The 69,470-nt window shown below is 44.4% G+C and overlaps 6 protein-coding genes, 1 long non-coding RNA gene and 1 other non-coding gene across 19 annotated transcripts in view; 3 read left to right on the top strand and 5 right to left on the bottom strand.

Moving 5' to 3' along the window:
- On the bottom strand, nt 11,293-15,858 carry LOC8055227 (probable galactinol--sucrose galactosyltransferase 1). 2 transcript variants are annotated; one of them, XM_002445908.2, is made up of 13 exons: nt 15,509-15,857; nt 14,721-14,974; nt 14,519-14,609; nt 14,344-14,392; nt 14,164-14,255; nt 13,960-14,067; nt 13,715-13,849; nt 13,211-13,621; nt 12,946-13,087; nt 12,784-12,851; nt 12,552-12,686; nt 12,231-12,448; nt 11,293-11,932 (listed from the first exon to the last, which is right to left on the bottom strand). In XM_002445908.2, exons 1-13 carry the CDS (start codon nt 15,697-15,699, stop codon nt 11,562-11,564), a joined length of 2,265 nt encoding a protein of 754 aa, XP_002445953.1. In that variant the 5' UTR covers nt 15,700-15,857; the 3' UTR covers nt 11,293-11,561. The 2 variants fall into 2 exon arrangements, with proteins under 2 accessions (XP_002445953.1, XP_021319923.1); XM_021464248.1 differs by having other exon boundaries at nt 13,211-13,849; nt 15,509-15,858.
- On the top strand, nt 20,575-23,506 carry LOC110436848. 5 transcript variants are annotated; one of them, XR_002454708.1, is made up of 4 exons: nt 20,575-21,183; nt 21,267-21,782; nt 22,414-22,491; nt 23,011-23,506. It is a non-coding gene; the product is annotated as an uncharacterized LOC110436848 (long non-coding RNA). The 5 variants fall into 5 exon arrangements; XR_002454710.1 differs by having other exon boundaries at nt 20,593-21,183; nt 21,602-21,782; XR_002454709.1 differs by adding an exon at nt 22,588-22,692 and having other exon boundaries at nt 20,595-21,782.
- On the bottom strand, nt 30,132-30,205 carry TRNAI-AAU. Its single transcript has one exon. It is a non-coding gene; the product is annotated as a tRNA-Ile (tRNA).
- On the bottom strand, nt 30,581-34,462 carry LOC8055228 (BTB/POZ domain-containing protein At1g55760). Its single transcript, XM_002445909.2, has 4 exons — nt 33,819-34,462; nt 32,743-32,900; nt 32,267-32,382; nt 30,581-31,465 (listed from the first exon to the last, which is right to left on the bottom strand). The coding sequence occupies exons 1-4, from the start codon at nt 33,932-33,934 to the stop codon at nt 30,863-30,865; spliced, it is 993 nt and encodes a 330-aa protein (XP_002445954.1). The 5' UTR covers nt 33,935-34,462; the 3' UTR covers nt 30,581-30,862.
- Nucleotides 39,546-43,040, top strand: LOC8055229 (E3 ubiquitin-protein ligase RGLG2). The gene is made up of 12 exons (XM_002444777.2): nt 39,546-39,827; nt 39,973-40,136; nt 40,785-40,869; nt 40,983-41,123; nt 41,205-41,318; nt 41,408-41,505; nt 41,622-41,701; nt 41,812-41,917; nt 42,013-42,140; nt 42,232-42,397; nt 42,509-42,565; nt 42,699-43,040. The coding sequence occupies exons 2-12, from the start codon at nt 39,984-39,986 to the stop codon at nt 42,777-42,779; spliced, it is 1,209 nt and encodes a 402-aa protein (XP_002444822.2). The 5' UTR covers nt 39,546-39,827; nt 39,973-39,983; the 3' UTR covers nt 42,780-43,040.
- Nucleotides 55,928-60,717, top strand: LOC8067023 (NDR1/HIN1-like protein 10). 5 transcript variants are annotated; one of them, XM_021465000.1, is made up of 3 exons: nt 55,928-56,183; nt 56,691-56,767; nt 58,367-60,717. In XM_021465000.1, exon 3 carries the CDS (start codon nt 59,502-59,504, stop codon nt 60,351-60,353), a length of 852 nt encoding a protein of 283 aa, XP_021320675.1. In that variant the 5' UTR covers nt 55,928-56,183; nt 56,691-56,767; nt 58,367-59,501; the 3' UTR covers nt 60,354-60,717. The 5 variants fall into 5 exon arrangements, with proteins under 5 accessions (XP_021320675.1, XP_021320674.1, XP_021320677.1 ...); XM_021464999.1 differs by having other exon boundaries at nt 55,928-56,174; XM_021465002.1 differs by having other exon boundaries at nt 55,928-56,174; nt 58,458-60,717.
- Nucleotides 60,673-66,359, bottom strand: LOC8067024 (elongator complex protein 2). 3 transcript variants are annotated; one of them, XM_021464998.1, is made up of 10 exons: nt 65,972-66,359; nt 65,762-65,849; nt 65,278-65,363; nt 64,915-65,071; nt 64,589-64,749; nt 63,832-64,503; nt 63,396-63,714; nt 63,039-63,259; nt 61,534-61,711; nt 60,673-61,408 (listed from the first exon to the last, which is right to left on the bottom strand). In XM_021464998.1, the coding sequence occupies exons 1-10, from the start codon at nt 66,146-66,148 to the stop codon at nt 60,915-60,917; spliced, it is 2,553 nt and encodes an 850-aa protein (XP_021320673.1). In that variant the 5' UTR covers nt 66,149-66,359; the 3' UTR covers nt 60,673-60,914. The 3 variants fall into 3 exon arrangements, with proteins under 3 accessions (XP_021320673.1, XP_002445955.1, XP_021320672.1); XM_002445910.2 differs by having other exon boundaries at nt 60,673-61,411; nt 63,039-63,256; nt 65,972-66,357; XM_021464997.1 differs by having other exon boundaries at nt 60,673-61,411; nt 65,972-66,357.
- Nucleotides 67,176-69,470, bottom strand: part of LOC8055230 (probable LRR receptor-like serine/threonine-protein kinase At4g26540) — a 3,842-nt gene continuing 1,547 nt past the window's right edge. Inside the window, exons 1-2 of the mRNA XM_002445911.2 lie at nt 68,040-69,470; nt 67,176-67,940 (exon numbers count right to left, since the gene is read on the bottom strand). The exon at nt 68,040-69,470 is cut by the window's right edge and continues 1,547 nt beyond it. Of these exons, the coding sequence (XP_002445956.1) occupies nt 67,462-67,940; nt 68,040-69,470 (1,910 nt within the window). The 3' untranslated portion in view covers nt 67,176-67,461. The remainder of the gene's footprint in view (nt 67,941-68,039) is intronic.

Consider the following 69,470-nt stretch of genomic DNA (forward strand, 5'->3'; position numbering starts at 1 on the left):
GGCTGTCCAGCGTTTAGGTACGTGGTTTCCTTTTTTTCCCATCGTCGATCTTCATGCATACCTAGGGTAGTCGGCGTTTGCTAGGGCAAGGTCGGGGTTATGGGTAGTCATCTTCCTTTTAGGGTTCACGCTAGGTCTAACGCGAGAGAACCGATCGATGAAGCTACAATGTGGCTGCGGAATTGTTTGCACGAAGGGAGGAGAGGAAGCGCATGGAACCAGTAGCGCCCGGGGGAAAAACCATCTTGTGGGCCTTCTTTTTTTATTTTGCCAAGTTTAAAATAGCAAACTTTTGGAGAGGAGCTATTTTTACTCCTCATATTGTTGTGAGAGTTGACAAAACATAAGATTTGCCAAGTAAAAAATAATAAACTCTTGGAGATGCTCGTGTTAGATTTTTCTATTTTTCCTATGGTTGTTTCCTACTATCCAAATAAGTGAATAGTAGCTGAATATTTAGCATCTTGAATCCTTTGTTTTTCCCCTTCAATCCCAAAAAATCCCTAAGGTGCCGGAAACTGTGTTAACAAATTTATTTAAGGTGTGTTTAATTTGAGCAATGAGGTAGTCTATCTTTTTCTTCCTTCTCGCTTCTTTTATTTGGTTGGTGGAATAAAATGAGTTGATCTATCATTATCTCATTCTTCACAAGCTAATAATTAGTATAAGCATAAGAAATGAGTTGGTTTCACCAAAATTCATGGGATGAGCTCATAATGCATCACTTCATGAAGCATGGAATGACTCTAAAAACCAAACACACCATTAAAGAGTTGGCTGGTGCCGATGCTCAAGTCCACTAATGAGCCCTCCTTCCATTGTTTTCGAGTATTTTTAAACTGTGAATAAACACTATTTTCCAGCAAAATTTGGTGTCGTTTAAGTACATGACAAGTGCCACAAGGCGCTACCTCAAACCTATGTGACCTCCCCTCTCCCTCCTCCCCCCTCCCTCACCTCAAACAAGGTAAAAATTGCCAGAGAACACTGTTAAAAATGTGTCTTTTGCTATAAACCACTAAGGGCCTGTTTGGGCCTTGTTTAGTTCCGAAAACCGAAAAGTTTTCGGAACTGTAGCACTTTCGTTTGTTTGTGGTAAATATTGTCCAATCATAGACTAACTAGAGTCAAAAGATTCGTCTCGTGATTTAAAGTCAAACTGTGTGATTAGTTTTTGTTTTCGTCTATATTTAATGCTTCATGCATGTGCCGCAAGATTCGATGTGACAGGGAATCTTGAAAACTTTTTGGATTTCGGGGTGAACTAAACAAGGCCCAGGATTGGAGGCTTTTCAAAGGAATTTTGAAGGAATTGCAATCCTTTGTTTTGCTGACGTCACATGCTGTTTGGAATGTAGGAATGCTTCTTCCCGTTCCTCAGGAAAGGTTCCCTTTGCTTCACAAAATGTAGGAATCTAAACATCCACTCTCCATCGATTTTTTTCACTGAAGTCCGAGGCACGCATGAAAGAGAGAGAGAGAGAGCGGAGGCACAGGAAGAAGCAGCAGACTGGATACGTCATACTCATCGCCGTGCTTACTGCTTGAGAAGCTGCTGCCATGGCCGACCCATATCCTATCACGCAAGTAGATCTGCAGAGACTCTCGCGGTCGTCGAGTCCGACCTTTGCCGCTTGTTCTTCCGTTGGTACAGGAGACAAGACTCGAGAGAGAAGCCTTGGAGCTTGGAGAGAGAGAGAGAGAGAGGAGAGAGAGAGAGAGTGAGAGAGGGAAAGAGAGTAGCTTTGAGGAGAAGACACTGGATAGGAGATAACGAGGAGAGCAATGGCCATAAATTCTTTGGTACAGCCTGCAGGAGGAATCGTGAGGGGTTGAGTATGACCAAGGGTCCCACATGGAAGTGGTATAGAAATGATTAATTAATGAATTACTATGAGCTAATAATTCATTATCCTTCTAGCATGTTTTTTGTTTTTGTCTTACCAATTCCTACATTCCAAACACCTCAATGTATCTTTTCCTGCATTTTTCTTTTCCTCTGTTTTACCATTACATACATATCCTATTCCTACGTTTTTTTCTATTCCTGTGTTTTCAATTCCTACGTTCCAAACAGGCCCTAAATATGTCTACCAAAAGGCATAAAAAAATCATAGTCAATATGCTGGAAGACACTAAACTAATTATTATATTTAGTTTTTTAATGGGAAGCCATGTGAAATAACAAAAATGCCATTACCCTTTTATCCCTTCCTCCTGCCATGTGCGTGTCGCTCAACTCACACTCGCGTACATCTGCACCGAAAGAAGCAGGAGGCAGCATTATTGTGCGTGTGGGCGTAGGATCAACGTGATTTTTTATTAAATTTGGCAAAGGAGCCATGAATGTTTATGTGTATAATATATAATTAGAAGGATTTCTCGTGCGTTGCCGCGGATATACAGGAGAATTTTATTTGATTGTATATATAGAAAATAAATTTAATTAGATTAAGACAGGTAGATGTGCTATGTATTGCTTCAAATCATTTAAGTATAGAATACTACATAGTTGCCTAGAATATGTTCCTTTGAATGTTTAATTGAACGTTAAGCCATATTTGAAGATGTCTGTACGTTCTGTTTTATATCATTAGAAACAGTTAGAAGCCAACAGATGCATCGACATATAGGTTTGTCGAATTTAGCGTATACTTGTAGCCTTTGTAGAAAATGTAAAATCAGCTTACTAACACGATTGATCTTATGTGGGCTATGCCATAAGAAATATACAAAAATGACTAATAAGATAACAAAGATTTATTTCACATGTTATATATAAAGATCATATAAGGAAAGGAGGAATTGTCAGATGTAAAACACCAGATGGAACACGCATAGCAAGAGCAGAAGGGGTTTCCATGCACGGCAAAGCCGAGGAGCAGAAGGTGCGATTCACCGGTGGTGTCAGTACTGGTCATCTTCACATAGGCTGCAGGGCAAGGTGTTGTGGGCTGCGGCTGCCAACACGACTGCACGACACAACAAACCTGCAAGGAAGCAATAGCTAATCCACACAAATTAAAAGGCTGGCAACGAACTCCACTCAAATCCAAAAAGACTCAAACATGACAATAATTCTTCATACACTGCACAGTAGATTTAGAAGAAGAGCTACCTTGTGCACGTAATCTTTAATCCACCTAGAGGTTAGAGGATCTCGCATGTATAAATAAGCAATCAGAAGAACATATATATATATATATATATATATATATATATATATATATATATATATATATATATATATATATATATATATATAATCATCCAAATGCCATCATGGGGACTCTTGACGTATAGTATTGATGATGAGGGGAAGTGGAGCAAGCGTTTAACTGAAACTAATGTGGACTGTTATCTGTGTAGCAATTACTTGATGTTGTCTACGGGAAGGGGAAGGGCTAGGGGTATGCAGAGAGAAGGGTTTCATCTGAGTGATTTGGGGCTACATGCATGCATAGTAAAGACATTTGGGATTATTAAATGATTTTCTGTAAAAAGAAAGGATGATGACATGACATTGTGTGGAATAGAGGATAAGTGGATGATGATGTGGCTTAAGGAGATGCTAGAGAATTAGGTTAGTGGGGTTTTGCTTTATAAGAGTTATAGATAGGACGAGAGAATTAATGCTTATATACATTCAATTACATATTACAATGGTAGTCTTAGATCCAATACAACTGATGATTGGCTAGATGTCTATGTGAAATAGATAGATAATAGAAACATAAGATGGATTGATCAAGTACACCAATCAAATGTTGAATATACTTTAAGCACCAAAGCTTTGCACCTGTCGTCATGAAGCTCAAGTTTACTTGTCTTGAATAAAACTAATAAACTTCAATTCAGGTCATAATAAATGTAACAGAAAAGAGAAAGTATGGCTACAACAATCCTTGAGTAATATTTCCCCCTCCCTTGAGGTGTAGTGCAGTGGGAAAATCTGAGTACCGGCTGAAAAGCAAGGGTCAATTATGTATGACTAAAAGTTGGGGCGCTCCATGATAGTTTTGGTTATGTCTGGTGCATATTAAGGTGATTGATATCGCAACAAAGTTGTGTATTGTAGCTTGAGCTATGTATTGATAATCCTGGTCATGTGTTTGTTGCATATTAAGATGATTGATATCACAAGAAAGTTGTGTATTGTAGCTTGAACTATGTATGAATTGAGCTAGTTGAACTATATATGAAGCCGAGCAGCCTGAACTATGTATGTACCAACTGGGCATCTCAACTTGACATCTAACAATATATCATCTTAATTCATCATCTCAATTATACCATGTTGATGTTCAAAATATCAGTTTGTCTGAGAGGACCAACTACATTATAATAACTACACATTAGAATATACCGAAAGGTGTCTACATTTCAATTGTACCAGTCTGAAGTACCTTAATGCACAAAAATTTATCAATGGACAGCAAGCAATACCACTTGGCACCACATTATATCATGTGAACCAATCCTAATTTAGTAGGGGCTAGCGTCATTTAGCAAATTTGATAGAGGGGATGCACAACACCTAAACACTCTAGAAACAAAAGTCATGTCAGCAGTCAGGGCATAAACGATTGACTCATAGTATAAAGAGAGCATGAAAAAGAATTAGGAATGATGCTCACATGGAAGAAAGAGGAAGAACTCAGAAGAAGGCAGAGGTAGTTGGAGTTCTCTGATTCGCTGAGAAACCGTTGTTTGGTTACAAGCAGTTTATATCCACCGGCACCCCTCATTCATCATGGGCCGAGCCACTACACCTACATGGGCCAAGTCCGAACTACATCATCTCGAACACAATGCATTCCGCCTCCTAGCCACTCTTACACTTTTTTGTAACGATCAAGCATTTCCTAACAGTGCCCAACAAGACGACGTGCTACGGCCCACGGAGGTAGCTGAGGTGGTCGCAGTCACACCTGCTGCCGCCATCCTCCATGGAGTAGACTAGTGAGGTGTTCTAGCCATGCGGGTATCATCACACCTGGAGAAGCTCCAAACCTGGAGCTGTTACCTGAGAGGTGTTTTTTTGTTAGGTGTTGGCGACACATCAACTACAGAGATAGCTCAGTTGTTCCCTGTTTTCCTTTTTCAGTGCCTGTAGCCATTTTAACTCTGTTGTAGTTGTTTTGTGGATCTCTGTTTTGTAAGCTGGTAATCCCAGCAGTTACCTTCTGCTTTCAATATAAGCAGGGCTTAAGCCTTTGGTCTAAAAAAAAGCTCCAGACCTTGTCCGTGGTGGGGCTCCATACTCGAAGGAGGTTCTAGGAGAGCACACCCCTATCACGCAAAGGGAAGCTGGGGTTGGTGGCTTGGTGTGCACGTGAGCTTGCAGAAGGAGGACGTGGTGACCAAGAGGGAGATGATAGACAATGCTGGTGTTGTCATTGTCTCTGAAATCGCAGAGGAAGCCTACCATGCATGACCTACAATGGCGGTAGAATGTGTGACCTGCGACAGCGACAGAACTCGCAGAACCTAGACTGTATCAGCTAGAATTAACACTACTTTTCCATCATGGAATAATATTTTTCTCTCACAACAAATCAGCATCAGCAACAGCCACAGAAACCATCAGCCGAACAGAAATATGTGTGAACTTTTGCAGCTGTATGTTATCTGAATTTACATCTATCTGTTATCTAGAAAGAATAAAAAATTATTATCTGAATTTTCCAGCTATCTATTAAGTTTTTTTAGTGTTAAACGAACACATCAACACAATGGCATACAAATTCATATTCGTAACTCATCTTGAGTATATGTAAAGTATTAAACTGCTTGGAGACGACTTCTTGTATATGGGTTGTATAACCCATATTTTTATTTGTTTGTATATCAGATTTTGTTATCTTAGAGATGAACTCCTGTCTTTGAGTTCTACATGCCCTAAGCAATGAATAGAAAACAAATCATCATCGGTGAGGGTGCGAAAGTCGAGATCAAATTGAATTAGATTTTCAGATAATTAACAAGTGGGGTGACTCCTTAGAGAAAGCATAAGTTTAACACTCTCTTTTTGCGCTATAAGGTAAAGATTTTTGATCTTATATTTATAGCAAGTGTGACAAAAAGTATAAACAACAAATAGAAAATAAATCTAATTTTGCCATTGCTTATCAGGAATGCGAAAGTAAGACCACATCGAACTGTACTTGCGGGTACTCATTAGGTGAGACGGCTCCAAAATATGAATCAAGTGCTTCCATCCCATTATGTCTCATGATTTGTTTGCCTTCAATATCTCATAGAACTATAAAACTGGTTGTGGATACAAGTATTTCACCGTTCGGGTGGTAGAGGTGAAGAAATGCAATGACAGTGGGTGGTATTTAAAGTGCTCTATGTCATGGGGATGAATTGCATGAATGACCTCACATAACTAGGATGATATACGGTTGTAGTCACAACCAAACTATATATCAGTTATCAATCATGCATCTTTCCTTCCTTTGCCCTTTTCAAAAGACACACATACACGAACCTACGTTCTCAAAAGACACACTGAAAGGTCCTAATATGGCTAGAGGGGGGTGAATAGCCTATTTAAAAATTCTACAAACTCACTAGAGCAAGAGGTTAGTAAATAACAAAGCGAAGCTTTTTGCTCTAGCTCTAATGGGGTGTTTGCAAGCCACCTATCCAACAATTCTAGTTGATATAATCTCTAGACACACAAGAGCTATGTCACTACTTACACTAGAAAGCTACCTAAAGTTTCTATACAAGTAAGTAAGCTACTCTAGTTTGCGGGAATGTAAAAGAGATGGTTTGAACTTTATACCGCCGCGTAGAGGGGATGAACCAATCAATAATATGAAGTCCAATCACTGGGAGAAATCCAATGAACAATCACAATGGATACACACAATTTTTCTCCCGAGGTTCACGTGCTTGCCGGCACGCTACGTCCCCGTTGTGTCGACCAACACTTGGTAGTTCGGTGGCTAAGAGGTGTAGCACGAACTTCGTCCTCACTAGGACACCACAAGAACCTACCCACAAGTGAGGTAGCTCAATGACACGAGCAATCCACTAGAGTTACCTTTCGGCTCTCCGCCGGGGAAGGTACAAGACCCCTCACAATCACCGAGAGATGGCCACGAACAATGACCAACTCGTGCCAATCCTCCTCCGCTGCTCCAAGTCGTCTAGGTGGCGGCAACCACCAAGAGTAACAAGAAAACCGCAGCTAGAACGATCCCCAAGTGCCACTAGATGCAATCACTCAAGCAAATGCACTTGGAATCACTCCCAATCTCACAAAGATGTATAATCTAAGAAGGAGATGAGTGGGAGGTGTTTGCTTAGACTCACAAGGAAGTCTAGTAGTCAAGAATGCCAAGAGTATGAGCCCCAAGCCGGCCAAACACGTATTTATAGCCCCTCAAGCAAATAGAGCCGTTGGCTCTTTCACTGGGCGAAATACGGGGTCACCGGACGCTCTTAAAGGGGCACCGGACGCTCAACACCAGCGTCCGGTGCTCCAACGTCAGCCACGTGTCAGAGTCTAACGGTAACCTGCAGAGCACCGGACGCTTGAGCAGGTGCACACCGGACTCGCACACCGGACTCATGCGCAGAGAGCTTCGCAAACTCGCAAGGTCACCGGACGCGAGCCACCGGACGCACCCTGAGCGTCCGGTGCTCACCGGACTCATGCGCAGAGAGGTTTGCAAAACCTCCTCACACCGGACGCACACCACCGGACGCTCCAAGCTGCGTCCGGTGCCTATCGTCCGGTGCCTAACCCTAACCGAGTCAGGCTGCCTGCTCACCGGACGCTGACTCAGAAGCCTAAACCCTAAACCCTAAAGGCGGGAGGGAGAGAGGAACCCATCCTCTCTCTACCTTTCAAACTCCACCTCCTTCTCAAAGTGTGCCAACACCACAACGTGTGTACCAACAAGTGCACGTGTGTTAGCATTTTCACAATCATTTTTCTTTGAAAGAGTTAAGTTAGCTCACTAGGTTCTAAATGCATGCACATGAACAATGACACCTAGTGGCACTTGATAACCGCTTAGCCAAAGAATTCCCCTCTTTATAGTACGGCTATCTATCCTAAATGTGATCACATCCTTTATGATGTCTTGATCACCAAAACCAAAACCCTAAGCAATACTTTTACCTTGATCTCCAGAGGGTTTTGTTTTTCTCTTTCTTCTTTTCAAAGTTGAGCACTTGATCATCTTGTGGTCATCACCATCATCACCATGATCATCACTTGCTCCATCACTTGGCATGTACCAACCTCATTAAGTCTACACACGCTTAGCATGGAGGTTAGTACTAGGGTTTCATCAATTATCCAAAACCAAACTAGGGCTTTCACACACGCTTACACAAACCTGCATATTTTGACTGAGCTTTCATTTGGACTTCATTGATCCACAATCTCACAAGCACTTGTTTAAGCACTTGTCTAGTTGTCTTAGAGCATCTCCAAAAGATTAGCCAAAAACACTAGCCAAATTTACTTATTTAACTACTCTCTAAATAGATTTGATAAAAAATATTAGAGTACTCCAACAGACTCTGTAAAGGATGGCTAGTGAGGTAGATTATCCAAAAGTAGAGAGCGAATAAGGTGGAATAGAGAGTTACTAAATTTGAAGAGTCATTTACAGAGTTTTTTGGAAACATTTTTCCTTCAACAATAGCTAAATTTACTTTTAAAAATGATTTGACTAATCTCTTGGAGATGATATTAGCACGACATTGGCTGACCGACGAATATGGGCCTTTAGTGAGAGGCTGATTGCAAGCCCATGAGACTGATTATAAGCAGAAGAGTTGGACCATAGTAAGCTTTGTTTAGTTTGTGAAAAGAAAAGTTTTTTTAGTATTGTAATATATTTGTTACTATAACAATTAGTATCTAATCATAAACTAATTAGGCTTAGAAAAATCGTCTCACAAGATACATGCAAATTATGCAATTAATTATTTTTTATCTATATTTAATGCTCCATACGTATGTCCAAACATTCGACGAGATGGAATGAAAAGTTTTTGGGTGGAAACTAAACAAGGCCTAAGAGACTGAGAGTGTAGAAAGCAACCAGTTCAAAATGTTTCTTAATATTTCTTTTATTTTTAATATAATACTTGAGATTATTTTCTATTTTATAGTTTCATTTTACACCTTTGGAAATGCACTACAGTTGCACAATCTCTTAAATTTTTGGCACATTATGATTCAAGCTGAAATGACATCTCCAACTCCCAAGCAGGTTCAGCTGCCTTCAATGGTGAACTACATCTTAGAGACCTCATCTAAACTCTCTGCATTGCTACCATGAACCTCGGGACTCCAATGAAACCGTCTACAAGTACAATTAAGGCCAAACTCCAAGGTGAAGAGACCACAGGCATTATTGTAGGAGAAACTGACCACCTTTGAATCGACAACAACATTCTTCACCTTGGTCGAGGAATAAGCTCCGACAGTACCCGAGCTCCGCATTTTGAGCTCAATGATGTATGTATCCTCGCCGAATTTCAGCTCCCTTACTGCACCGCCAGAGTTGAACATGTCACATCAAATTATATCTACGGGTACTCAACAAGTAAGACAACTCTAAAATATGAATCAAGTCATACCATTTTGTGTCATTTTATGTTTGTCTTCAATATCTCATGTAATTATGAAACTGGCTATGGATACAAGTATTTCGCATTCAGGGAGAGGCGAAGAAATGTGGTGACAGTGAGTGGTATTTAAAGTGCTCTATTTTGTTGGGATGAAATGCATGAACCACCTCAACTGGGATGATATACAGTTGTAGTCACAGCCAAAATGACATGAGTTAATAGATCTACATCTTTCCTTCCTTTGCCCTCCTCAAAAAACACACATATACAAACTACGTAGAGGCTTTTACATGTATGTCATTATAAAAGTTGGTAATTACTTATAAGTCATTAAAAAGTTGAGCTCTCACAGGTGCCACTGCTCCGAACTCTTTTGCTCTCTATGCAACTTCTGTCATATCTGACTCTAACAGGTATGAAAAGTCGAAAATACCCTCATGTCTAAATATCCAATTAATTTTTTTGAGCGTCTTAACGATCTCAAATGAAAAAAAACTCAAAACTAGAAAGTCCTAGATCTCATCGAAATCTACAATATTATATAAAAAATATTTTTATTTGATTTTGTATACTTTTTTTCTAAGACATATTAATCAAATAATATCTTTTATGGAATTCAATGAAGATAATTTTTATACAAAACTTATACTCCCTCCGTTTTAAGATATAAGGCACACACCTATTTCAAATTTAAACTTTGTTATCTTTGACCAATAATTAGTCTATTAATATAAAAAATTATAGTACAATCATGGTAACATTAGATTTGCCTTTACAAATACTTTCTAATGATACTTTTGTTGTTGTCACAAATTATATATAATAGTATAAATTAACAGTTAAAGTATGATCTTGAAGACCGCACCAAGTTAAATCACGTCTTATATCTTGATGAGACGGAGGGAGTAGATATTGTCGAGATCTACAACTTTGTAGTTCCAATTTTTTTCATTTGAGGTCATTAAGATGCTCAAAAAAATAATTACATATTCATCCTTGAGGGTATTTTTGATTTTTCACACTCACGGTTTGACACTATTAGAGCCAAATCTGACAGAAATGGTATGAAGGACAAAAAAAGTTTAGAGCAGTGGTATGTATGAGAACTCAACTTTTTTAATGGCTTATGGGTAATTATCAACTTTTATAATGGCATGTGAGTAAAAAGCTTCAACTACATAGCATTCTTTTGGACTTCACTGGTCCACGATTTCACAAGCACTTCCTTTTGGAAGCCAATCTGGCTGACCGACGAATACAGGCCTTTAGTGAGAGGCAGATTGGAAGCCCATAAGACTGATTGCAAGCAGGAGAGTTGGGTCATAGTGAGTATCTGAGAGCGTAGAACCGACCTATTCATCTTAATATTTTTTTAATTTTAATATAATACTTGAAGTCTTAGCGTGGGATATGTTAGCCTTTTGTTTTTAGGGAGTTTGAACTTTGCTGTTGCTGGTTCTGTTAGGTGTTCAGCCTTTAGTTTCAGCATCCTCGTTTCGTCTTGTATCTCCGCCTGCAGTTCTCTGGATGTTGGTAGAGCCTCTTCTTGGATTTGGCTGTTTTTAGGGTTTAGGTTATGCTGGTGTTGTCTTTTGTGTTGCTGCTTCTTAGCTCTGTTTTCCTGTAATGGGTGAATGCTGTATTTCCGTTTTCGTAATAGAAATGAGATACTTCTCGAGTGGAAAAAAAATATAATACTTGAAATTCTTTTCTATTTCATAGTTCCATTTTTCATCTTTGTAAATGTACTACACTTGCACAGTCTCTTGAATTCTTGGCACACTACGATTCAACCTGAAATACATCTCCCAATTCCCAAGCGGGTTCAGGCATTTAGCTACCTTCTCTGTATACAGAATAGCTAGCTAACAGTACAAGGTACAACACCCTGAATAAATCGAAGTATGACCCTGAATAAATCGAAGTACGTATACCAGACTTGTTCTAAGTTATCAGTAGCCCACTGAAACTGTCCAAAAGTATAGTTCTTGTTCGGAGAGGCCAAGCTCAAAGGTGAGCTGGCCACAGGCGTCATCGTAGCAAAAACCAACCGCCTTCGAATCGATGGTGACACTCCTCGGCCTCGTCGAGGAATAAGCGCCGACCGTGCCCGAGCCCCGCACTTTGAGCTCGACGTCGGCATCCTCACTGAACCTCACCTCCCTCACCGCGCCACCGGAGTTGAACATGCCGACCAGGCCGATCGGCGCGAAGGAGACGCCGTTTGGCAGGTGCTTCAGAGGGACCACGGTGAACACCTCGTACTCGCGTGATCTCAGCGTCACAGGCAGCGAGGCGTTCTTCGGCAGGTACACCACCTCCCCTGAAAAAACACACAAAGGTTGCTTGTCACTCATCTGACAGATCAGGTGGTTGTTAAGATGAAAGGGTCACGAGACTGACACTGACTATGTATCCTAGCTTGACAATGATTCATAGATTCATACATCATAATGCCTTGTTTGGATGTTGTCGTATTCACTTCAATCCATGTGTGTTGGTGTGGATTGAAGTGAAATTTAGTTCAAGTTCCACTCCAATCCACCTTAACACATGTGGATTGATGTGAATACCACTACATCCAAACAAGGCCTAAGGGAGATTGAAAATGATGGGTTTACCTCCTACGTGGGAATACACGATCACGTCACCGTTCCAGCTCTGATCAGCAACCTTTGCAAGGTAGCCCACATCCTGTGCCCGGATGACGCCTGTCACTGTTCCGGGCTGCTCGTCGTGGATGAGGTTCTTCTTCCCTACCTGGCACCAGCCGGCGCCTTGGCAGTTGAAGGCGCCAATGACACCGGAGTGTTCGTTCAGGTTCCATATCTTGAGAATGCTGTATAAAAAGCATCAGATGGTTTCAGTGTGGTGTCAACGTGTCAGCAGTCAGTTATTGGTAAACAGGAACAGGTAGAACTAGAAGTCCACTGCTAATTAACCTTTTGCCGTCCCTTGCGGGATCTGAGAAGAGGCAATCTCTAGTTGGTCTCCCAGGGAGTTTTGCACGCAGGATCGATCCATCAGGAAGCACAAGCTTCTTAAGCAGATTGAAGTCATGGTTTCCAGGCTTGTCACTGCAGAATAAACATCTAAGTTAGTACATGTAATTGAATGCAATACAATGTAAATCACTCAATGTTGTTGCCCTGGCTTTTTTTTTTATTTTTTTACCTCACATATATGGCACAACCACCAACCGCTCGAGCTGCAGCATGGTATTCAGCCATCGGATGAACACTCTGGAAACAAAAAGCATGTCAGCAGTCAGCACATGCAAGAGTGACTCATAGAACAACGCGAGCAGGAAAAGGAATTAGGGATGACGATGCTTACATGGAACATGTCCCAATCTGGCTGCATGAATTCACCAAGAAAGACGGTGTTATAGGCGACAGATGCAATGTGTATGGTATGGGAAGCAGGGTCTCTCGGCCAGAAATCATCAGAGGCTCTAATCACCGCGCTCCGTTTTGAACTGTAGCAAGAGCATGTGAATAACCACAATTTTCAGGTAATTGCACTAACTACCAAAGAAAGCTTTCAAGGTATTTTGCTAAAAAAACAAAGCTTTTAAGATATTTCAGCATAAGCTATTTACCTGTATAAGTTGTCAGTGTTGTGGCTCATGCATGATATGATGCCATTGTCAGGGAAGTTCCTAGCGACGGAAGCTTCTAGAGCCTGCTGGTACTTTCTAGCTAGCAGTACCCTTCCACCATGGCCAGCACCTAGCGTCTCAAGGATGTTCTGCACGTCTACCTTGACCCCGTCGATCCCAGCAGATGCAAGATACGAGTGGAGTTCATTGTAGAAACTGAATACTTTCTCAGGGTTCACAAGGCCCATTCCATTGGTCGTTATGCTGTCCAAAGCATCACAGGGCTCGTTTTTCTGAACCCCTGGTGATGACACAGGCTGCTGCATCTTTGATTCGTAGTGCTCCATTCCAGCTACACCTGGCCTGACTCCACCCCAGTAACCGGTAATGGCATGCCATACATACACGTACCTGAGTTGTTTGACACATGTCAGAGAGACGACTTTCAAAATTTGTAATAAACGAATATATAAGAACAACTTATCCAATGTCATGGTGCCATACTTCAGCTCATGTTTCCCTTTGATTTCATTGACGATGTGTGCTAGGCCCTTTGCTGGATCATCTTCCCTGTGACCCTCCCTGCCATTTTTCTGAAACTTGTGGTTCTCCTTAATGTGAGTCAACCTGTTTGCAAAGCTAATAGACATAATAGGGAAATTTCAGAATCTGAACTGACTCTCTACATTTTGTACAGAAATCAAGTGGTATGACTGGCAAAGTGTACTATGTTTAGACTGCTTGCTTACTTGGCTGAGTTATCAGATAAGCAAGCGATTCCCACAGGATCCATAGCGACCGACTGCCATCCATCGTCAATTATGACAAATCTAGGAGAAACCCCACCTTTCTCAAAGCTGGAAAAAATATATATAGGTATATTGGTACTTGTTAAGCATACTGATATTGTCTTACGTATTGATATCCTGGAAAATGTGTGAGATGCTAAATACCTCTGCAATCCTTTCTTCACTCCTTGAGCAGTGACATTGGTGTAGAATGCATCCCATGTGCACCAACCAAACCAGTTGAGCATGTCTGGCATCTGCAGCAAGCTGAAAGTTTCAGAACTCTGTATAACAGAAAGCAACCCAAACCTAAGATACCATTTCCCCCAAGCAACATCTCACTACCTTTTTCTTTTCCCTGTGAGAAAACGTCTGCAAGTGCCTCTCAACGACTCTGCAGCAAGTTGATCGATGTCGTTTCGTGAGCGAGGAAATTGAATTTGGAAGCTAAACACGACATGCAGCATGATAATGGACTAAAATAAGAGGACATTGTAAGGAAGAGAAGGCATTGACTTACTTTACTGAATTTGTGATGACCTCGAACGGATCCGATCCGGCGCCAACGAAGACCAGATGGGAGCCTTCGAAGGATTCCACATCTGGATCGCCTGAATCATGACAAGAAAGAATACTATTATACCCCATCAGGCCATCACACAACTGTACTAAGTCAGAGAAGAGATGCTTTCACAGTGGTGTGGTGTCTGTTACCCACTTACCGCTCTCTAAGCAAATCTCCAGCTCATCGTCAGCGTTCCCCTGAAGAACAGCACGGAATGAGCCCTCCAATATGGGGAGGAAGATGGTGTACACGACAGGCTGCTCGCCGGTGCCATCGCCGGTGGACTGCAGTCCATCGGTGCCTTCGACGATCAGGAACTGCGTCTCGAAGGGGATGTCGCGGCCTGATGAGCCCATCCTCTGCGTCATCCACCACATCTTGAACCGGAACGTGCACATGAATCGCTGGTCACTGCAGCAGAGCAGAATACTGTGGCTTCAGAATTCTTTCAAACCTCATGGTTCCTTTATATTAATAATCCTAAGTAGTATACTAGTATTGGAAATTCAGATTTCGATTTGGCCAGACAAGGGGTCATTTCTCCCTTTTTTTAATAATAAAACAAAAAATCTGAAGAATCCTTTCAGCAAGAGAAAAACTATGTGTTGAAACAATGTAACAGTTTTGGCTTTACCCCTGACGACAGTGATAGGAACATGTCGAATTTTACTGCACGTCTGAAGCTTGGCATCGCAGCAATTACTATCAACTACCACTACCAGTCATCTACTGTAAAGCTACTGCCTTTTATATGTATGTATATGATATAATATAAAACTGATTATAATGCATAGCTCGGCGCACAAATCTGACAAGAGTGGTGTCCGGAATTATTAACATTAACATTGGAGGTGAATCTGAATCGTCCCCAAAGGCAAAGGCCGAAACAGAAGGCAAGCAGAGTGCAGAGCTGCGGCCGCGCGCTTTAATTAATTAATTACGTACCGGAGCTTGCCGACGGGGAAGACGCTGCGGCTGCCGGCGGGTGCGGAGCGGACGCCGAGGAACGCGCCGTTGGTGAGGCCTCCGCCGGCGGCGGGCGTGACGAGCACGTTGGGGCGCACCTCCCGCAGGACCTTGGCCCCCAGCGCCAGGAGGCTGCCGTCCTGGACGGCGATCCCGGCGCCCACCGTCATCTTCCTTCGATTCGAATATCCGCGCCGGCAGAGGCGCTTGGGTTATCAGCGCCGAGTTCGAGTTGGCGACGAGCTCTGTGTGGTGTGGTCCGGCGACGCTTGTCTGAGCAGAGCTGGGCACGGCTTCGGCTTCGGCTCCGGCTCCGCCGCGCTCCTCTCCCTGCTTATATATGGCGCGCTCGGACTCGGAATAGGAGATTTTTTGCACTTGGCCCCCTCTGTTGCTCTTCGGTGCATGTGAAGGCTAAACTTTGTGCTGGTGTGACAAATTGGAAACTTGTTAGTTCTTTTTCCACGAGAAGAAACTAGTTTGAGTTCTTACTCTGATTTTATTTTTAGGCCTTGTTTAGTTTGTAAAATTTTTGGGTTTTGGTTACTGTAGCATTTTCGTTTTTATTTGACAAACATTGTCCAATCATGGAGTAACTAGGCTTAAAAGATTCATCTCACAAATTACAGGTAAACTGTGTAATTAGTTTTTATTTTCGTCTATATTTAATGCTCCATGCATGCGACCAAAGATTCGATGTGACGGGGAATCTTAAAAATTTTTGCGAACTAAACAAGGCCTTAATAAATTATTGCTTGATGTGATGTAGTTAGAGTCGGAGAGGAGCATGGAGTACAAGCTTGGTCGTAGGAGAACTAAAACTCTTGTGGATCGAGGTAATTAATGTAATCAAATTAAATCAATAGGTTGTTTTTTGATGAAATAATCAAATCAATTGTTGACAAACCATCCCGTGTTTGGAACGGCTAACCTAACAACACCCACATACATGCTTCAGTATCTTGGCGACCAACAGCTACAAGTGAGGATGGTTAAATGTATACACGGTTGAGACAATCTAAGACGATGCTTGGATCCTTTGCTGGCTAATGTTTTAACTCAGAAAACTAGAGACTTGAGAGAAACATGTGTTTGGTTGGTGGACAAGATCACCTAGATAAGCAAGGTTTTTCCTTGGTTCCATTCAGGAAGGGCCAATTTGGCTTGCTCGAGCTGACAAGATTAGCCTTGTTAGACCAAGCGAGGCGAGGTGAGGGTGAGGCAAGCCACCGAAGAAACCGAGCATGCCCCTTGAAACCTCACGGGCTGAAGTTTCTTGTTAATTAGTTCTGTGTTGTCATATATGTTAACATATAGCGAGATGCACTAACCAATGATGAAAAGTATCTTTCTTTAGCTAGTCATTTATTTTTCTCTATAAATTAGCACATACATGTCTCATCATATTTAAACATATATACAAGACTATGACGAGTATGCACCTCAGCACCTGTCATCAGACTACATGAATAAAACCATAAAAAATATGCTATTTGTCACGCACATCTTGCTCACCAGCTAGATTTGAAAGCTATATATAGTGTGGATAATATCATGCCACCGTGTCCTTACCTTTAGACAAAAAGTAAAAAAAAAAGTTTTCGGTGTGACTTATCTTTTTGTTTTTTTTCCTATTGTAGTCTCTTTCGAAACTCCAAGAAACCCATGGCTTTCATGGGCACGTGATCAATCATTAGTATGAGGCTATTAGCATAATGTAATCTAATCATGCGCGAGACTGGTGATAGATTCCCTCTAGTCGATCAAGCGGCGTGCAAGGAAGAGTATCTCTATGCCACGCATAATGCATTACTACTGCTAGACTAGATTACTGGATAGAGTAGCCAATGGATGGAAGCACATCCAGCAGCTGGCGTGTCCACCGTCCACGGATGCGCTGACTCGTCCGGAATCATCACCGCCACATGCGATCCGAGTCGGACGATGCTGACCCATCCTGCCACGTCAGCTCGGAAAAGGGTAAACGCGGCGGGGCGCGTCGATCGTCATCGGGGGACGTTTAGGGCCTGTTTATGGAAATGGAAATTTTTTGATAGTCACATCGGATATGTCGAAAAGATGTCGGGAGGAGTTTTTAGAAAGTAATAAAAAAGTAAATTACATAGCTCGTCAGGAAACTGTAAGACAAATCTATTAAGTATAATTAATCTGTCATTAGCACATGTGAGTTACTGTAGCACTTAGGGCTAATCATAAAGTAACTAGGCTTAAAAGATTCGTCTCGTGATTTTTAACCAAACTGTGTAATTAATTTATTTTTTTATGTATATTTAATGTTCCATGTATGTGTTCAAAGATTCGATGAGATGGATAAAAAAATTTTAAGTAGGGGTCTTAATTTTTCACGCCGGATTGGTACGTGCGGCCCTCCACTCCGTCCAGACTCCAAAGTGCGCGGGGCCCCCAGGGACGTACGGTGGGTCCTGTCTCAGCAGCGCTGGTGACCGTATGTCCGTCGTAGTATCCCTATCTCTCTCCGACCAGATAAAACGGCAAGGAATGAGATGAGGTGAGATGCTTGACAAGGCTAAGAGCAAGTTAGCATTTTTCTGACGCGAAGGATTGCCAAAAGAAAAAGAATAAGCTGGACACGGATGCATAGTGGACTCATATAACAAGTGAATGCTGAGGAGAAATATAAAAAACAATGTAAAACATAGGGAAAAAGTAGTATCATATCTAACTATATCTATCTATAAAGAGAGAAAATTTCAGTCTGCCCAAAAGTTTTCTTTCGTCATGTCCTATATCCGGTTCCGTCTAGAACAGCGCCTGGTACGTTGTGGAGGAGAAAAAATGAATAAAACCTTTTCTAGGTTCCCAATACAAAATCTGCTATATATATTAGAGCATGTTAAAAATAAAAAAAAAAGTATAGAGGTTTAAGTACAAATCTGCGCGCAATCTATCCGGCTTCATCCACAAATTGGGCCCGTAGGTAGACTGTTTGGAAGAGGAAAAAAATAATAGAAGTTTCTCTAGGGTTCCCAATGCAAAATCTCATATAAAAATTAATAAATGTGTAGTAATTCATAGAAAAATCTAAAAATTACAAAAAAAAAATTCGCTCCATATATTTAGATCCATGCAGTAAACAAAAAATATCACAAATTTTAGTATTTTTTTGTTGGAGATGTTTGTCTATGCTTTTTAGTATAAAATTGAAATTGTAGTTATCTTGCTCTAATTATTATGAAAATTTTATGATAGCCTATTTGATGTGATGCTTTATTTGTGGTAAAAGTTTTAGCACAATTCTTATATACCTCACTGATTTACTAATTTACCTAAATTTATGCTTGATGATGCTTCCACTACCTTTGCATAATGTGTTGTTATTTCATATGAACACTTTATAAGTCTATGTGTTCATAATCTACGTACATTTAACTGATATATCATATTTCATAGGAATCCTAATCTAGATAAAAAATAAAACTAGCAACAAACTTCTCATGTTTTAATATAATACTAAGGTATATTAAGAGGTAATATTAAAGTAAGATAAGGTTTGACTAACTTCTATTTTATTATTAAATAAATATGTCTCTAAGCTACATATTATTTTAAATATTAACTATCTAATACCATAGATGTCATGGTTATCAATGAAATAACTTATGGACTTTAAATTTTATAAAAAAAATATATAAATAGATATGTAATATTATATCATAACTTTCTATGGCTATTTGATGTTTTTCTCTCATTGCAACGCATAGTAAAAATCAATCTCAAAATTTACATAGACTTCGGCTTACCAATAAAAAGTATATTGTTAGCTTCTTGTCTTTTCACGAACAATGCATAAATTGACAGAAACCTATATAATTTATATAAAATAAAAATTAAATTTAGAAATTATAATTCAAAAGTTTATTAGAATCCTTTCAACCAGAGAGTATAAGGTGCCATTACGCGTGAAATAAAAATTCTAAAAAGTCTAAGAGCATGTATATAAATTATATATGGACAGACTGCTTCAAAGTCAGTTTTAAAAGCTTAAAAATTGTCAAATTTAATACAAAGGATAAAACATAAATAAATATAACAAAGTGCTCATTTTCTACAAACGTCTATTTGCTCCCGTAGCAACGCACGGGCATATTTTGCTAGTAATAATAAATAAACTATATATATATATAGTAACTACTTCTATGGATTAAAAAAATTTATCATAATAACAATAATAATATATGTAGGCACGCAAGAAAACACTCAGACGAAGAATTAATAAAAAGGGACCTACGAGAAATAAGGCCGACGCTTAATTGTCCACGGTTAATTATTCTATGTAGAAAATCAATAATATTTTCTAAACTATATTTCTCGCGTGACATTATTTTAGTGAAGGGACTTATACACCAACAAAATTGGCATGCAAGGCTATCCATATAGGACCTTTTTTGGATCATTTAGATGCCATAGATTTAACAACTGTTGTTTGTATTAGCTAGGGAACCAACAAAAATCATTGGATGGTTGGTAAGGCTAGTAGCTGACTATTAGGGCCTGTTTAGATTGAGGATGAAAATTTTTTGGATGTCATATCGAATGTGTCGGAAGGATGTCGGGAAGGGTTTTAGAAATTAATAAAAAAACAAATTATATAGTCTTTAGGAAACTGCAAGACAAATCTATTAAGCATAATTAATCTATTATTAGTACATGTGGGTTACTGTAGCACTTAAGGCTAATCATGGAGTAACTAGACTTAAAAGATTCGTCTCGTGATTTTCAACCAAACTGTGTAATTAGTTTATTTTTTTTATGTACATTTAATGTTTTATGCATGTGTCCAAAGATTCGATGGGATGGATGAAAAAATTTTAGGTGGAAAACTAAACAGGGCCTTAGTTCAGACTGAAAGGCCCTAGCTATTTAATAGCTAACCGTCAACCCTAAAGTGTCCTAAACACTCTCCTTGGATTGCTAGCTGACATGTACGTGAGCGAATAAATAAAAAGAAAAGAATGAAATCGATGTAGAGAAACAAAATAGTTGTGTTTGAGAGAGTTATTGGTGGGTTCCGTGCGAGACTATCTAGTATCCCATTTGCTAGTTGTTTTTTTGCTCTCTCTCTTTCCTCCATATCAACAAAAAGCTAGTTCAAAATAAATCTACCTTGTCGTGGACCTTAAGGATCCAAAAACTAGCATCTCCTACCCAACTAAAAAGACGAGGACATTGTTTTGATGCGACTTTTGCCTTCGTCCTGCCTCTCCCTCCCATGCGTCCCCGTCCCCGTTTTTGGAAACACCCGATCGTTGCGATCCCCTACCCCTTCTCTACCGCGCCCCATTCCCCTCCGATCCGCAACAAACACATTCTCCCCTCAGATCCGCAAGAGACGCGCCCTGATCCCGCGATTCCCCGCAATCCCATGCCCCGATCCCCTCCCTGGACGCCCGATCTCGGCCATGGCCGCGAGCTATCGAGCGTCGTCGCAACCGCTGCCATGAGCGCTGTCGCAACCGCCGCCATGAGTGCCGTCGCAACCGCCGCCACGAGTGCGTTGTGACTGCCGCCACATCCCTGGACGAGATCGCTGTCGGGACCACCACCATCTCCCTGGACGAGAGCGCCGTCGGGACCAACGCCACGAGCATCCGAGGCCGCCGGCGGCAACCGTGGTATGCAAACGCACGGCTCCCCCTTCCTTTTCCCCCTCTCCTGACTTCGTGGTATGCAAACGCAAGACTTTTTGCGCCGCCAGGTGGGACAGGCGCGGTGTCCCATGCCCTTGCTCCCCCGCACCCGGCCACGCCTCGCGCAACTCCGCCTGCCTTTCACGGTTCCGCCTCGCCTCCCCGCATGACCCGTGCAAAGATCTCGGAGATTCGTTCGCCGCCCGGTGCCCCCGACTTCGCGACGCCCTCGACAGCCATCGCCACCGTCAGGGCCGCCAGCACCGCCGCCTTCTGCTCAATGTCGGCGCAATCGCCGTACCAGAGAGCCTCCTCACGATCTGAACCTGGCCATTGTCTAGGGGGCAGGGGCTTTCTTGCAGTTCCTTTTTGATAACCTGTTTGTTTCTTCCTTGAATTGTAGGCATGTCAAGATGACGATTTTGCACTACAATTCATAAGGTACCTCCTCATAGTCCTTCAACAGACTTAGTTTTGATGTTTGACTGAATTTTGATGCTTGGTGTGGCATTGTGTTGGACATGCTGCATCTAGCTTTTAAGGAACAGAACAAAGATTTGGCTTGTGCATCCATAATGACAAAGGTGAGCTCTCCCTCTGAATTCTCCATCTCTAATTTTGCCCCTTTCTATATGCTTCTTTGTATGCATGTGTTGGAAACTTGGGATCTTTGAGTATTTGTGATTTAATATGTAAGATGTGCAACGGTTGCTGTTCTGGGAGGCTAAGCGAGAAATAAGAGCATGGGGGATCAGAATCCCTTCTCAAGCATTAGTTCTCCACGCCAATCTCATTTTCGTGTGTCATGGCCACTGCTTATGACATATTAATAGAAATGCCGATGAGAAGAACAAAAGCAAGAGCTTGTGACAATGAGTGTCTACTCAAGTGCTCACCACCTAGATGGACCAGCCAGTGTTGTGGATGTGGGATGAGGACAAGGGCAGCATTGTGAGAGGGTGTGGCAATTGGACTGCACGCTGGGTTCTAAGATAGAAGGATCAGATTTAGTGTAGAGCTGAGATTCAGCTTTTAGTTGGTATAGTTACGATTCTGATCTGTTGGCTATAGACAAATTTCCTACCCTCTTGACTGCTCTTTTAACATAGTTTTCAATTGAGTAGACGCCATGTATGACTAGGTTATTGGTAATTTTTTTACCACTGATGAAGTAAATTGTGGTGCTAATTCGATGTGCATGATGCCTCAAAACAGTTTATTCAGGGGCTTAGATAACTCATGGACTGGGTTTTGAAGGTTTCTGCATAACATGTAATGCAGCCATACTTTCAGGTTTGTACTTGAAAAAGTTTTCTTTAGAGGCTTTTCATCATTCAGCCATATTTTCTTGATCATAGCAGTATAATTTTTCTCCTTTTCATCATTCAGTTTTGCTCTTGAATCATCAGTATTGAATAATGAAAAGTAGAAGACCTTTCTTTAGAGGCTTCAGGGCTTATTGACAATATCACCTTATGATTTCTATTCTAATTGGTAAGTTATACTTACGTATAAGATGCTTAAGTGTAGAAAATATTGTCATTATCATGGATCATATTTATATATTTTTGACACCTTGTAAAAAAAAGTCAAACTTCAAATATTACTACTGTTGAGGATATTTGTATATTTGGGCCTTAAGTTGAGGATCTTTGATGAATGATTCATTTTATTAGAGAAGAAACAAAATTATCTTCTACTGATTTCACCACATAGTCAAATTGCTCTCTTGGCTGTTAGTATTTGCATTATTAGTGTATAATGTCTGATAACTGAGGGTAACAATGTTACTCAATCTCATTCTTGATGCAGGTTCAAGTTGTTGATGTAAACCCTTCATATTGTTGGGATCTCACATGGCAAACTCAAAATCCCCAACCAACAAAAGTTGGCCTTATTACTTCACTAAGGATAAAGTGAAGGGGAAGGGTTTTAATCCTGCGTGGTGGTGCGATGTGCCAATTGTTTGTCAAGGGCTGCATTGTCGTCTAAAGTGACACTGCCGCAAGATTCACCTGCCTTGGTATGGACTCAAGTGTAGAATGTCTCCAATGCAGTGTGTTTATGTGAATATTTTTGTCGTGTGGATGATAGCTGTGAGAATGGAAGTTGAGAGTTGAGAATTAGAACTTGATGTGTGCTCCCATAATTAGTAGAACAGAATGGATGATAAGTTGTAGCTATGTGAGGACAATGTTGTGTACTTGGCAAATGTGATCTGTAATGTGTTGGCACTGCTATATGTTTATGCACAAAGCATTATTAGCTACTTGTTTTGATCTTCGATTAGTTGGACAATATCATTTAAGGCTAAGCCATCCCTTTGTCACTTACGAATTTCTATATGTTTTCTATATAGTTGCAGTTCCAGACTAGAACATTAGCTTATTTGTCATATGCCATGTTGTTCTTTATTGTATTATCTTAGGTTTTTAGCATAGACATAAGACCCATGCTGGACATGTGCGGCTGTGTGCCCGCAGGGCCAGGTTATGTGTGTGTTTTATCTTTTGTTTTAGCCCTTAATCAGGTTTGTCTCTATTGGATTAGTCTAATAGTTCTATGAATGTCATCTGGTGTTGGTTTTCTACAAAGAAGATTTTTTTTTGATACACCTGTAAGCTCGATCAAAAAGGACATCAGTTCTGAATTGTGATCCTTTGGAGTGTCGGGTTGTGATCCTTTGGAGTGTTGGGCATCGATTAAATTATTGTCCTTTGGAGTGTCCGTGAGAGCAGTGTTTGTGACTGTGTTATACTCATGAACTATAGTTTTTTTATTAAATGTTACTTTAATGCCCATGTTTAATTTCAAAATATTATTATCTTATCATGCGATAGGTATGTTTTCAAGATAAAAATTTAGCTATCCCGTAGCAACGCACGGGCATAAACCTAGTATATATATATATAGTCAGGCCACCTCTTCTGGATGGCAAGGCTACCAGGGACCTAAGTTTCAAGGAAACAAATCTCGGGCGCCATGTGAATCTCCTATAGGCTTTGCTCAAGAGAATTTATCCAATAACCTATTTGAAGCCCTATGTTATATAAGGCATGTTCGCTTGAGCTTATTTGCCGAATCTGCCAGCCATTCAATAATGTTTTTCTATCACAACAAATTAGCGAACAGTACTTTTCAACCATAGCTTTTTAGACAAGCAAACAAGCAGATTATATGTAATAATCTTCATAGTTTTAGAGAGCTGGTTTACTACAATTTAACTATGAACCAAAATTCATGGTGGTCCATGGACCACAATGCCACCTAGAGCTCTGCCCATGGTTGAAGCATGAGAACCCTATGCCATAGGGTTTCAACAACCCAGTAGTCGGTGGAGCCAGGGGAAGAAGCAAACAAACGGTGCAACATGTTTCTTCTGCCTGCCCACATCTGATAAAATCCGCTAGACGATATTTCTGATCATGTTATCCCATTATACCATCCATCCTATCCTACAACTCTACTCGTACAAGCAAAGTATCGATGTGGAGCACCTAGCTAGCTTTGTCATCACCATATCACTGTCATTGTCACTGTTAGGTCTTGTTTAGTTCACAAATTTTTTTAGGTTCGGCTAGGGTAGCACTTTCGCTCGTATTTAACAATTATTATCCAACTATAAACTAAGTATACTTAAAAAATTTGTCTCGCAAATTACATGCAAACTGTGCAGTTAGTTATTTTTTTTATCTATATTTAATGCTCCATACATGCGTCCAAAGATTCGATGTGATAGGTATTCTTGAAAATTTCTAGGAACTAAACAAGGCCTTAGAGCACTTCCAATGCAGAAATCATCATAGCTTATATAGACATTAATTGTAGTGCCACCTAAACATTTTGCTGATATGACAATGTAGTTATTGAAGAGAGAAAACAAAGGAATCATATCTACACAAAATTGAAGACATGAAGTGATGCGATTGGTTAATAATGGAGAGAGAATAAATATGATTGGATAAAAAAATATTGTGTATAAAATTATCTATTGGAACCATGATTTATATTATTATAGTGTCTATAAAAATTAATATGTATAGAAACTATATGTAGCTTTTAACATTAGGATTGCCCTTGGTGGTAACGTCATAGTTACCAGTCACTACACTACTCCAGTCTCCAGCAACCAGCAGAGATGCATGCATGGACCGACCGATCGATCACCGGTGGATTATGGTCAGGACGTAGGCTTGGAGGATTTGGCAGCCTAGTAGCCTACCAGCTTTGTCTTGAACGGCCTGTTGCAAGATCTCATCACACAGTCGCACACACGGCAGGGGCGGCGGTCCTGAATTCCTGATGTGGGGGGCAATGCAATGGCAGCAGCAGGTTGGCAGGCACCCAAGGCCGCGTCCGCACCGTACAAACAGCTAATCGGCCGGCCGGCGGCAAAGCAAGTGGCCGCAGAGATGCGACGGCGCGCGCACGAGCACGACCTTGCTGTGCGTCAGTCGATCGCCCCGTCCCCGCCGACGTATGAATGATGCGGTAGGTGCCTGGAACTGGTAAATGGTAGCATAGCAGATGGGAGATGGCACAAGCGGCGGCGGTCCTTCAGTTCAGTCCATGCCTTTGCCACTGCCATGCTCTCTGCTCCATTCCAGTCTGGCTAGCTGCTACTTGGAGCATGGCAAAAGGCGTGCGTGCGGTGCGACCATGTCAGTGACGGCGGTAAAGTCTACGTGGAGCAATTAAAGGACACCCAAAAAAAGTTTCAGAAAAAAAAAATCATTTTGTAAAAAAATAGAACAAAAAAAATTCAGAAAATCATTTTGTAAAAAAATAGAAAAAACTTGGCCCATGCAGGTCTCGAACCTGCGACCTTCGCGTTATTAGCACGACGCTTATGCTTTAAAATATTACGCCTTATATTCAAATATTACTGTTTGACCACTCTCATAGTCTAACTACCCTACCCATACCCCATTTCTAAGGCCTTGTTTAGTTTGAGAAAAATTTTGGATTTCGCTACTGTAGCACTTTCGTTTGTTTGTGGCAAATATTATCTAATCATAGACTAATTAGGATCAAAAGATTCATCTCGCGATTTACAGGTAAACTGCATAATTAGTTTTTATTTTCGTCTATATTTAATGCTTCATGCATGTGCCGCAAGATTCGATGTGACGGGGAATCTTGAAAATTTTTGGAAACTAAACAAGGCCTAAGTGTAGTATATACTGCTGCCATAGTCTAACTACCCTGCCCGTACTCCATATATAAATGTCATGTAGCAGCTATACTACACGAACCATAAAGGACAAGGTATGTTCGCAAATCATTTTGCCTATATACTCTCTCTGTCTCGTTTTAATTGTCGTCGCTGGTATACATGCCACAGGCAAAGATATTTCTGATAATACTATATATGTATTATAAATACTAACATTTTTTTAATATATAATTGATGACAGTTGTTTTTTAGAAAGCACATGCCACAATTAAAAAGGATCGGAGGGAATATGTTCTTATACCGAACACAAGAATGTGACGCTTCAGTTTGGGGTCGCACCAAATAAATTCCACTTTTGCTACAAGTTCCAATTTTTTTGGCAAAACGGACACGGTAGCACTTTCATTTGTATTTGATAAATATTATCCAATCATAGATTAACTAGGCTCAAAAGATTCGTATTGCAAATTATAGACAAACTATGTAATTAGTTATTTTTTATCTATATTTAATACTTTATACATGTGCCGCAAAATTTGATGTGATAGGAAAAATAAAAAAATTTGCAAATTTTTTTGGAAACTAAACAAGGCCTAAATGATCCTGGTTCCATAAGACACCAGGATGCTAGTAGGTTGTTGTTTGGTTCCATATATAGAGGTGACATGAACGTAGATGGAACATCTCCATCGCTGTAATGGGAAGGGAATTGACGATCTCGTGTTTTGTTCGATTCACGGAGCAAATAGGTGCGCAACCTAAGTGTATGTAATCTAAACGGAATGACATATGATCAGGTCATGTCGAAAAATACTTGAATCAGTGGCAGAGGCAAGAGGGGCTAGCAGGGGCCATGCGGCCCCAACATGTCACAACAATTTTTTTTACTAGTATAAGTTTATGAATTTTATTTTATTTATATTAATATAACAAAATTCCTGTTATATATACCTATTAATATCTTATAGATAATAAAATCATACAAAACACAACAACATAATAAATACTATAAAGAATCTTAGAAGGGCTGAAAACATAGATCTTAATGTTTACGAAATCACCCAAAATGCCTTTGCATCGTCTACCCATGAAAGAAAAACATCTTTGATCCTAGAGTATATATAAGATAACGCGAGCACCTATATTAAAGTCGATAAATTAATCTAATCAATCACCACGAAAAACCTAATTAGTTGTGCTCAGTTTTTACAAGTAGGATCTTTTTAGTCCCCCCTGGCCCCGCCACTGGCTTCAACCAAATAACATCTAAGTGAAATTGGGCACTATTACCGGCAGATGCATTATATTACTGTACAAAATAATCAAGAAAGCATGATACAAGAATTATATATTCCCACATTAATACGTGATGATGATAGAACAAATGCACGTAAAATTTCCAGTCTAACAAAGTTGCAAGCATGCACTGTACCTGTGTACGTACGTACGTATACTTGCACGTGCTTTTCTAATTCCCTAGCAAGAGTAGTAGCGATACTTTATTCATCCATGTCGCAAAATAGTGTATTTCTTCAAAACTATCGGATATATAATAATAATCGGTAATACCTATAACTTCTCTTCTTCTTTTTTTTGAGGGAAACCAGTGGGCCTAGAACTAATAAGTAGAGAAGGGGGCAACATCAGATGGGCCGCAGCCCATTAACATAGCAACTCGACCGACCAACGCAGCTTGCAGTCACGCTCGCGTGCAGTGCGTTCAGCTGTTTTAGTCCCACCTCGCCAAGCCAAGGAAGCGCGGAGACGCGCACTCACTACATAAGGAGACCCAGGGCAGCGGACCAAACCATACCTTTCTCGGCCTTTTGGCTAAGATCAAGTGTAGTATCTGTTCTTATCAGTTTAATATCTAATATGTGGGTCATGTGTCCACTTTGATGTTAAATTTATTTTTTATGGGAAAGGGTCCATTACAGTGGCTTGCTACTGGGGCAAGCTCGTGCTAATGAATTGTTTAAGCCCTAAACCAATCAAAGATAATGAGTAGCATCAAAGTTGTTTTGTTTTGCTGTTTCTGCGCTCCTTACATCATTGTGGTTGTAGCTGCATATTCAGACAACTGCGTATGGTTCAAGCAGGCAACAGAATTCAGTAGTTCATTCTATTCATTTTTAGATCTTTTTCTAGTAAATGAGTGCAGCGTAAATGAAGCGCCATCAGTGCAGTGTAAATGAAGCCCCTGAGAGAGAGAGAGAGAGAGAGAGCTGAAATCAATGAAGAGCAGTAGAAAAAATAGAAGAAAAAAAGCAGACAAGCAGCAGAAAAAAGGAAGGAGCAAAAAACAATAGCAAAAAAAAAACGAAAAATGCCAAGCAACAGAAAGGATGTGATAAAAGAATAAAAAGAAACAAAAAAAACGAAACACCAAAAAAGAATAAAAAAGCAAAATGATAGCCAAGGATGAAATGAACAGCAAAAGCCGAAGTAATAAAAAAGAATTGAAAAAATATAAAACCAAAATAATAGCCAAGGATAAAATGAATAGCAAAATATGAAGCCAAGGATGAAATGAATATAAAAAAAATGAAGCAGCAAAAAAAAAAAACATCGGTTGACATTATTCAGAAGCAAGCAGCTCGACTGATGTGCGGTGGCGTCTGTAAGCTCTTACGAAGGTCAGTCCTGTCCCTGGCTGTACTGCAATTCTTTTTCAGCTCCATGCCGTGATGCAGGACATGTATCAGCCTCAACCGGGTTCATAATATAATGTCGATGATGGGCTCTTCTGAATCTTTTCTCAAGAGGATTCTTCCGTTCTCCTGCTTGAACTGCGCACCATGACTCTGTCATTACATTAGTGCATGTTAAACATGGTTAGATTACTATATGGGGATGATGACCCAATATATGGTGATTTCTCTTTTGCTAGGCCCAACGCTAAAAAAACCTACTTTCTTACTATTACGGGCTTTATTCGAAGATGAAATTTCATTATGTAACCGCAATGTTTCTCTTTTTTTTCTACCCTAGGCTTTGGCCCTGTTTAGATTGAAGATGAAAAATTTTTAGGTGTCACATCGGATGTGTCGGAAGGATGTCAGGAGGGGTTTTTAGAGACTAATAAAAAAACAAATTACATAGCTCGTCTGGAAACTGCAAGACAAATCTATTAAGCATAATTAATATGTCATTAGCACATGTGGGTTACTGTAGCACTTAAGGCTAATCATGGACTAACTAGGCTTAAAAGATTCGTCTCGCGATTCTCAACCAAACTGTGTAATTAGTTTATTTTTTTATTTACATTTAATGTTTCATGCATGTGTCTAAAGATTTGATGGGATGGATGAAAATTTTTTTGGTAGGGAACTAAACAGGGCCTTTGCAACATTTCGAAATCGGAAAATTGCAACAGTAGCAATGCTACTAGAGAACAATCCGTGGATTTAGATTTGCTAACTATTATAAAGAATTCTTTGGTTGAATGAAATGATAAAAGAATAGAAAACAATTAGCGCGTTTAGATTTACGAATTATTATAGAGAATTCTTTGGTGGAATAAAATGAAAAAAAATAGAAAAAGTTGGCCCATGATTTAGTTTTGCGATTTTTTTTAGAAAATTCTTTGGTGGAATAAAATAAATTTTGCGATTTTTTTAGAAAATTCTTTGGTGGAATAAAATGAATTTTGTTTTTGTAAAGGACACCCAAAAAAAGATTCAAAAAAAATCATTTTGTAAAAAAGTAGAACAAAAAAAAATTCAGAAAATCATTTTGTAAAAAAAAAGAAAAAACTTGGCCCATGCAGGTCTCGAACCTGCGACCTTCGCGTTATTAGCACGACGCTCTAACCAACTGAGCTAATAGGCCAGAGCTTGTGTTTTGAGTAATAGAAATACTCATTTAGATAAGACACTGGTATAGACACAATGTGGACTTACCATCTAAATAAGACGAGTCTTATTTTTTCTACCTCTTTCTTGAATAAATATGCTGCCACATCAGCAAAATACCATAAATAATATGTAATTAATCGTCTTGAACTCTGTGATAGAGTCTTGCATTGTGAGACCCTTAGATTTCCACATATGATACGAACAAAATCCAATCAAAGGCATGCACAGTAAATTTCAGGCCAACTACTGGCACGCATGTGCAGTTTTGCAAATATTCAGTCAGGCAGAATGCGACAGAGTTTACCATCTACCACAAAAAAAAACCAAAAAGAAACTAATGCAATAGTAATTATCAGTGAAGTCTCAAGTAACTTTTGCAATAAGCAGCATATCAGCTGATGTATTACAAGTCCAGCAATAGGTTACAAGAATTAGATTTCCACATGATAAGAACAAAATCCAATCAAGGCGTGCACAGTATGTTTTAGGCCAACTACTGGCACGCATGTACTGTTTGCAAATATATTTACACGCTTTTCCAGCAAGAATCCTCCAAACAATCTGTATGAACTAAACCAACCAGATGTACACACCTGCAGACTGCAATGCCATGCACGGATGCACCCATGGATCACCGGCCGCTCCACGCAGCAAGGACGCCATGGAACACCTCGGCCACGAGGTCCCTGTCGGCCGTCTGCAGGAACGCGTTGAGGTCGTCGTGCATCTCGTACACCTTCCTGAAGTCCACCAGGAACCTAAGGCAGCCGCCCTTGAGCCTGGGCAGCTGGTACAGGTGCGCCGTCTGCAGCCGCTCCAGCACGTTGCCCATGTTGATGTCCTCCAGCAGGCTCTCGTGGCAGGCCTCCCTGAGGTCGTCGATGTCGTACTTGTCGGCGGCACGGAGCAGCGCCAGCCGGTTCGCCAGGAACTCCTCGCCGCTCACGTCGCCGTAGATGTAGCTGAGGAAGGCGCGGCACGCGTCCAGGGACATGTCGGAGATGTCCACGGTGGAGAGCTCCTTCTCCCTGAGGTCGTGCGAGAACATGCTCCGGAACACCGGCGACCGCGTCGCCAGGATGGCGCGGTGCGCACGCACGCTGCCGTCCGCCGCGTTGATGGTGATGTCGGTGAGGATGTCCTCGTGCAGCATCCGAGCCAGGGAGGACAGAGCGGTGCTGTCTGAACACTGCTTGATCTGGCGGGAGGCCCAGATTGAGGCTGGTTCGCCACCCTGACGAAATGCAGTTTATGGAAACCATCAGATACAATACAGACTGTTACAAGATGTCGTCTAGCACACAAGGCGAATACTGAACTTTTTTTTTTTGAATTGTTCATAGCACACAAGAATACTGATTTTTTTTTTCTAATTGTTAGTTGCTAGTGAAATTCTTCCTGTAACTGATGTGTTGATGGCATGTTGTAGTGTACTGATGTGTTGATGGCTTGCGCGGTTGCGCCCCTACAGAAGATTTTATTAAAATAAAAAGAAAAGGTTTACAACACCACGACCACCATGACTGATGTTAAGATTTGCTGGTGAACAAATTGAAAGTCTGGCCAGGCTCTCCCAAAAAGGTATTTAAACAATCCTTTTTGTTGTCAGCTGATGATATTCATAAATCAGTTGCAGTATTCACAAAATTTCAGTTGCGAAGAAAGGCTGTCCTGACACTAGTCGACCTTGGGTGGCAGGTGGCAGATCTCTGTTTTCTTTTTTAGTTTCTGTTATGCATGCTTAATATAGCCTCTGACTCTCAAACATGATTGTCTCATGATGAAACAACATCTCCAAGTGTCATATCGACGTGGCACATAATATCAACTGACAACAACAACAGACCAGTGGGTTGTTTATTTCAACGCAAGAAAGAAGATAGAGAAGCTTCTATACATGTGAACCTGTGCAATTCTAGACCTTATTATTTTCAGGTGAGTCAAGGGCAGAACTCCACGTACCTACTACTCACTAATTGTTGTTGTACCAACCATTGACAAAAAAAACACAAGAAGACAGAGAGGTAGTGCTTACAGATGGATCAGCGACCTTCAGGTCAAGAAACTCTATCTCAATCACAAATCTCCCTGTCACAGTGCTATCGATTGCCCACACAAAACCGTCGTGTTTCAGCTGTTTGTCGAAAATCCCTGCATATATGCAAATCACCTGTTAGTTAGAAATAACATTTGGCATCATCAGTCACTCCCACTTGCTTTGTGCACCAACGAAGAACTCAGCTCGAAATAACATTAACTGCCAATTTCAAGCCTCACTGGTCATTTATATGTTCAGAGATATAATATTTTGTATTGCCTGGTCTTTACTACTCAAATTCTGCATATATTCTGAAAAATCAAATAAACTGCAGGTTTTCTTTCATTTTCACGATGACTAACGTACACACTGAGAATTCAAACATGTCCCCATTTTCATTACAATTACAAGAAGACAGTAGTTAAGGGTAGAAGACACTTTTTTCTTGAACAAGTTAATTAGTAGAACCTTACCTGGGTGGACTATGGTCTGTTGATTAGGTGGAAGAGATATGAGAAGTTTGGTGATAAAGGAAGCTATTGGGGCTGAGGGGCCGTTCTTGGGAGAATTTGGATTCTCTGCAAAGAGCTTAACACAAGTTTGCTTGTTATTTCTCTCCACAGACAGGTACCTTCACATTGCAGCAACAAAAAACTTAAATTAGCTCATGGCAACATGACATCAATTCTCTCTTGTACTGATGGTAAAAAAAACTGCTGATGGTTTTAATTGTGCCAATGTGCATGATGACTTATCCAGTTATCATATGAAGAAAAATCAAGAAAGCATACAGCTTGATCAAAGATTTTCTTAGTAATAGCATAAAAAATATTAGAAGTGAAGGTTCAAGAAAGTGAACCTTTGTCTGAAATATCTTCACTTTTCCCTCACACACCAAATGTGGTTAAGAAAAATCCTGACTACACATAGGTTGGTGTGGAAAGGTATCCACCTATAACTAAAAGGAAGCTAAGATATAGTTTCGGTTGGAAGTATAAATTTAATTATTTATTAAGCGGATACAACCAAAATTAGTGATTTTGGTAGCATAGAATGTATTACACTGGGTGCCAAAGAGACCAAAATTTCAGACATGAAGCTGTACTGCCAAAATTCTGTCTTTTTTCCCCAGTTTTAATAAATAACCATATTCTGATGGAAGTTCAGTACCACACAAGAAGAAAAAAATTAAAGTCACCATGCTATCCAATAGCTCACTATCAATCAGAACTACTATCTGAAATGAACTAAAAAGAGCGAATAACCCAAATTAACAGGAAGAGAAGCAATACATGAATCAGCAAACTTCCTCCAGAAACCTCAAACTGAAGAAAACATCCAGGATTCAGAAACACATGATTCACACACAAATTAGGAGACTTGAACAGCAGTAACAAATCACAACCAAAGTTGGAAACTTTTGCACCCTACCCGACATGAGAACCAAGTAACAAAGCACGGTTACTACTAATCTGCAGAGCGGCGGAGAGGCAGAGAGACATGTAAGGGGAGGGTAGCACCAGGGGCTGGAGCAAGGGAGGGGACGGACCAGTTCCAGAGGCCGATGCGGAAGGGGAGTGACTTGCGATAGGTGTAGCAGGGGAGCGCCTCGACGCGCCATTGCGCGAGCCTGGGCGCCGCCTCGACGCGCGCGCCGTCGGTCATGGGCCCCCACGTCGCCGCCACCGCCGCCACGACCTCATTGACGCAGCCCAGCAGCCCCAGCGCCTCCCCCGCCTCCTTCCCCAGGTTGCCTCCCTCCCCTGCCGCAGCCGCTCCTCATGTACAAGCAGTCAAGCACGAGCACGAGCACGCCGCCGACCACTCACTCGGCCTCACCACCACACCCGGCGCCGGGGCAAGAACATAACCTGACTGGCCACGAACGTCAAGGACCAGTAGGACTGACCAAGAGAGACTACTGGTTCTTGGCAGGCGGGCGCCACGGAGTGGGAGGGTGATGGTGTGGCGGTGGCGGCTAGGCTATATGGTGGGCGAATGGGCGGAGGGGGAGAGAGTGAATTCGCCACGCAACGGCATGGGCGACGTACGCGACCGAGCTCCGAGCCCTGTTACTTCTACGCGAGTGGAAGCGCGGATGGATGGATGGTGAATCATTCAACTACATAAATTTGATCTATAAAGATAGATAACTGGGTGTCCCTTCCACTCTACTTCAGGCACCACTCTCCCTGCTTCTTTTTTCAAAGATTTTTGTCCTCGGTGTAATGATCGTTTCTTCATTCATGGATCTATCTATTGATTTCGTGCATACGCATGCTCTTGGAACAGGAGCAGAAAATGACACCCAATTACATTACTGGCCCCCCGAGGTGTGGTTAGTTAGTGGATCACTAATAACAGCCGAAGCCGAGCGACGGACGATTCTGCAGTTGTATGCAATGCATCTACTACAGTAGTATCTTTCTACATGGACCCCCTGATTTTCTTTTCATTTGAAATTGAAAGCTTGTTCCTTTTTTTTAACTGAAAGATCTGTTGTCTTTTGACTCCAGGAATGCTGCAAATTGATTGTGGCCTCTGCTTTGCTTCCCCCACCTGCCTTTTTCTGAATTCATTTGCCCACATCACAGCACTTGCTGAGGCCCAAGCAACAAGTGGGAATTAAGAAAAGAGGGAGGGAACGAATCAAGAACATGATTATTGCTGGCTGCTGAGATATGCACCGATCTGTCAGGACGCAAAGGATCTCGGCGCAAGAGGTTTAGTAATGTTTTTTTTTTCATTTTTCTAGGGGGGGGTGGGGGGGGGAATTGCAGCATTATTATGCCTTGGATTGCATGCACGGTAAGCAAGTTGCGCGCCATCGCTGCCGAGAATCCAGCCGCAAGGGTTAACAAGCCATTGTCGCATGACCTTGACACAAATGATATTTCTTTTTTAGGATGTTTTGTTTATTGTCAGTCAAAATTTTCATCTGGTGCAGAGAGATAGCAGCGGATGACAGCTGCTGTTGATGTCGCAGTCTTTGGAATTGGAGATCCCCAAGTGGACAAGGAAAGTATCTGGAGAGCGATTCCATGTGGGCCCGGCGCCTGTTGCCGGCTGGATTCTCTCTCCGAACCACCGCCGGCGGCCCAGGATGAGAAGCAACCGCATGGGCCCTGCGTTGGAATCTTGGATTCTTTCTGGCTGCGCCGATGCAGCAGCTTATGGTCTTCCCCTAAAAAAACAGCTTCTGTAGCCCAGCATTCAAGCAGCACATGTAGGTTTCTCTCCCTCTAAAAAAAGCAACACATAGGCAGTTGCTGAATCTTTTTTCAGGACCAGAGCTGGTTTGGCATATGGCTTTCGACTTTTATCTACTAAGGGTGCATTTGGATGGTTCTCACAGATCGCCAAATCTCGTCACACCTCCGACACTCCACTTTTAGCTGCTGTTTGATTGGTTCTTAGGTTCTCAGACCTCTAGCACCACCACAGTTTCCCGACACGTAAGTACTTTTCAACGCCTCAGCTCGCCAAATCTTCTATGACTGATTTCAACGCCGCGCTTTAGACAAGCTGCAATGCGGTTACAGCGTCTAGTGGCCACAAGCCAAACAGGCCCTTAGATTTACTTCAGCGATAAGAGATAAATGAATACTTTATTTAAATGACACTGATAGTAAGTGTGCCAAATAAGACTTAAGCAAAGGAGCAAGTACAAAGGTAGACGGTGAAAGCAATGTAGTTGACTCTATGGTTAACCTACAAGCGCCTTAGCGGATCGGTCCCAATACATAGGCCTTGTTTTTGGGAGGGCTTCTCCTCACAAAATGACTTCGACTTCTAAGGATTATTATGCATTGTAGCAAGGAGCCATTTCTCTAGCTTCTAAAAACGGAGGAGTAGTTGATGAAACCAATATTTCTTTGTTTCTCCGGCTCCTGCTCATTTGAAGGAGCTAGAGCCAAAAGAAGCCATTTCAAACATGATCTTACTTTTTCTGAAATATGTTACATTTTTCTGAAATGATGGTGTAGCTTGTATAATATTTCCTATAAGATTTCCACGTTACCTTTAGTGAAAAAAAAGGAGAACGGTATAACCCATAGCATGACTATTGGTTGGAATGAAGAGAATATTGGTAAGAAAGAAAACCATTCGGCAGCACTCAAATGGACCCAACAGAAAGAGACGCCAAGGCAAAGCCCCAAAGGCATCTCCATTGTTTACCCCAAATAAAACCACAAAGTAGCTTTCATTTGCTTCCCACACTCCAAACACTACATTACTCCATATATCCTAGTCTATCACGTCTCATCACATACATTAGTATCAAGTAATACTACTAATACTCCAGTGCAACCATTTTTATTAGCAAAAAAATGAAACTGTGTTTGTTGTTGCACCCGTGACTCTACTACTGACTGGTTCCTGATCCCTGATCCCTGATGCAGTTCACCCATCCAGCTAGCAAGAGTGTAGTATCTCCGGTACCTAATTAAGATTCTGTAGAAAAAAACAAATGACCCGTGCAATGCAAATTCAAAAAAGAAATTCTGGTCAGTCAATTCTTGGATGCGAGTGGCTAATTACCTGTCGATTTCAATTTGTTCGCTTTTGATGATGGAACAAAATGTATAAAAAAATTGGACAAGTTGGTGAGTGGATGCACGAATGCGGGTCAGACAGTGCAACTAACCTGTCACGCACGGCGAGTGACCAGTGGACCAACCTCCAGTTTTGCCCTGTGTCTCCGTGCATCACCTCACCTGTAGCGACACAGTGCAGTAGGTTGCACTGAGGTCCGAGGAAATATAGATATTCTTTGCAACAGCAGCTGATCTCTCAGCCGTTCGTTTCGAGATCCAACGACCTGGATTCAGCAACCGTATTGCCGCAGTGCTCGCATGTTGCTGTTTTGTGTTCACCTGATCAGGTTTGAGGTGCTCAACAATTCGCTATACATAAAAACGTCCATATATGACACAAACAGAGTGCGTACCCCTCCAGAAAAAAAAAACATTTTTATAAAAGTTAAGCATTTTTAAGTCTAACCAAATCTTTAAAATAATAATATCTATGCTACCAAGTAGAACCACTTGAACATACTCTTATAAGGTTCCAAACAGAAGATATAAAGTATTATCTAAAGTTTAGCCAACTTCACAAAATCTTTAGACCACACGAGCTAGTGATCTAAAGTTTTAGTCCTTAACTTTATTTAACTAAAATTTAGACAAATGATTCAAACAGGGTCTTAACAAGGAAACTGTTAGATTATATTTTTAAGTAACCCAGAGTTGCTAGCATAAATAACACATATTTTCGTGATAGCAATGCTGTGGTGGGCATTTTTCAGGAGGGGTGAGAGCTCATGTGGCAGATAGTGCAAGCCGGCAGCCCACAACTCTTGCTCCCGAAAATGACACGGTGATTCATGACTGGGCCTTTTGCAGTTCTGCTGCCTGCACCTACCGTTTCAGTTTGTTTTTTCTAACAGGCATGAGACGGGGATGGTCAAGCACTCAAGCTGCTGAATCGCTTGAAACCAGATGAACCAATGCCTATGGTTTTCTCTTCTGTCCAAGTCCAACGTTGTTCAGACTTCAGAGTTTCAGACAAGCATGGCACTTCCTTACCTGGTCGCTGTGGTTCCTATTCCTAGTTTCCCCAGCAGTGATTGCAAGTGATAATACCAGCGCTTTTTAAAAAAGGACAATAGCAGTGTTGAATGAAAAACGAAAACTGCATTGAATTTGTTTTTGGTGAATGGAACTCTTGCAGATTTGGCAGGCCTGATGATCACATGATTGAAGCCGTCCGTTCAGTTCACTTCCCTGTAGCTTTCACTCGGTTGCCTTCGGATCCTGCAGCTCCTGCAGACTGATGAAGCCGTCGTCTCATTGTAGGGTCCAGTTGATCTGGTTGGTTTAAAAAATTATGGCTGAAAATACTGTTTACTGACCGAAAAAATACGACTGATAAGACAATGACTGAACAGCGCTCGGAGCTGAGCTGGTACCTGTCCTGGCCGTCGTAGCAGTCAGGCAACGGCTGCAGCACTGACATGTGTGTGGCGTGCCTGACCCCCGGTTGGGAGCTTCTGCAGTGCGTTGTCGAAGCAGCAGCTGGTTGCTGAAAGGCAATGCAAGCGCGATGGAGATGGCAATAATCACCACCAATGTAATGTAATCTGATCATCAAGGCCTACGTACTGTTCGTGGAAAAATGGCAACGTGCTGGTGGCCATGGCTGATAATCTCAGCATCGGACAGCTGTTAAGATTTAGGTATGGGCTACAGGACCCATTAAGTCCAGCTGTAGAAATTATAAATAGATCTGTTTGCATGCATTTTATTATAGGCCTTAATGTTTAAGCCAATGAATAAAAAGAAAACTATGATAGAATATATATACTATACTCACTACAACAAAACCGAATTGTAGAGGCGGTTAGAATTTATCTCTACAAGCGGCTATTTCAACCACTTGTCGCTAGTATAGATCAAAATGTGGCAAGGTTTAATTAAAAAGAATCATGCTTTATAAAGACCTTTTTTTTAAAAATTTGTATTGGATATATCTTGGTCATACAAAAGCTTTGTTACTATATCATCAACAAATCCAATTATCTTTATACTGTATTCATTCATTTTTAGCCGTAACGTGGTTGGACAGAAGCTTCCTCGTCACCCCACTAAACCTCTTTATCATTTTCATATGCAAGGGGAACATGCACACTACTTCGCCATATACACACTTTTCTATGAGCATCATGAAGTTTCCATTGATGTGCCATTTTTACAACACCTATACATGCTTAATTAAGGATCATCAACCTTATATAAGGTTGACGTATGCAAACCAACAAACACCAAAACTAGTGACATAGCCAAAGTATAGCAAAAGGTTAAAAAGGAGCCACACTTTTCCAAGGATCTCTCTCCATTTATAGTGGTAATGTGATTGGACGGAAGCTTCCTCGCTATCTCAAGGAACCTTACCATTTCCATAGACGTGCAAGACGAACTTGGCAGCCAATTTCACACCATGCAGAAATCCCATGTGCGTCCGGTACAAGCAGAAATCGCGCGCCAAATCTGCAGATTTCCCGCGCAAGGCTCCTTCCTCGCGTGTTGGTGCCGTGACCCATCCGTTTCAGCCCGTAGCTCCTCCACCCTCTGACAAGTGGACCCACACATCAGAACTCGGTGGGCTAACGGCCCAGACGCGAGCGAGGCCCAATCTGAGCCCAGAAGCAACCTCTCCTCCTCTGCCGCGGCTTCTTCTCTGCTGAAAAGAGAGCGCGCCCGCCGCCAGCCGGGTCTGTTCGGTGCTCGGCCTCCGTCTCCGTGTGGCCGCGCCGCGCCCGCGGTTGACTGCTTGCTTCGCAGCCCCAAGACCAAGAGTCCAATCCGTCGCGCAATGTGGGCACAGAGATAAATCTCCAGGATTTACGCGCCTGTATATTTATCCATCCATCTTCTATAAATATCCGCGGACTGGGGTTTAGTCCGCTTGTTTAGGCGGTTGGTTGGTTCTTGGACTCCTCTCTTCTTCTGCCTCACTTGTTCTTGCGAGTCGCAAGAGGATTCTCTTCGGTTTCTAGGTTATTTACCTATCGAATCCCGTCGTCCCTTCTCTCCTCTCCTCCAAAGAAAAGATCGCTTCTTTCTCGTGGCGCGGCCTCGACGGATTGATGATCTTCTTGGGGTTTTATTCTTAAAAAGAATCTGCTGCGATTTGATCTTCAGGGAGGAGAGTCATGGGGTCGTGGTGCTCCAAGGAGAACACGCCGGGGGGCAGGCAGCAGCAGCACGATCACAACCACAACCACAATCACAGCAGCGGTGCCGCGAGTAAAGGGGGCAAGAATCGGTACGCCAACTTCGGCGATGATTACCACACTCTGGAGCAGGTGAGCTCGATCGGTTCCCTTCAGTGTTTAAATCTGTGCTGCTTCTTGATTCCTTGAAATGCTGCCTAGTGCTGGTACATTCAGAAGCTGTGGGTTGATTCGGTTTTGTTGGATGGTTCTTTGTTGGTGTCAGATTAAGATATTCTTGCACTTATCCTCATGTTTACATATAATTATTTTTTTATGGAACATGTTTACATATTATTATAAAGTTAGATTACTGGGAGCCGGAGGGGGTTTATAGTATTACTTGATTAGATAGATAATTGTAGCTGTTGAAATAGTTGTATTGTTATTCTTTGACGGTTCTTAAATGCCTCAAGGTTTGCAGGTGTCTTGATCCTTTAATAGTTCTTGTGATTTAAGTTATTGTGTTGACTGTTGTCATCAAAGTATAGGGAAATGAATAGTATGATCAGGGAGGTCCGATATGCACCTAGCTAGTTGTTTCCTGGGGATATCATCTATGAATGATGGCATTGACTCATTGAGCATCACATTCTTACTAGTGAGGTTGCCTTTTTGAACCCCTTTAACTTGTGCCTTTGCACCCAAGGAATTTTCTTTTATTAATCTGATCTGACTCAAGGTTCCGTTCAGTTACACTGTACCTTTTGTGATGTTATCTTCTTGCCCTCTTTAATCTAGGTTACCAATGCCCTTGCACATGCTGGTCTGGAGTCCTCTAATCTGATTGTTGGGATTGATTTCACAAAGAGCAACGAATGGACAGGTATGTTTGTGCCTGATCAGCTCTGCGAGACATAACTATGTGAACTTATGCTAGAGTTGTTTTACTTTTTCTTCTTTCTTCCAAAAGGACTTCTGATCTGTTTGTAAGCGCAGGCCAAGTGTCCTTCAACAACCGGAGCTTGCATGCAATGGGAAACACTCCAAACCCATATGAGCAGGCCATATCCATCATAGGGAGAACCCTCGCACGATTTGATGAGGACAACCTCATACCATGCTTTGGATTTGGCGACAGTCAGTTCTTAACCTGCCTCAGTTCAGTCTTTGTGTATAAATAAAAATGCAGATATGTAATATCAAAGTTTCATATTGCAGCAACTACTCATGATCAATCTGTATTTAGCTTCTACCGTGATAACCAACCGTGTGATGGCTTTGAGCAAGCACTTGCTCGGTACAGGGAACTTGTTCCGCAACTTAATTTGGCTGGTTGGTGCACCATCCACTTGTTTTAAGCTTCACATACGACAACATAGTAAGATTCATTTGGCTCATGTGTGATGAATAATGCTTAACAGGTCCCACTTCATTTGCGCCAATCATTGAGACTGCTATTGGAATTGTTGATAGTAGTGGTGGCCAGTATCATGTTTTGCTTATAATAGCAGATGGACAGGTTTGTTCGCTAACTTGTATTGTTGTATAATCGTTATTCCTATCCTGAAGAATTCGTCGTGATGACATGTTATACCCACTAATATTCTGGCTACGGTTTTCTTTTGAATTTTCCAGGTTACACGCAGCGTTGAAACAGGCAATGGTCAGTTGAGCCGACAGGAAAGGGAGACCATAGATGCCATTGTGAAGGCTAGGTAACCATACGCCAAATATTTCTGCGATTAAGACTGCTCTTGACTTACCATGAACTAGTGTTTTGGTCATACTGAGCTTTTATGTCTCAACACTGAACCCATCAATGCAGTGACTACCCACTTTCAATTGTTCTTGTTGGTGTTGGGGATGGGCCATGGGACATGATGAGGCAATTCGATGACAACATACCTTCCCGCGCATTCGACAATTTTCAGGTAAATTGTATAGTTGTTCCCTGGAACCATGGCACCCCATGCTTTGATCAAACATGCACGAGAAACACTAATTATGGTGGTGGAATGGAATGCAGTTTGTGAACTTCACACAGATCATGTCAAGGCCTATACCCACCAGCAAAAAGGAGGCAGAATTTGCTCTTTCAGCACTGATGGAGATTCCAGAACAATTCAAGGCAGCACTGAGCCTCCAGCTTCTTGGGTATTTTCTTGTCCACCAGTCAAAACCTGGAAATTCGGATCGTCCCCTATTTATCAGTCATCAAATTTGTTTTTACATGTTTCTTGGGCAGAAAACGAAGAGGATTTCTGAACCGGCCAGTGCTGCCTCCACCTGGGAACGGTGGGCTGAAATACTCTGGATGGTCAGCAGTAAAACCGACTGAATGCACTAGCTACGGATCAGCGCCTGAGAAGCCATCTGCGCCTCGACTGGACAGTGACATAGGTGATCCACAGGTATGTGTCAGTGTCTTTATAGTAGAGACAATGAAACATCAATGTGGATATGTTCATGAATGTTTTTACCTCATCATGCTGAAGTGCTGAACTCCTTTTTCGTGCATGTAGACCTGTCCAATCTGCTGGAGCCAAACAAAGGACCTTGCTTTCGGGTGTGGGCATCAGGTACCGGATCGAACGGCTTGGAAACAGCCGCTGAATTTTTTCTTTCTTTATTTATGACGGTGATCTATCACGTTCACTTCATCAGTTATAAATGAATTGGTAAAAAAACAATAATGGTTTTCTGAAAATGCAGACGTGTTCTGACTGCGCGAAGGATCTGAAGGTGTGCCCGATATGCCAGAGAGCGATCTCCACAAGACTGAAGCTCTACTGAAACAAAGCCCTCGAGAAGAGAAGCTCATAGGCAATCATCAGTTGAAGGGGGAAATATATACTTTTCATATGATTAGATATATACACTATAGGAGGTTCTGCAAATTGATTGGCAGCAGGAAGACTGTAAATAGAGGGTGTTGTGATGATAAATTAAATGAATGCTCAAACTTAATACTCTCGTGTGTGGGTTATGGCATGCGCATACAATTGGCTAACAAATTTAAAGAAATGGGCCATGCTAAATGATTCGGTGTTCTTTTGAATCTGTTACTGTAGGTTTGTTCCTATATTCAAAATAATAAATAAACATTACGGTGAAGGAACTCTCTGGTACGTGCATACCTGAGAGCAGGGGATGAGTGAATGCCTGCCTGCTTGACCGCTTCTCTCCTCCCTCCTGAAGAAAGATTTGCGAGCTTTTGCATGGAAGGAGGTGGAGCTGCGTGCTGCTGAGGCAATGCAAGCAACCTGCATGACTCCCTCAACGCCAACCGGGAGGCACGCCATGGACACGATGGCATTGCTTCTCTCGGATGGCATTCAGGGAGCCAGGCAGCACGAGACGCCATGCATGAAAGCAGCTACACACACCTCATGCTATACATATATGCATGTGTTATATTGTACGACATAGACATACAGATGAGTCATCAGGACATACCTTGAGACGACCACGTACGACGACAATGCTTGGCAATTGCCATATCCATATGGCGTGCTCTGTATCCTACGCGAACCAACGCACATCGTCCATATGCATCCATATATGGCGTGCCCTGTATCCTACGCACATCGTCCATATGCGACTGCGAGCAAGCACGCATGCAGTACTAGCTAGCCGCTATAGCTAGCTTTGGGCATCCAATCCAAATCTATGCTGCATCGATCCTGCGCATATATATATATATATATATATATATATATATATTGGCCCCGTTTGGTTGTTCTTGGTAAAGTTTACCGCCCGTCACATTCAATATTTTGACACATATATACATGGAGTACTAAATGTAGACTATTTATGAAACTAAAAACACAGATAGAGAGTAATTGCGAGACGAATCTTTTAAACCTAATTAGTCTATGATTGGACAGTAATTTCTAAATAAGACGAAAATACTACGGTACCTATTAACTTTAACACCACCAACAAAACACCCCAAGCTAGCTAGGGTGTATACATACATATGCATGCATACTGCTAGCAAGTTTGGTAGATGGTGACGGACGCGCGCGGCAATGTATGTCTGTGTGCTCTGTGCCTGTGCTGGTGGGGCGCGGCCAAAAAGGTGGCAGCTGTGAAGTGTACGTACGGTGCCGGGCCGGGATGCCGGGAGCCCGGGCAATGCCAGCGACCAGCACAGCGGCCGGCCGGCGGCATGTGAGCGCGGTGTGAGCCGGCCCCGGATGACATCGAGCCTGCGCGTTGTGTTGCTGTGGTTGCACCAGCACCAACAGCTAGCGTCGTGCTGATCAACCGTTGTACTCCAGTTTGCAATGGCGGCCGGCAATGCAGGCGGCCAATGCAATGCAAACGTAGGCCGGGCAGCAGGTCAGGTAGGCGACGATTCCTCCACTGCCTTACAGGTCAGCGCTGCTTTTGTCCGATCCGCTTCCCATCGCCCGGCCCGGGGGGCTCATCAGGCGCTCAGCGATTCAGATTCAGATTCAATTCAGGGACGACGACATGCTCCATCCGACACTGTTAATTACTGTTACCGGCCGATGGCAACCAAACCAAAGCAAGCAAGCAAGGCGTGTTTTGAGTTTTTGGGACGTACCAGTGTACCACTACATACGCGTGCACTAGTGAAGTAATTTTATCAGCCTGGTCTGCGTGAAAAAGATGAAAAAAAAACTACTCCCTCTGTCTCTCAAAGCTCCAATTCCTAAAATCTATATCAGGTTGACCAACTTTATAAAAAAATAGTATTAATATCTATGAGGAAGTTAAAGCTTTCAGAAATAAAAAGAGTAGTCTGCTAGAGGATGCTTGCTAATGGTGCAAGCAACTCAGGTCCTCACACCAGTAGGTGCAGCGCGTGTGCAAAGCACGGTCCACGACTTCGGGCCGTGCCATGCCATATTGCCATTTGAGAATGGGTCATGCAATCAAAGAAGAATCAAGCAACAGTCAAATATACTGAACTATAAAACATTGTTGTTTTCTAGATGGCTCTCACCACCAGCCTGGCGGAAGCCACCCAGGCGCCGCCAGCCACCTCCTCACCGCCGGCGCCAGGTAAGGATTCCGGCGCCTTCCCCCCCTCCTCTTCGCCCTACCCTCGCTCGCCTTTCCCCCTCTCACCGGACGCCAGGCCCTTTTTCCCCAAGGACAAGTCCGTCGGACGGGGCAAGTCGCAGCGGTGGGGGGCAGACTCCGCCGACTCCGACTGCGACAGCGACTTCGACTGCACCTCGCCGGAGATGCCGTCGTACCTCGAGGCCGCGACCAAGGGCGCACTGAGGCAGGCGCCATCGCCGGCGGACTTGCCTGGGGGTGCGCCAGCTGACAGCCAAGGCCCGGGCGAGACCGTGGCCGAGGCGAGTCACGGCGCCCTCTCCAAGACCCAGGCTCGACGGAAGCGGCGCGCGAGGACAGTCGCCCGACTCAAGGGCGCGGCGGAGGGGCGCACAGCCCCGCAGTCGGCGAAGTTGACCAGGGCGGTCGCGCCAGGCCAGCGGATCCCGGGCGCCCAGCGCGTGGGCTCGCAGGCGGCGCAGAGAGCCACCACGCACCGTCGGCTGGGCAAGCAGCGCAGGGCCACGACGCCGGACCGCGACGGTTGGCAGCTGGTGTTGCGCCGCGATGAGGATCGCCCACCGCCACGGAAGAGAAAGGAGCGCACCCCCCCGCCGCGTGGAATCCCGCCGGAATATGACGGCCGCTGTCTCAATTGTCTGTCCTTCAACCACAAGATCGCAACTTGCAACCGCCCCCGGCTGTGTGCACGCTGTCGCAGCCCTCGGCACCTCGCCAAGGACTGCAAGCGCCCGCCCGTGTTAGCTGCCGCCGGAGGGGCACCGGACAGCCGTTTCGTCCGCGCCCGGCGGGGCGGCTCCTCCACACCCCAGGGATCGGCCGCCGAGAGGGCGGTCACTCCGCTAGACCGCCCGCGCCCCGCGGATCCTCGACGACTCCTGCGAGGACCCCTGCTCAGAGTTCGCCGACGGAGTACCACCCGGCCACCCGGCGTTCCGGCCGCGGGAGGCCGAGTGTTACATCCAGAGGGACGACGCCGTCAACAGCGCCGAAGCTTCTATGCAACTGGCGCTCGTGGCACAACCCAGCGGTGACCCGGGACATCACACCACTTCAGAGGTGCTGCTCGCCCTGGTGGCAGCCGCCGGGGTTCGAGCGGAGGACATACGAGTCAAGAAGTTCTTCCCACAGCGATTCATAGTGTTGTGCGCCTCGGAGGCCATTAAAGATCGTGTCTTGGCGACCTCGCCGGCGCCGTTCGGAGTCTCCCCTCTGATCCTGCTCCCTTGGTCGCGGGTGGCGAACGCCGATCTGACCACGCTGTATTACAAGCTAACCATCGAGCTTGAGTGAGTGCCGCCTCACGTATGGCGCGAAGAGACGGTGGCCAAAATCCTAGCGCCGTACTGCTGGATCCAGGAGGTGGAAGCGGTCACTGCGGTGGCCGACGACCTGTCTGCATACAAGCTAACGGCGTGGACGGCAAACCCGAGCAATCTGCCCAAGATCATCTGGCTCAGCGTCGCCGAGCCGCCGGCCGACGCCATCCGGGGCGAAGGGTTTCGGTTCCGAGGTACGACGTCGTTCCTCAACAAGAAAGACATGCTGCGCTACAAGGTTATCGTCCACCTCCGAAGCGTTCGTGACTTCGACCCACCGACCAGCAGTGACGACAGTTCCTCTTCCGACGACCCGGCAGAGGAAGGACGGAATCGTAAGCGGCACCGCGACGCCAGGGGTGCTGGGGTGCGCCTCCACCCATTCCCCTGCCACCGCGGGACGCCGGACGGCACGCCGCCGACGAGCAACGCCATTGGCGACCACGGCAGGCAGCACCCAACTGGTTTGAAGCTGCGGCGTAGAGTGCCTGCCACCGAGAGGGTGGGCCCGAATGCGGTGCCGAGGGTGGCGGTCCACGATAGGCTCGGTACACGTGGACCACGCCAACGGGTGCCAGCTACCTCCAGGGTGGGTCCCAACGCCCAACCAAGAGTACCGGCGAAGGAAAGGATCTGTTTCGGATAAGAAACCCAGCATGGTCCAAGGCAGAGGAAGCAGAAGTGGCAGGAGGTAAAGAAGCAGCCGCTGCGACCGGCCTGGCAGCCAAAGACCCAGACGCGACCGGACGCGGGGCGGGAAAGCAGCGGCACGACGACCAATTCGATTGCTGCCGCTTCACCTGCCCCTGACGCCACTGCCACCTATCAGAAGGGAGAGAGCAGCACGTCCATCGTGGCCACTCCAATGCCAGAGCAAGACAAGCAAGAGCAGATGACCACTGTTCACCTGCAGATGGAGTGCAAGGCCCACCAACACGATGACACCTCTGAGGTACAGCCAATCGCCAGTGAGCCAACTTTGACAGACCAGTCGCCTGCACGCCCAGAGCACCAACCCGCTGCCAGAAGAGACGTGCTCAGGGAGGGCACTGCGACCAAGGAAGGAGCACCGGGGGAGCTCGTACCCAGGGACGCACAGGCGGCCGCGCTGGGGGCAGCGCCACGATGCTGCACCCAGGCGCCTTCTGTCGCGTGCACAGGCCCCCCAGAGAAAATTGGGCTCAGTAGCACAACCCATCTTCCGTCCCTGGAAGCCCAAGGCAAGCAGACCGAGCCTGCTATGGGCCTACCAGAGCTGGAGCCCACGGAGGCGGCCCGGAGCGACGGGGGCCGCCACGAACAGGCCATCGGCCAACTGGCGGAGGAGGACCGAGAGCACAGCCTGTTGCCGGATCCGGAACAGGGCGCAGACCAGAACACACCTGGGCACAATGCTCTAGGGGCAAAGCCAGCAGCAACGCCAAAGAGCACACCGTCGGCACAGAAGAGGTTCAAGGTCTTCGCGCGTAGGGTCAAGAAAGCCAAGACCTCGCCGCTGCTCAGCAAGCCACCCCCAATGGAATCGACAACGCCCAGGCCCCAGATCAAGCGAAGCCGCCGGATCGCAGCGCAAAGTCTGTCCAGAATTCCCACGGCCAAGCGCGGTGAATATCTAGTACTCAAGCGGCTCGGTCATGCTTCAGCGCTCAATGAGGAGTCAGCACCAGGAAAGTTCGAAGCTCTATTCAGCGGCAACCCCGAGGATGAAGAAGCTCTACGAGAGCTGTTCCCTGTCGGCTGTCTCGATGGGCGTAGCCGGAGGCGCCGTCGGGTGCCACGGTCCAGACCATGACCGGCCGCCCACATCCAGTAGTCCACGCTTATGGCCAACACAACTGTCATATGCTGGAACGTCCGCGGACTGAACGCCACAGCCCGTCGCGACAACGTCCGAACCTTAACGGCCGATGTTCGTGCGCACATTGTATGTTTAGTTGAAACTAAGTTAAGCACTGTGAACCACTGGCTCATAGCCTCTATGTTAGGCAATAACTACAGAGACTTTGCCTATGTCCCCGCTGCGAGCACGAGGGGAGGGATTCTGATTGTGGCGCGATTCCCAGAGGTCGAGCTGAAGGAACCGACCATTGGTTGCTATTCGTGCACCGTCAAGGTCATCCCGGCCGTAGGGGATCCATGGTGGCTCTCAGTCGTATACGGTCCGCAGGAGGACGGCGATAAGAGCCTGTTTCTGGAAGAACTGGAGGCAGTCAGAGACCACTGCCCCGGGCCATGGGCAATAACCGGGGACTTCAATCTAATCCTGGACGAAGAAGACAAGAACAACACACGCATCAACCGCCGCATGATGCGGGCCTTCAGGCACACGGTGGCAAACCTGCAGCTACTTGATATACACCTACATGGTAGGAGATATACTTGGAGCAATGAACGCGAAAACCCGACCCTCGTGCGCCTGGACCGCGTGCTGGTGTCACTGGATTGGGAGGGGATGTTCCCAGCATGCCACCTTCAAGCCCTGGCGTCTGACGCTTCAGACCACTGCCCTCTACTCCTGCAAACGAACTTGGCAATCCATCCCAAGCCACGATTCCACTTTGAGGCCTTCTGGCCGAAGTTCGCGGATTACCAAGAGGTGCTACAGCAGGCATGGACATGTGACGAGGTCATCCTGGACCCGATCGTGCGCCTGGACTTCTTGCTTAGGAAGCTAGCAAGAGAACTCAGGAGCTGGGCGGCACAGCGGATTGGAATCATCCGAGAACAGCTGCTGATGGCTCGGACAATAATCCTCAAACTTGATCAGATTGGTGACACGCGCCAGCTCACCGACTCAGAGTGTGCACTGCGCTCGGATCTGAAATACAAATGTTTGGGGCTCTCATCCTTAGACCGCACGATTGCAAGGCAAAGGTCCAGAGTGCGCTTCCTGGCAGATGGAGACGCCAACACTAAGTTCTTTCACATGATGGCTAGAGGGCGAAGACGGAGGAACATGATCACCCGGCTCCGGGTGCAAGGAGCGTTCACCGCTGATCAGACGGAGATGGAGCAAGCCATCCACGACCATTTCATGGGAGTTTTCGGCACGACAGGTCAGAGTGATGGGACAATTGACTTCCAGGCAATCGGAATCGAGGCCCAGGACTTGGAGGCGCTGGAGCAGCCGCTGTCAGAGGAGGAGGTTTGGAATGCAATCAAGGAGCTGCCGCCGGACAGAGCGCCGGGGCCGGACGGTTATACCGGTGCCTTCTACAAGCACTCCTGGGGTATCATCAAGCCGGAGATCATGGCTGCAATCAACGCCGTGCTGTTTGGGGACTGCAGATCATTCGGCAGGCTGAATGGAGCACTAATAGTGCTACTGCCCAAATCAGCGGAAGCCTGCGAACCTGCCCATTACAGGCCCATAACCATGATCCACAGCTTTGCCAAACTCATTTCGAAGATCTTGGCACTTCGGCTAGCTCCAAAAATGCATACACTTATATCACCTGAACAAAACGCCTTCATCCGTGGCAGGTCGATTCTTGACAACTTCAAGTACATCCAGAGGGCTGCCGTCATGCTGCGGAAGAAGAAGAGACCCAAGATACTGTTGAAGCTCGATGTAGCCAAAGCATTCGACACTGTCCTGTGGCCATTCTTATTGGACGTACTGCAGGCCATGGGTTTCGGGGTGCGCTGGAGGCGATGGATCGCCACACTCCTCAGCACAACGTCATCCAGCATCCTGATGAACGGACAGCCAGGCAAGCGAATTCGACACCAGCGAGGTGTGCGCCAGGGAGACTCCCTCTCCCCCCTGCTGTTCATTTGCACCATGGAAGTACTTGGCCGCCTATTTGCAGCAGCTAGAGAAGAATGCGTGCTCAGGAGCCTAGACAATGATGGAATCAAATTCCAGTGCAGCATGTACGCAGACGACGTCATCCTTTTCGCGTATCCGGACGCTGACGAAGCCACAGCCATCAAGGGATTGATGGGAATATTCGAGGAGGTCTCGGGCCTCAAAACCAACCTGGCGAAGTGTTCGATCACGAACATTTATGGAGCAGAAGAGGCTATCACCGACCTGCAGTTGATCCTTGGATGCCAGGTCGCGTCGTTCCCTATCCGCTACCTGGGATTGCCCTTAAGCACAACAAAGCTTCCCAAAGCCGAAGTGCGACGCACACTCGACGCCGTCGCTCGCCGACTGCCCGTCTGCCAGGGACCTCTCATGGCCAAGAGCGGGCGCTTGATGTGGGTAAAATCGGTCCTCGCAGCCATACCCACTTACTGCATGATGGCGGACGGTCTACCGCCCTGGGCGCGAGCGGAGATCGATGCGGTCTGCCGGCGATTCCTCTGGTGTGGGAAAGACGGAGATGTGAGAGGCAAATGCATGGTCGCCTGGAAGACATGCACTCGGCTAAAGGAACTCGGAGGGCTGGGCATCCCAGACTTCAAACTGGTGAACACGGCATTTGAGGTCAAGTGGCTATGGCTTCAGAGCTCGGACGCATCGCGGGCATGGTCAGAGCTGCCGCTCAACCAATCCGCCGAGGCACGGGATTTCTTCAGAGCATCAACACAAACCATCGTCGGGAACGGAAGAGGGACGCTGTTCTGGCTTGACAGCTGGATTGACGGTGTGTCGATCAGGACGTTGGCGCCAACACTCCTGAAGTTTGTCCCCAGGCGGGTCGCCAATCGACTGACAGTCGCCGAGGCGCTGCCGGATCGGCACTGGGTACGCACCATCGGCGGCGGCGTCACTGCACCAGCGGCAGCCGAGTACCTGCGTTTGTGGCATGCAATCAGCGGAATCACTCTCAACGGAAACCAGGACCGGCTGGTTTGGCGCTGGACTTCAGACGGCGGCTTCTCCGTCCAGTCAGCCTACCAGGCGCTGCACCTTGGTTCTCACCCCATTCCGGGCTGTGTCCGTGTCTGGGAAGTTTGGGCGCCAATGCGAGTGAAGCTTTTCCTCTGGCTAGCAATTAGGCGACGACATTGGACGGCGGACCGACGACGGCGCCACGGGTTGGAAGCGCGCAACGCCTGCTATCTATGCGACCAGCAGGGCGAAACAATCGACCACATCATCGTCGAGTGCCCGTTTGCTCGGCAGCTTTGGGTTGACGTTGCGGCAGCACTGGGGTGTCACATTCAGGAGCAGCCGGCCGGGGCCATCGTCGAATGGTGGGAGGTTTGGCGAGGCTTATGGCCATCGGAGTATACCAGAGGAGCAGATTCCCTTCTCGCCCTAATCGCCTGGGAGTTATGGAAGGAACGGAACGCTAGATGCTTCCGTGGAGCAAACACACAGCTCAGCGCGGTTAAGGACACGATCAGAGGACAGGCCGAGCTGTGGATCTCTGCAGGAGCCAAGAACCTGGGGCGTCTAGTTCAGAGAATAGGCTAGACTAGACTGAGCTGCGAGGGAGAGCGATCCTGCTGTAAACCGCCTCGATTGTACTCAAACTATCCTTCTTAATGAAAATACGCGCAAACCTTTTGCGTGATTGAGAAAAAAAAGAATGGGTCATGCATGGTACGACCTCTTGCCCTGGGCTTGTTTAGTTCCAAAAAGTTTTGCAAAATAGAAATAGTACCACTTTCATTTGTATTTGACAAATATTATCCAATCATGTACTAACTAGGCTTAAAAGATTCGTCTCGTCAATTCCGACTAAATTGTGCAATTAGATTTTATTTTCGTCTATATTTAATACTTCATACATGCGTCTAAAGATTTGATGTGACGGAGAATCTGAAACATTTTGCAAAAATTTTCAGGAACTAAACAAGGCCCTGGCAAGTTGGCATGGCTCAAAATTTGACATGCATGACACATGAAATTTTCGGCCTTGCCGGCATGGCACAAAGCGATGGTGCTATTGTGCCTAGAATCTCGGTATGACGCGTGTTTTGGATCGTGCTTGCATTGTTCCGCCATGGCACCAAATTGGCATGTAAGTGCGGCTACCATGCTACGATGCAATTGCCTCTAATTCTCAGAGGTGTTACGAAAAATCATCAAACTTTTTATGAAACGGTACGTACGAAAAATATTTTCATATATCATTAGCGAGCAAAGAAAATTTATGAATTGTGCTTGGGCTAGTACGACATGAAGGTGGACAGACGAGCCATTAACCAGGATTGTACCAAATCTAAAACATGATGAAGTGTCGACCTACTATAGGATATGCCAGGTGGACCATAACATACCCGGTGAGGTAGCCAAAGTCTATAACACTATTTACACTAAATAAATCCACATACTTATATAAAATAGTTGCAACTTAAAGCAATAACGAGCAAGTAGTCTCTGTAGCCACCTCTATTTATGATAGTTTTATATACTAATTTACGATAATATGTATACATATTTACGATAATTGGGTTACTATAACAAATGGGGATATTTACCGTAATGTTATAGTAAACCACTTAGTAAAGAGTTACTATAATCTTGTAAATTAATATAGTAATTATCGTAACTCAAAGTGGCTACAAAATAAGTTATTTTGTAGCCAGCTATAGAGTAATATATATATATATATATATATATATATATATATATATATATATATATATATATATATATAAGAGAAGTTCCTATTCCAATTCTTGTGCTCTGCGTTTTAATTATTGTTTTCCACATTTTCACAGCGTGCATGATCTATTGTTATTTTCGTATTTTATAAGTCATTAATTTTTATTTTCATGTTTTCTTAGTCGAGCTGCAGTTATTCTTCTAAGTTTGTGCATACTTCCTCCATATAGTAATTAGAAGACGTTTAGAATATGATTGTGCTTACCAAGAAGTCATTAATTATGACGTATTTTTCTGTGTCTGTCCCTATTAAATACAGTTATAGGTGTATTTTATGAGAAAGAAGCATGGGTCAGATGGCAAGTGGAGCAAAACTAACTACCTTGGGATGTTGACGCAACTTCGATTCCTAATGGCCACACTTTTTTGCTATTTTTTGCATGGGGCACTGTTCTTGGGCATGTACTATGGGAGTGGCTGGTTTGCTCTGGGAGTAGCATCGTGGATTAATGACGAGGAGCTACGAGGCGCGTGTTGAGAATCGAGGAGACGCGAGGTCGGGCGGCGCGCATGCTATATAGGGGTAATCGCGTCTAAAGGTGTCCTCGTGAATGAGAACGACTTCTTTTGCCACTTCCGGCCTTGGCTCTAGAACGTCTTCTAATTATGATACTGAGGGAATATGTATGCAATTTTTCTATATTTTTTTCCCTGTCTAAATGCAGCCAAACAACTAAAATTTTTGGAGAAATGAACACTTTTTGGAAGAATAGATCTAAACAGGAGCTTGTAAAATTTGGCTGTAAAGATTTGGAATTTGGAACCTTGGAGCCCCAAAACTATGTAAACTTGCTTAGGGACCCGTGTCTTGTGTGTTGTAGACCAAAAAATTTGGAAAGGATCTAAACACTTATTTGAATGTAAAGTTTACAGCCAAAAGTTTTGGAATGTAAAGATTTGGGATCTAAACAGGCCCTTTATCCTCCACAAATCAACTATGACACTTGTGCTATAGTTATCATCTTTTATTTTGCTACCATTGCTTTTATTATGAACAAATTTTAATTGTTCTAAGTTTCTATCCTCTACAAATTAACTATATAACACTTGTGCTGTAGTTATCCTTTTTTTATACCACTGCATAAAGATCTAATGTGTGTTAATATACGTAGTCACTTTTCTGAAAGAATGGAAATTTTGTTTTGGTCACTAAACTATTTGCCGTTGTTTCTACCATAATCTTTGAATTTAAGGTCTATCATGTTATTTAATGTACGTGGTTCTATCAAATTGGAATATTGTTTTACTATATTGAAAATAGTTTTACGGTTGTTTTGTTATGCAACCATACTCTATGGTAAAATCTTAGATCCGTCACAGGCGTATCCCCAAAGTGACACGAAGCACGAGAGGATCAAGACAGTATCATGCCATTAGGCCAGTCTCAATGTATGTTTCATAGGAGTGTCATGCACATTAAATAGGGTGCCACATAAGCAAAATTGCTGACTTGGCAGGGTCATTAAATGAAGGAGTTTCATGAGATGAGAGAGGAGTTTCATCCCCATGAAACTCTTGTGGTTCGGTTACCTAGTTTATAGTCTTGGTAACTGTGTCATGAAACTATGCATTGAGACTGGCCTTAAACCCAATCATGAAACATCCAACCCGGCACGTTGGCTGGGTTAGCAGGTTGCGGTCATGATTTTAGTGGCTTGACCTGACCTGACCTAACCTAGAGTAGAAAAATAATTTGAGACATAGTCTAACCTCCAACTCGATCTATTGGTGTGTTTGATCGGGCTCACGTTCGTACGGAAATAGGGCTTGTTTGAATCCATTATTACTAAATGTTAGCTAGCTAATACTTCCTCGTGTCCTCAAATAAATCAATTTCTAAAATCCATGCCTATTAAATATTTTTTTTAAGTTTGACTAAATTTATATAAAAGAATAACAACATCTATGTCTTAAAATGAGCACCTTATGAAAAATATATTCTATGTTAATTCTAATGATAGTAATTTGATATTAGAAGTCTTTATGTTTTGTTCAAGAAATTTGGTCAAAATTTAAAAATCCGACTAAAGATAACTCTATGAATCTATTTATTCAGGGATAGAGAGAGTAGCTAATAGTTGCCAATTTTTAGCAGGGGACTGTTTGGATCTACCCGCTAATACGTGGTTGGATATCGACTATTAACACCTATTAGCAAACTCAAACCTTAGCCCTCCAGCTAAACAAGTAGCAAGTTTATTTGCAAATCTGTTTCGATCCACTAGTAATAATTTTAGTACTAATGAATCTAAACGGGTGCGTGCTCATATGTACCGAAATACTATCATATATAGTCTAACTTGCCGATTAGGGGCTAAGGTCGGGACCAAAGATTTTGATCCGATATATATTTTTCTCTCGGTCTCTCATGATCTTCATTACTGATGGGCTGGATTTGGGATTACCGGCCCATGTTTCACGGACTTCTCGTGTGGGCCAAAACGGATCCCCCTTTGTATTAGCCGGTGCCGCCCTACACCGCACGTGCATGATGAGACAACTGCAGCGAAATCACCCAAACAAAGAAAAAAAAAACTCTAAAAATAAGGAGAGAAATCAAATGGCCGGACAAAATAAAAGACGACCAAAGTAAACAAAGCTACTGAAAGAGGAACAAATCACCTACTCAGCTACTCCCTCCCTCCATGGACTGCCGCCGGTCGCCCTTTTTTTTTGGTCTTTTGTGGAGCGGAAAAAAAAAAGAAATGGAGACGCATCGCATGGCCTGGCCTGGCCTTCATTTATCTGTGTTCCTGCTGGAATGAATACCATCGCAGCAGGCCCTTTTATAGCAGGTAACAACACACACACACCCACCTCGTCGGTGTGCGGCGTGGCGCCAGTCCCGCCCCGCGCCATCTCCGATCCGCTAGCTCCGACGAGAGCTCCCGGCCGGCCATCGATCCCATGCATTATATTTCCACCAGACCAGGAAGCTAGCTAGATCCCATTCCCATGCATGCATTCTCGTCGATATATATATCGGTCTCGCCATTAATTAACCTACCTAGCTATATATCATATCTCCTCCCTCCTTCATTATTTATTTATTTCATCACTTCCTTCCTTCCTTCCTGCCTGCTTGGTCCATCCAATCGTCGATGGATCGATCCGCCGGCATCATGCATAACGTAATGGGGCGCGTGATCAGGAGGATCGATCCATCGAGAACAAGACGACGAGCCGGCACAGGTGACCTTCGTCCGTCTCGAAGCGCCCGAACGGCCGGCTGGTCAAGAAGGCGTACGAGCTGTATCCATTCCTCTCTCCGATGGATTACATTACATTCCATTGCACATATATGCCATCGTCGTCGACAATCTATGTATCCTTGCATGACGCATTGCATTGCACATATGAGCTTGTTTGGTATATCTCAAAATAGCTTCATAAACTGTTTTTTTTTACCAAATATTTATTTTTAAAATAAAATAACTTCATATGAGTGGAGCTGTTTTTCTTCTTCTCTCACAAAGATATGAGTTGGGATAAAGCTGAAAAAAATAGCTCATTGCAGCTCTCTCCCTCGTTTCTCTCTCTCATCTATGTAAGAAGTAGTTGGTGAAGCTATTTTTCCAAACACTTTTTTTTTTCCAAAAACAGCTCAATTTCATCAAAAAATTTGTTCATGAAGCTATTTTCTAAAAAGAAAAATAGCTTTACTACTGAAGTTGAGTTGTACCAAACAAGACTTATGTACTCATCCTCTCTCGATCTAGTGAATGTGCTTGTGTGCTTGGTAAATGTATTGCATTGCAGGGTGGAAGACATGATCCTCCGGTACATGGACCTCTCGGTCTTGATAGGAATCGTCGAAGCGCTGCACGACACGGCGGGTGAGCCAGCCAGCGATCGATACATTGCATGCGTTCATCCTCGTCCATGCATGTCGTCGTCGTCATGTGCATGAATCCATTCCTTCATCTTATCCTCCTCCTCGTCTATTTCTTTCTAGCTTCTTCTGAATTCTCATGTCTCTCTTGCATGCATGCATGCATGTCTAATGAATCATCATGTCTCTCGTTTCTTCAATTTGTTGGGTGATGCATGATGTGATTAAATCGCGTACTGTACATATATACTTGCAGCCACTACGTGAAAAACTTACTAAAAGAACGTCCCCCTCTCCTCACACACTGTAGAGGTGGTTCAACCAGGAAGTCAGTTGCGCTTGTAGTGTTCTCTGTAGGGGCGGGGGAGGCACTATAGGGGCGGCTGGTGTTACCAGCCGCTCCTACAGTGGTCTGTAGCTATAAGTGGCCAGTCCACCCATTTTCCTCCCCGAGCCACTCACTTCCGCTGGCACAAAAAGGCTTGGGAGACCTTGGGCATCTCCCTAAAATCACTCAGTAAGGGGGGAAGGTTTTGAACTTAAATCTTTTGGTGGGGAGCTTGTTTAAAGTAAGAAAATGCTATTCCCATCCTCTAATCCAAGTTTTATTGGTAGTGAGCAATTTATATTTTGGTTTTCTCTCTCTTCCATGGAGTTTGAGCTTTGTGTTGACCAAATTAGAGCTTATCTTTGATGCTATTAGTGTAGAATAGGTAGAGACATCACCTTGCACCATCAATTAGGTGATATAGCTTGATTTTAATGGAGATTAATTGTAGTTTCATGTATAGAGAGAAAAGGTATTCTAGATCTAGGGTTTCCTTTTTTTGTTTTTGTTTCATAAAATTAGAATGTGGTTGGTATGAATAGTTATTGTTAAACTAATAGTTGTTGTTAATATTAATTGTTTCTAATAATGGTAGATAATAATTAGTACTATTAATTATATCTAATAATCGTTTCTAACACAATTATTGCTAATAATGATAACTAATAATTGTTGCTAATAAGGGCGGAAAAACAAGATGACTCAGTGGCGCACCTGTGCTCACAAAATGGAAAAAAAAAGAAAGGTGACACAGACTCGCCCGTAAAATCCAAGAAAAAGATCATGCAGTCTGTTGATAAAGCATGACCAGATCAGACCTTGTTCGCTAAAACTTACCAACACTATTTTCAGCAATAATAATAATAATAATATTTTTCTCTTATAACAAATCATTATCAGCAGCAGCCGAAATTCAGCGAGCAAACCGGGCCCAAAACGAATGGCCGAATCGTTGTCAAAAGTTTCTTCGCAGATACAGGCGACTAGGGTCTTGTTTAGCTTCTGAGTTTTTTTTTAATTTTGGATACTGTAGCACTTTCATTTTTATTTGATAATTATTATCCAATCATAGACTAACTAAACTCAAAAGATTCATCTTACAATTTACAGACAAACTATATAATTAGTTTTTATTTTCGTCTATATAAAAGATTCATCTCACAATTTACAGACAAACTATATAATTAGTTTTTATTTTCGTCTATATTTAATATTTTATGCATGTGCAGCAAGATTTGATGTAACGAGAAATTTTAAAAAGTTTTTGATTTGTAGGTGAACTAAACCAGGCCTAGACGATCCTTCTTGTTGTTTCTCCTCACTACCAACTGACAATCCGAATGGCACCTGAAGAATTCGAATGCAGTGCAGGAGCCAGGAGAGACGACACACGGCACAGACGCACAGTGCAGGAAGGGAAGATCCATGTAAAGCCGCATATTGCGGCTGTCAGCTTTCGCCGTCGCTCACTGACAAAAGCTTGCGGGCACTACACTGCACCAAAGAAAAGCCATGGACGACTCAGGAATGTTCCTTGCTGTTGGAGATCTCGTATCAAATCCAGGCCGGTTTTTCTGTCAGCACATATGGGTTCCTTAGTCATGAATTAACCCCATACCTGCCTTTATTTCCAAACGGAACTGGTCCAGGGAGCGCCTTTTTTTTCATGGCTAAGCAACTTGCCCTTGTTTCCATGCTCTCCTCCCACAACATGATGAGCATGCTTCTCATCTCACCTCCTGATAGATTGACTGCTTTCCACAGTTTCAAACTTTCATTGACAGGAAGATTGCATGAACTTCAATGATTGTGACACATTTTATTACTTCGTCTCACCTGGATCAATTTTAAAAACTGCACGAGGAAAGCATGGGCAGGTGTTCCTGCAAAATGACCCACTGATTCACTGGGCATATGTATGTACTAGTGGGAAGAGCACATTCCAGGCCGCTGTCTGAACATGCCAAGCCAGAAACATGAAACATTGAGCATCATATTAGTATTTGTTAGTGCCAAGAATAACCCAAGCTTTACCTTTGTCCACCTCAAGAAATATGCTTTTCTGAGATAAAGCAGACCCCCAATCAATTGCCGGCAGCCGGCAACGCTGCCCCACACCACACCTTTTGCTCGAAGCAGCTCTGGTTTTTCAATGGCGGAACACGAGACAGTGGCCCCACGCCCGATTTTCAAAAGCCTCTCTTTTCTCCCTCTTTATTTATTTTGGAAGGAGGTACCACCACTAGGCTCGATCAGGCTCCTTTTAACTCCATCACTCCATTCCCTGGCTCTCGTTGTTTTTGTTCTTGCTCTTGCTCATCTCTAGCTTGCTTTCCCCATTAAGCCTCTCTACACTCTTGCTCTTGCTCATCTTTGCCTTGTTGGACTTGGTAGTGCTGGTGCTGCAGAAATGGGCACTCCTTACCACCTCCAATCCCCAGGAACCATCATAAACAAGCTAATGAACAGGAAGCAGCTGCCACTGGCCCTGCCACAGCCGCCGCCAGTTGATCCGTCCAAGGTAATCGAGCAGCCACCGGCGCTGCCACGGTCGCCGCTGGTGGATCAGTCCAACGAGCAGCCTCCAGTGCTGCCACAGTCGCAGCCAGTGGATCCGCCCAAGATAACCGAGCAGCCACGGGCGCTGCGGCAGCCATCTCGAGCACCTTCGAAGATAATCCTGCAACCGCGCCACCGGACCTCGCCGGCGATGTGGTGTGCGGCCATCGTCTGCTTCGCCTTCAGCATCCTCCTCATCGTTGCAGGCGTCGTCATCCTGATCATCTTCCTGGCGGTGAAGCCGAGGCCACCATCCTTTGACACTGCCAACGCCATCCTCAACAGCATCTACGTGGACTCACCGGCCCCCTACTTCAACAACGACATGACGCTCGTGGCCAACATCTCCAACCCCAACCAGAAGATCGACTTGGTGTTCAGGTCCGCCACCATCGAGCTCTTCTTCCAGGACAGGCCCATGGCCGTGCAGGCGCTGCCTCCGTTCCTGCAGCGGCGAGGCCAGTTCCAGGTCCTGAATATGCACCTGGTGTCCAGCCGAGTTCTGCTGCCGCCTGAGATGGCTGTAAAGATGGTGAACCAGGTGAGGAGCAACAGGGTGGTGTACACAATCAAAGGCGCCTTCAAAGTGGAGGCCAGGTTCGGGTTTGGCCACTACTCATACTGGATGTACACAATCTGTGAGCTGGAGCTCACTGCCCCTCCTTGTGGAGTTCTTGTTGCCCGGAGATGCAGAACAAAATGACTGGCTTTAGAAAATTTCCCTTGTTTTCTTTTGTTATTATATCAAATCTTAGTTTCTTATACTGATGATGAAAAATGGCCTGGGAACAGCAAAACATACCTATTGATTCATGTGAATTTGAAGTTGATTCTTCGTGTTTGTAGATCTCTTGGTTGCTCAGTTGTGGCTAGCTGCAACACAGTAGGTCAGTAGCTTAGATTGTAAGCAACATGAACATAGAGTTCAACAAAGTGTCTAGCATGGAACTCGTTGCTTGAGTGTAAGCAATACAGTGGATTTTTATCGAATTTGTATTGTAGACTGAGGTGACACACAAAGCTTGGATATAGGTGATTCAGCAATACATCACCATCTATAACCATAATCTCACAGTTTTTCAAATGAGGGCAACATTGCATCTTTTACCACTAAACTGGCGTTACATATGGACATCACATGCTTCATGATAACACTCTTTTCTCAATTCTCATATCAGGAGTTGTTTTACAACACGACGTGTCAGATATCAATAAAAAACTGTCACGCACATAACAGCTTGATCTACTAGGTCTGCACATAAGCCTATATGGTGTCGCGGACCTCAAACACCCTTACAGTGTGGTCAGCTCCACAAGAAGCGAGCTCAAGTGTTGATTCCTCATCGGTGGAACTGGGTTCCCGCCACCGTAAACGGTGAACAGTTGACACGTGGCATAAGACAGGGTCAAATCGAAGCGTGCATGCCACGCTGAGTGGAGAGTCTGGAGTACTGCCTGCAGAAGCTCTTCCACCTGAAACACTCCAGAGCTCGATCAATCCATTATCCATGCCAACAGCGAGGACACCAGCATTAGAAGCACGGTCATGGCACATCCATGCTAATGCAGTTACACTGTCACGGAACTGAGGCAATGTTGCAAGTAGCTTCACAGAAGATGCGTCTTTAACACACCATATCTTGACACTCTTGTCCCTTGATCCAGTTGCAAATTCATAGCCAAAGGGGTTCCATGAGCATGCCCATATAATTCTTTTGTGTGCTTCAAGCTTTGCGACCAGACGGTGCTCTGCTCCTTCTTCTAGAATTACACAAGTGATATCGTATCAATAACTCCAGCACTAATGAAACAGCATCACTGGAAAGACAAATGTAAAGCAATAACCTCAAAGGAACTACATGATCATAAGAATTATTGCCTACCAGTTTTGCTGATTGAAAAGATAGACAAATGGCGATCTCTTGAAACACTTAAAAGAAACACATTATCACGAGAGAACTCCATTTGTGTCACTGTTAGATTGTGAGATTGCAAGCGGCCAACAGCTTTCCATGTTCCAACCTCCCATAGCCAGATCTCAGCAACTGCTGCTGATTGAGCCTGAATGGGAGTGAAATTCCATCAGATTTCCCATGCATACAGTAAAATCAAACCATTAACAATCAAGCATATTCAGCATCAACTAATGTAATTATGCCAATATGTCAAATATTAACAAAAGAATGCAGTATTGCCACATGAAGATGCACAAAACTGTTTTCACACAGTGGTCCTACATGAATGCTTCATGAATCCCCAGAAATAAACTAAGCTCCAAGAATACTAGAATTTCATCCCACTCCCCTGTTCATATTGAGATGAAAAACAAGCATTTCTTTGTGAATTCACATCAATCAGCTCTCTTAAGAGACGGTATGAATTATTGAATCAAACAAGTATTTATTGTAACATGGTCACAGCATAATGTTGGTGTGATTGGTATCTGGATCGACAAAAAGCAATTCCCAATGGCATCCAAGAATTCTCATGGAATAATAGTAATATATTATGAGATCTTTTACGGTGCTTGGGAGAATCTTTTTTGCGGCAGCAATTAATTAACGATTCTAATAATTAAGGATAGATTAGTACTGTAAAATTCTCAACTCCGTAACCCAATTCAACCAAGGCACAAACTGCTCGTCACCTCCTTGCACCGCGGCAGCACTGCCGCCGTCGTGCTGTGCGCTGCCGCATGCATGCGGGCAGCAGGCTCCGCGCTACATCTGCCCAAGATGCAGCCAGAACTAGGGCCTTGCAGGCCCGCGCATCCTGCCCCACCGCTCACCGCCTCCTATACAGTCCGTCCAAGCCGCCACCTACATGCAGCACACCGCCGCTGCCGCTGCCTATGGCTGACTCGCCTTGGCACTTCATGTGCCTTGCCGCTGCAACCTCGAGTGCGGGAGGCCCTGGCCCTGACCCCGCACACAGTCTTATCCGCCAGCGAGATCCCATCGGCCGGCCGGCGTGCTCTATTTCTGCGATTTAGGGACCAACACTTCTTTTTATATTTTTAGCGGACAAAGATTTGGGGCACGGTCTGATGCTGATATCAAAAGCAGCTCCTTTTTGATTCAGAGAAGATGCTCATTTTTTATTAGAAGCAGCTTCTGAAACGTTAAAAATACTATGATATCCTTCAACTTTGATTAGAAATTAGTTCCAGGCCCATAGATTTTTTGGTTCCGGTCCACAACTTAAGTTCCTCTCATCTGGTTCTTCCTATTTTTAGACCATTAGATCTAATGAAATGAAGGGCTCTCGTTATTTCCAAGCGTAGTAAAATTTCTCATATATTATTATATGATCACAACTTGCTTTTGACTATTGGTATTGTTCCTGTTGTTCTAGTAACAAATTTCACAATAGCACAGGAAAACATTACCTTGCAAGATGACGCAACAAGCTTCCCTTCATAATCACAGCATATCGAGAAGAGCTCGTTTCCATGACCATATAGTTTGTGTGATTCAGGCCATAGAGTATTCCACGCAAGTTGGTCCTCCACAGGAGGCTCAGTGAATACAGTAGGCACTGCATCAGGAATTGTCTCCATAGAATCTGGGCCATCATTAGAATTACCGCTTGGGGATTCCTTGACTCCTGCTACACCACCATGCAAAAAGCGACATCAAATAAAAGGAAAAAAAAGGCATTATATACAAGTGCATTTTTTTAATGCCAAATAAAAGAAAGCACTATTGTTCAATTACAATAGACAAGGGTGGTGTGAGAAGCTGACCATGCGTATATATGGGTTTCTGTGAAAGCCCAAGAGCAGACATATTTGCTCCAAGGACTTGAACATTGCCAAAATCCTCAGAGATGTCAGGTTTCAACAGAGTTGCTTGTTGTAGGGTCTTCAAAAATGATAAGGGAGCTTCAAAAACTCTAGATACCTTTTCATCAGCACCACTAACAAAGCGATGGTTCCCACTACCCTGAATGAATGTCACACAGTTGAGATCATGGCCATGAATTTGCGGGCGGGCAATTTCACGCCAATAGACCATGTCTCCAGGGTTAACTTGATTTCTCCAAGGAGCAAATATGCGTGTTGTCTGCATGTTTAGCATTGATGTAAAAGAGCATTAGCAAGTAGAAGAGAAACACAACAACTAAACAAATATATGAATTCTAGAAGTAGGTCAAAACTGATATTAAGTAGAGGAACTAGCCTGGTCATGGCTAACTGAAAGCAAATATTGGCCAGATCTAGCCCATGTCAAGTCAGACACAGGTGCAAAATGACCAGACGGGACTATCTGAGGCTGCCAATTTTCAGAATCCAGTCCAACATCTCTCCACATATGAAATGATCCACCGTAACCATGTGCAAGAATGGATCTACCATCAGACTGCCAATGACCACCATAAAACCCAAGTGCGGAGTGACTTAATTCACCAACTGTCACTGAATTAATCCAAAGGCCAGTATTTTTCTCTGGCCTCCACATCATCATCATCTTGTCCATGGATGCAGATAGTATGCTCATTGGCTGATGAGCTTCATCCCCAGTTAACAATGTAGGCGGCTGCCACTCGACGGAATATACCCAATCCTCATGCCCAACAAGAAGAGACTCCAATGATACTTGGTAACTTGTACTGCCAGCCACAAATAGAGGTCCTTCAATATATGAGGTCATCTCAATAGCTCCTTTCCTCAATGGTACGGAGGAGCCAGAAGCAGCAGCTTCTGAAGTCATTTTCCATATCCGGATGGTTCGGTCCTGAGATGAACTAACAAGGAAAAGATTGTGCTTCTCACCACCCATCATCACAGGTAAAGAAAAGTCTAAACTTCTGATCCAATCAGAATGACCTTTAAGCTCACAGGCCTTAACGAACTGCGCAGAGAAAGATGTGTAGTTAGGGTAGCAAGAAATGGAAAAATGGACAAAAAAAAAGTTGCAAAAACATTAAGTTACAAACCTTGCCTGCCTTATCCCCACAATAGATGTGGATCTTGTGATCTAAACCGCCCATCGCCAAAATGAGATGGCCTCCTTGTTCTGGCAATACAGCTAATGAAAGTGAAACCATTGGTTTCAAACCAACGGACAGAGCATGCAGGCAAGACACTTTGCAATCGCCTGCATAGAGAAAGCAAATAAGTTAAGCACAAATGCAGTGCACATTCCCCAGAACCGTCAAAATCATAAAATAAAAAAGAATTAGAGTTTGAATAGTTAAACCAGCATGACAAAAGATTATGCTCCTAACAGTAATATTGGCAATCCACAAGGAAGCAATCTTACCACCAGGGGTGGTGGGCTCAATCTCCATCTCCCAAATAACAACAATACCATCTGAAGAAGTAGAAGCAAAAATTGCAACAGTATCAGATACCATCCTTCCAGCAAGACAGGTGATCCCTTTCTTATGCATCCCTGGGAGCTGCAACACATGAGACCACTGCAAAGAAGGCGTAAACAGTTAATCAAACAAGTAGGCATCAGCAGAAACCATTGGAGCACATTTTTAAGTTTATCAAGCAAATATTTCCCAGCAAGAATACTGCAAGGTTGCAACCAATTCTAATACTACAGAGCAGTGAGCAGCCAATGTAAGTACAGTACACAGTATACAATTTAAATAAGGCAGACAGATAATGAAGTCACCTCTCCTTTGCCAGAAGCAATCTTCCAAGCCATGATAGTACCATCAGCACTTCCTGAGAGTAGATAGTGTGTTTCCTTGCCACGAACTGCAAACCATGAAGGAAAAACAGTCAACAAAATGCAGCACTAGGCCTCACAAAGGAGAAAAAGAAAACCAGCGTTCAGGATCAGACATATTAAATCTAGTGCTGTATATCTGCAACCTGTCAGTTACCAACTAGAACAATTCAAAGAATAAACGAAGTAGCAATGATCTACAGTAAGCTCTAGACGATCATTGCGGATACTGGGGATCAGCTTACATGATCAACATATATAACTTCACTCCAGATAAAACTAACAACACAAAAAAGAAAATCTATCAGACGAAGAGTCTTTTCAGCAAGCTCCAAAGTACTGTACATACAGCAGTTATAATTCCTAAACGTCGAGCCAACAAAACAAAACAAAAATGTCAAAACAAAATAAAATAAAAGTGACGCACCTTGGAGCACATCCTTCTTCGTGGGAAGCCATAGCGTGCAGTTCACCGGTGCTTTGTGCCCCGGAAGCGTTGTCACGATCTCACCTCTCTGCTCGCACGAACACGAGTTGGGACAAATTGGGTGGACAATTGGGTGACACGAGAGTGAGATAAACTTTCAGGTAACTAAAACTGCAGGGAAAAAAAATGATAACGGAGCGAGGCGCGGACCAGGGGAGAGAAGAGGGCGACAGCGTTCTGGGTGCCGAAGGCGACGAGACCGCAGGCTCCCCACGAGACGTTGTTCACCACGCGGTTGCAGCCGGCGCCTATGAAGACCCTCCGCGCCTCCACGCCCCTGCCCTCTCTGTGGGCTCCAGAGAGCTGCTCTCCGGCGGCCGGCGACATCACGAGCGAAACCAGGCTCCCCGCAGCTTAGGGCCAGGGAGTAATCAGACTACACCACCCTCGGAGGTCTCGCTGGAGCTAGACCAGCTAGGATGAGTAGTGGCGCGGCGGCTGGTGAAGTGGAGTTGCGGTGGCGGCGGCGCCGGCGGCGGTAGCGAGCGGGCCGGAGAGAAGCGTGGCGTTGGGAAGGGCGCGGCGCGGCGCGAGTGAGAGTAGTAGGGTTGCTTCACAAGGAGATCTGTTTGGGCCATGATCCCTCGGTCTGGGCTCAATACACAGCAAACCCAAACACTTGCGATCTGGGCCCTAGCCTTTGTCACTTCATAATTCACGGCCCAAACATGTAATGTACGGCTTGTTTGGCACAACTCAACTTCACTAGTAAAACTGTTTTTTTAGAAAATAGCTTCATGAGTGACTTTCTAGATAAAGCTGAGCTGTTTTGGAAAAGTGTTTGGCAAAATAGCTTCACCAACTACTTCATACATAGTTGAGAGAGAGAAATAAAGGAGAAGCTGCAATAAGCTACTTTTTTCCAGCTTCATCCAACTTATGTATTTGTGAGATGAGGGGAAAAACAGCTTCACCCATGAAGCTGTTTTGGAAATAAGTGTTTGGTAAAAAAAACAGCTCACAACAGCTCATGAAGTTGTTGTGAGCTGTACCAAACAGGCGCTAAGTAGAACTATAGCGCTACTTTGCAGCTTTGCGCTTGTGCTTTTTTTTTGTGAATGAAGGTTTTTATTAATTTAGATTAGAGAAAACATATATTTCGAGTTGTATTGGTGATTACTTCAAAAAACAAAACGAAAGCACAACTGTATTGATGATACTTAGCTTGTCTTTGACAGGAGCTCTGAATGATTAATAAGAATACTTGAACCCAAGCGCAAGTTCAGTTCCTTTTATTATTTTCATTTTTTAGGAAAAAATAAAAGTGGTCATTTTATGAATTTAGCATAACCTGGTTTTTTTTTCAAATTTTCTGATATTCTCATTATAGTTACTCAAAATATGAGAAATTCCATACTCGACATAATTTATTTTCACATTATAGTATCGTTTCTGATCATTTTCATCGTCATGGCGTCATTTTTTTCCTCAGTTTTTTTCTTCTAGAATTGACCCATTAATTGATTTACAAGTACAAATACATCTGAGCACAGAATTACAAGCTATAATCTGAATTAATTAACAATTTAACTACTTACTGATACACTAATCACACTTATTACACCACCAAAATTCACCGTCGCAGCGCCTCGCTAATCGGTAGTATCTACCAGCAGCACTTCAACTTCAGCGAGCATGATTCATCCGCTAGAGTAGTCGGACATGGCGAACGAGCAGCTGGACGAGCCGCCCTTGGGCAGCGGGCTCCGCGGCGGCGACCTCTGCGCCTGCCCGTCCAGTGGCGCTGGCGCGGCGTTGCACGGCGGCTGCTCCTTCCCCTCCTCGGACCTCTCGGCCGGCCGCCTGATCTCCTTGAGCAGCGCCACGACGTCCTTCATCGCCGGCCGGTCCTCCGCTCGGTGGGCGATGCAGAGCATGGCGACCGAGAACACCTGCAGCATCTCCTGCACCTGCGCCTCCGGCTTCCCCCGCAGCCGCGGGTCCAGGAGCTCCGCCGTGGCCCTCTTCGCGCGCACGTGCTCCCGCACCCACTGCACCAGGTGCGTGCCGCCCGGCAGCGTCGGGTCCAGCGGGTGCCTCCCCGTCAGGATCTCCAGCACCACCACGCCGAAGCTGTACACGTCGCTCTTCTCCGTGATCCGTTGCATGGACGCGTACTCTGTTTTGTTTCCATTTGAATTGAGGCACCAACACGAAAAATGTTAGGAAAAATCGCACTAGCTTTATTTTCTGAGGAAATCGATGCTCGGCTATTTACCTGGCGCGATGTAGCCATAAGAGCCGGCGATGCGCGGGGCCTTGGACGAGTCGAGCTTGGCGGAGCCGGCGGCGACGGCGCCGGACAGGACGCGGGCGAGGCCGAAGTCGGCGAGGTACGGCTCGTTCCGGGGGCCGAGGAGGACGTTCATGGCCTTGATGTCGCCGTGCAGGATGGCCGGCAGGCAGTCGTGGTGGAGGTACGCCACGGCGTGCGCGACGCCGAGCGCGACGTCGTAGCGCGCTCCCCAGTCGGCGGCGCCCTTGACGCCGCCGCGGTGGAGGAACCCGCTGAGGCTGCCGTTGGGGAGGTAGGTGTAGAACAGCAGCTTGGTGCTGCGGTTGGCACCCCACCCGAGCAGCCGCACGATGTTGCGGTGCCGGATGGAGCCCAGCGCCGAGATCTCGTTGCGGAACGCGCCGGCCTCGTCGGACGACCACATCTTCTTCACGGCCAGGGAGTCGCCGTTGGGGAGCGCCACGCGGTACACCACGCCCGAGCTCCCCGTGCCGATCACGTTCGCCGACGTCAGCGCGCGCACCACCTCGTCCACGGAGAAGTCCAGCTTCTGGTACAGGGTCACCTCCCACGTCTCGTCGGCGCCGTGCCCGTGGATGGCGCCGTTGCGGCGCCGCGAGCGCGCGAGCACGTAGGTGGCCGTCAGGAGGAGGAGAGCGCTCACCACCACCAGGATCGTCATCGCCAGCTTCAGCGCCGAGACGGCCGCGTGCCGGGAGGCCTCGTCGCCGCCGGCGCCCACGACGAGAAGGTGGTTGCCAGCGATGTCGCTGAGCGGAAGCCTCTGGAAGAAGGGCGTGTCTGGGAGCTCACCGGAGAATGTGTTGTACGAGATGTTGAGCATGACGAGGTTCTCGAGCCTCGCGAGGGGCGCAAGGCTGCCGGAGAGCTGGTTGTACGATATGTCGAGGCTGCCAAGCTTATCCAGCTCGCCGAACTGCTCCGGAATCTCGCCGGAGAGACGGTTACAGCTGAGGTTAAGCGAAATTTCTAGCGAGGGAAGCTTCCCGAGCTCCGGCGGGATGCCACCGGAGAGCGCGTTGTCGCCGAGGTCAAGCAGCTGGAGCTTCTCGCAGGAACCGAGCTCCGGCGGTATGCCGCCGGAGATCCGGTTCTTGCCGAGGTTAAGCTTCGTCAGCTCCGGCAACAACCCAATGCCGGGGCCCAGCAGACCGGTGAGCTTGTTGTCGGAGATGTCGACGAACTGTAGACTGCGGGGCAGCTCGTCCGGCAAAGTGCCAGACAGGGCATTCGAGTGCAGGTCCATGAATTCTAGGTTGTCGCAGCCGGACAGCGCCGCCGGCAACGGCCCGACAAGGCGGTTGCTGCCCAGGTCGAGGAAATTGAGGTTCTTCAGCTTGCCGATCTCCGCAGGTATCGCCCCGGAGAGCCGGTTGTTGTTGAGCCGGAGCC

The sequence above is a fragment of the Sorghum bicolor genome, chromosome 7 (assembly GCF_000003195.3).
Source record: "Sorghum bicolor cultivar BTx623 chromosome 7, Sorghum_bicolor_NCBIv3, whole genome shotgun sequence".
NCBI classification, from domain to species: Eukaryota; Viridiplantae; Streptophyta; class Magnoliopsida; order Poales; family Poaceae; genus Sorghum; species Sorghum bicolor.

What these genes read in the sequence shown, in the direction of transcription:
- LOC8055227 (XM_021464248.1), bottom strand. Translation starts at nt 15,699, where the DNA reads ATGACGGTGGGCGCCGGGATCGCCGTCCAGGACGGCAGCCTCCTGGCG. An exon ending in GGTTGTGCCATATATGTGAG is followed by an intron (nt 12,687 to 12,783) that starts GTAAAAAAATAA and finishes TTTATTCTGCAG; the next exon opens with TGACAAGCCTGGAAACCATG. An exon ending in CCCGCAAGGGACGGCAAAAG is followed by an intron (nt 12,449 to 12,551) that starts GTTAATTAGCAG and finishes CTTTTTATACAG; the next exon opens with CATTCTCAAGATATGGAACC.
- LOC8055228 (XM_002445909.2), bottom strand. Translation starts at nt 33,934, where the DNA reads ATGACCGACGGCGCGCGCGTCGAGGCGGCGCCCAGGCTCGCGCAATGG. An exon ending in ACAGACCATAGTCCACCCAG is followed by an intron (nt 32,383 to 32,742) that starts GTAAGGTTCTAC and finishes GCATATATGCAG; the next exon opens with GGATTTTCGACAAACAGCTG. An exon ending in TGAAGGTCGCTGATCCATCT is followed by an intron (nt 31,466 to 32,266) that starts GTAAGCACTACC and finishes GCATTTCGTCAG; the next exon opens with GGTGGCGAACCAGCCTCAAT.
- LOC8055229 (XM_002444777.2), top strand. Translation starts at nt 39,984, where the DNA reads ATGGGGTCGTGGTGCTCCAAGGAGAACACGCCGGGGGGCAGGCAGCAG. An exon ending in AAAGAGCAACGAATGGACAG is followed by an intron (nt 40,870 to 40,982) that starts GTATGTTTGTGC and finishes TTGTAAGCGCAG; the next exon opens with GCCAAGTGTCCTTCAACAAC. An exon ending in TCCGCAACTTAATTTGGCTG is followed by an intron (nt 41,319 to 41,407) that starts GTTGGTGCACCA and finishes AATGCTTAACAG; the next exon opens with GTCCCACTTCATTTGCGCCA.
- LOC8067023 (XM_021465000.1), top strand. Translation starts at nt 59,502, where the DNA reads ATGGGCACTCCTTACCACCTCCAATCCCCAGGAACCATCATAAACAAG.
- LOC8067024 (XM_021464997.1), bottom strand. Translation starts at nt 66,148, where the DNA reads ATGTCGCCGGCCGCCGGAGAGCAGCTCTCTGGAGCCCACAGAGAGGGC. An exon ending in TGAGCCCACCACCCCTGGTG is followed by an intron (nt 64,750 to 64,914) that starts GTAAGATTGCTT and finishes TTCTCTATGCAG; the next exon opens with GCGATTGCAAAGTGTCTTGC. An exon ending in TTTCAGTTAGCCATGACCAG is followed by an intron (nt 63,715 to 63,831) that starts GCTAGTTCCTCT and finishes CTAAACATGCAG; the next exon opens with ACAACACGCATATTTGCTCC.